The 68,588-nt window shown below is 38.7% G+C and overlaps 3 protein-coding genes and 1 long non-coding RNA gene across 7 annotated transcripts in view; 1 reads left to right on the plus strand and 3 right to left on the minus strand.

The window, feature by feature from the left end:
• Nucleotides 1–319: 319 nt before the first annotated feature.
• On the minus strand, nucleotides 320–12,914 carry gpr155b (G protein-coupled receptor 155b). Of its 3 annotated transcripts, none has more exons than XM_019367026.2 (20): nucleotides 12,784–12,914; nucleotides 12,111–12,319; nucleotides 11,857–12,004; nucleotides 11,634–11,763; nucleotides 10,619–10,797; nucleotides 10,310–10,462; nucleotides 10,140–10,207; nucleotides 9,606–9,777; nucleotides 8,361–8,516; nucleotides 8,074–8,157; nucleotides 7,818–7,941; nucleotides 7,610–7,694; nucleotides 7,332–7,419; nucleotides 6,840–7,065; nucleotides 6,625–6,702; nucleotides 6,244–6,350; nucleotides 5,728–5,823; nucleotides 5,563–5,627; nucleotides 5,328–5,465; nucleotides 320–4,582 (listed from the first exon to the last, which is right to left on the minus strand). In XM_019367026.2, exons 2-20 carry the CDS (start codon nucleotides 12,266–12,268, stop codon nucleotides 4,072–4,074), a joined length of 2,766 nt encoding a protein of 921 aa, XP_019222571.1. In that variant the 5' UTR covers nucleotides 12,269–12,319; nucleotides 12,784–12,914; the 3' UTR covers nucleotides 320–4,071. The 3 variants fall into 3 exon arrangements, with proteins under 3 accessions (XP_019222571.1, XP_005473736.1, XP_005473737.1); XM_005473679.4 differs by having other exon boundaries at nucleotides 6,196–6,350; XM_005473680.4 differs by having other exon boundaries at nucleotides 4,439–4,640; nucleotides 6,196–6,350.
• Nucleotides 12,915–13,895: 981 nt separating this feature from the next.
• Nucleotides 13,896–39,418, minus strand: wipf1b (WAS/WASL interacting protein family, member 1b). Of its 2 annotated transcripts, XM_005473678.4 has the most exons (10): nucleotides 39,243–39,417; nucleotides 32,656–32,763; nucleotides 20,920–21,028; nucleotides 19,909–20,038; nucleotides 19,593–19,739; nucleotides 18,758–19,505; nucleotides 17,657–17,757; nucleotides 17,317–17,493; nucleotides 16,696–16,809; nucleotides 13,896–15,865 (listed from the first exon to the last, which is right to left on the minus strand). In XM_005473678.4, the coding sequence occupies exons 3-10, from the start codon at nucleotides 20,980–20,982 to the stop codon at nucleotides 15,813–15,815; spliced, it is 1,533 nt and encodes a 510-aa protein (XP_005473735.1). In that variant the 5' UTR covers nucleotides 20,983–21,028; nucleotides 32,656–32,763; nucleotides 39,243–39,417; the 3' UTR covers nucleotides 13,896–15,812. The 2 variants fall into 2 exon arrangements, with proteins under 2 accessions (XP_005473735.1, XP_003438286.2); XM_003438238.5 differs by lacking the exon at nucleotides 32,656–32,763 and having other exon boundaries at nucleotides 39,243–39,418.
• Nucleotides 39,419–41,508: 2,090 nt separating this feature from the next.
• Nucleotides 41,509–45,292, minus strand: ciao2b (cytosolic iron-sulfur assembly component 2B). The gene is made up of 5 exons (XM_003438335.5): nucleotides 44,930–45,292; nucleotides 43,813–43,892; nucleotides 43,412–43,537; nucleotides 43,223–43,268; nucleotides 41,509–43,116 (listed from the first exon to the last, which is right to left on the minus strand). The coding sequence occupies exons 1-5, from the start codon at nucleotides 45,054–45,056 to the stop codon at nucleotides 43,016–43,018; spliced, it is 480 nt and encodes a 159-aa protein (XP_003438383.1). The 5' UTR covers nucleotides 45,057–45,292; the 3' UTR covers nucleotides 41,509–43,015.
• Nucleotides 45,293–61,045: 15,753 nt separating this feature from the next.
• LOC102082265 (uncharacterized) overlaps nucleotides 61,046–68,588 on the plus strand; it is a 14,441-nt gene continuing 6,898 nt past the window's right edge. The window contains exons 1-2 of the long non-coding RNA XR_269697.4: nucleotides 61,046–61,191; nucleotides 61,578–61,697. This is a non-coding gene — a long non-coding RNA (uncharacterized LOC102082265). The remainder of the gene's footprint in view (nucleotides 61,192–61,577; nucleotides 61,698–68,588) is intronic.

Below are 68,588 nucleotides of genomic sequence, written 5' to 3' on the forward strand. Positions count from 1 at the left end.
TTTCTTCCTCCCTCCATCATGTTTTAGCCATAGACAGCAGAAATGATGGATTTAGCTTCCAAATCTGAAAAGGGAAGCCAATGTTTTTGACTTAAACCTTCTATTTAATGCCCATCACGGGGCAAAAAAGATTTTCAGTCCTTTGGGAGCCATCTGCACGCTTCAAAATGCGACATCATGGTGGAGTTATCCATCATTTATATATTCTGTGGTTGTATGTAATGTAATAAAAATCTAAAATGTTTTTTTACTTTGTCGTTTTACTTGTGAATTTCCAATTAGAATCAATAATCGAGTTTAGTGATGAAGTAAAAACGAGTTTGGATGCAAACATTTTTTATTTGTCTTCTGTTACAGTCACTGACCCCGACTAACTTAAAGCAACACACTAAAAACATCCACTGTTACACTGAACCTGCTGACCGACATTAAAATGTCTTACTTTATCTCGGTGCTTTGCAACACGCGCATACACACTCCGCACAGAAACTCAGACATTTTTGTTCATGCAAACACAAACACACACACACACACACACACACACACACACACCTTCATGTTAACTGAGGCAGGCACTCTTTAAAAAAAAGGTAAATCACATTTTTATCAAACATCATAAACACAAGGACCTGATGTTGATTGCATGAACCAGTATGGTGTTTGTTGGCACAGGATCAAAAGATGGAAATATATGCATGGGGACCAAATACATTAGTAGGTCAACAAAAAAATCACAGCAAACATTAGTTTGACATTAACATGATCTGTGTCCCTGACATTTTTTTTTTAAACATGCATATATTACCATCCACCTTCTATAACTTCGCCAACACACTGTAAACTTCATAGTAGCAATAGTGTAAAACAGCAGCAAAGTAACAGGCATTTACGAAAGTGCAACCACACAGTTTTGTAACTCTGCCCACTTAAAAAGTAATAATAATAAAATTGCATCAAACAACCATTTAATTTTTTTTTTTAAATTCAGCTCAAGCCTGCTTTAATGTCACCTGAGGATGACACTCCTTGAATATCCCAGTTTGACCACTTTCACATGCACATCTGCGATTTCCAAACACAAAGGAAACACACTGGGTCTGGAGCACTACTGGGATCGTGTTCACTATCCAGAGAAGTCGAGTCTCGGGTAGCGCAAAGTCTACGGTGACCGTAGACGGTTACGTCTTTTCATTGGCCCGAGTCTACGGTGAATGTAGACACTGTAGAGTCTGGCCCACAGATGTGTGGTAGACTGCAACCAGCAAATAAACACCAAATATTACATCTGTGACATTTGTGAGATTACCTCAAACACCATCAGTCTTGTTGCTGTTAAACAAAAAAAATGTTTAAAAATGTCGCGAGTTTACCTGGTGATATTCTCATGCACGAGACGATCGCAAAACAGCAAACAATTAACACCACGCCAATGCTCTTCACAGGACAGCAAGAGTAAACGATCTGGAGAATCTTTGTTTATCGTTTCCCTCGTACGTGTCATTACTCCGATTTCAGAAGTCCCCTTCATTCACTCTAGACTTTTGACCAATCACCGACTTCTGATTGGTTAAAAATATGCAATGAAGGACACTTCTGTTTTTCATTCGGTCTGTTGTCCTTTTTTCTTTATCAGCTGATGTTTCCAGCTACTTTATCCCACCTGATGCCTGAACTGCTGTCTGTGGTCTTCAGCATGATCCCATGGGGTTTTTTTTGGTTTTTTTTACTGGTTTACAGTAAAAATAAATACTACACTCTGGTTTACAATGACACGACAGTAAGCATTATCAGTGTATATTACATGTGATGTAATCATGCGATGTCACCGGCAGATCTGAGGGGCAGTCCTGCAGATCCTTACATTTATACTTGGTGGCCGCACACCTAATGGTCATTTTCAGCATCCAACACAACTTTCCTAATTTACCATATATGGATACACATAGCTGATGTGTGTGTGTGTGTGTGTGTGTGTGTGTGTGTGTGTGTGTGTGTGAGAGACACAAATGCTCAGGCCTCTATAAAACAGGATGTGTGGAGGTATGCCGTACCCTCTCTGCACCTCAGGGAGAAGTTTAACAAACTTCTCTGTTTCCCATCTGTTCCATACATTCCTAGCATCCCCCAACTGTGGCTTCCTATTTCCTTTTATGACAGGCAGACCCCCACTGTTACATTACAGTTACAGATTACACACACACACTCAGGCCTATAGCTAAACCAACCTAAAACACGCACACACATGCACAAATCCTTTCTTATTCCTCTGATTTACAGCTGGACCCTATCATCTAAACAAACTTAAGCACATTTTATTCTAATCATTGTTTTCTTAAGATCACATCACCCGGCCTGCTGACGATATGCAGGGGCATCTGGATTTACAACACAAATTTCTAGTGTCACCACTGAAAAGACTAAAAATGGGGGTAATACATTAGATGCTGGCTAGTCTACAGCGGGATTCAGCGCTCCTATTGGGCCAGAGTGTAGAGTGTCTATGTTCACCGTAGACTCCGGGCCAATGAAAAGACGTAACCGTCTACAGTGACCGCAGACTTTGCTACCGTAGACTCGACACATTTTGAACAGGATTTTTTTGTTTGTTTGTTTGTTTTTTTTAAATGGACAGAGTAGTGGAACTTTATTACAGGTGTAAACAGTTTAGCAGTCGTTTGTAAAGAAAGATAAGCCATTTGAAACAAAAACAGGACTGTAACTGTGACAACGTGAGCCCTCTGGCTTTACCTGTCTTTCATTCAAATGGACAGATTTGTCATCCCAATAACTACTGTACGTGCTTTTGTCTTCCGTTGTGTAGGTTGGGCTCAAAATCAAAGAACATGAGAGGAATTTTGGCTGAATTCTCAAATTAAGCCCATATGAGGTGGTGCTCCACCATGGATGAGTGAATTTAAAATCAGTCCTGAACAAATATTTAAAACTAAACAGCTGCAACACAATTACAGTTGCAAAGAAAACAAACTTCCTCTGCAGCACCACCAAGAGACAGCTATCCAGTGAGTTGCATAATTTAAAAAAAAGTGAAGAATGTGTTTATTCAGTCAGTGCAAACAGCTCAAGTCCATACTGCTGAGTCATGCAAGTGGTCAGCATAGACTGGAGCTTTTAAAAAACACAGCGTGCAAAATGATACTGAACTAACAGGCAGATTCTGGACGCTTTAATGTCGCCAGAAAGAAAATATGACATTGTTCTTTGATAGAAATGGCTCAGGCTGTCATTGAGTAGTCCCATCAGTTTACGGACCTCTTTTCTGGTCTTCTCACCATGTGCATGCTTATCTTAAATATTATTTATTTAAGCATGATCATTTAAGTTAATTTCTTTAAAAAATATATCCAGAAAGCAATCAAGGAAATAAAAACTTGCACCTGCTACAATTGGGACTGATTCTATACTGTTTACATCTCAGAGTGATCCCAGTGAGAAAACTGAGAGCAAAACAATTGATGAAACTACAATATAAGAATATAATAGTCATAATAAAATTTCAAAAGTCTCTTTCCAGAACCAAAAGGAGTCAAGTAACAGCAGGAAGTGATTGTTTCCCCCTTTTTAAATTTCTCCTAAACCCCAACCATCAATTTCCTTCAGTTTCTTCTAATACAGAGTTGGGGAACTCCAGGCCTCGAGGGCCGATGTCCTGCAGCTTTTAGATATCACCCTGGGTCAACATACCTGAATCAAATGATTAGTTCATTACCAGGCCTCTGGAAAACTTCAAGACACGTTGAGGAGGTAAATTAGCCATTTGAGTCAGCTGTGTTGGATCAAGGACACATCTGAAACCTGCAGGACACCAGCCCTTGAGGTCTGGAGTTCCCCACTCCTGTTCTAAATCAACTGTAAACGCAACCTCTCTCCCGATTAGCTAATAAGTTGATATTCAACTGGGAACCACCCTGAATATACAAGGACAAATAACCCAATACTGGTGGGCAAATGAGTGTCTCATATGATCCAGATTTAATCTTAAGTGACCTTTGAAGAAGCTGCACCATAAGGCACTTCTGCTTTGGCACTCAGTTATCATCATCTTGTTCCCTCCTACTCTTCCTCCTGTCTTGGCTGTGTGAAGTGATAAAGAAAGTTGGGTTCATCCTTGAAGCTGTGCTGACCTGTCAACAGTCCTCCCCGCTGAAGACGGGCGCCATACAGCTGTGCCTCAGCTCGTCCAGCGCTGAGGCCTCGTTCCACCAGCCACTCTACTAAGTCACTGCCTCGGAACACATTTTCAATATGGGACTGGGGATACTGATGAAACTGGGGAGGGCTTGGAGCATTACCATGCTGAGAATTGGTGGGTTCATAGTCAAGGGAGGTTTCTGGTGCATCAGGGTTGGAAATATGTGCTTGCGATTCATTCTCGGGCTCTCGGTGGGGTTGACTCGGAAGCAAACACTGGCTGCTGGATTTATCTGGATTGTGGTTTCGGTTAAGAACCTGTGAGTCATAGTTTAGCTGACCCTGATCACTAGAATTTGTGTTTAGGTAAAGGGGTTCATGGGCTGGGGAATGTCTCAGAACTTCATTTTCGTCCTCCAGTCCTCCTCCAAACCTGTTAGTATCAGAGGAAGGATTCACCTGTCGAAGTGTTCACACTCTCCCCTGAGCCACTATAAGGTGATGGTGATGAAAAGAAGAGGGAATGGGCAGGCAAAAGAAAGGAGGGGAAAATGAAAGGAATAGAAGAGAAAGCAAAGGAAGGATTATAAGGCATAGAGAAGGTATAGAGATAATATAAATTATTTTGTGTTAGAACGATAGCACCCAGGACTTGTAAAAAAAAGTTTTAGTTTTGTAGTAGGGTGGCTAAATTTGATCTTCAGTATTTTAAAATAGGCACGACAGAGTATAAAATTAAAATGGTTAGACTTGATTTTAAGAAAAATAACAGTCTATGTAGAGGGAACCCCAGAAACTGATGCAACATGCAAAGAGGGTTCAGAGAAAAACTGGAAAATCAGAAGTAATTATTTGGACATGCTCAGAATTGAACATGCAAGAATACAATAAAAAAAAAAAAAAAGACAGAATTCAAACTCAAAAACGGAGATCTCTAATAATTTTTTTTCCATGTTTACTTCAAAAGTATTTTGCTTAGAGGGAATAAATTCTATAAGCAGATGATGTGAGGGGTGATTTAAAAACAAATCATATAAACAAACTGTACTACGTAACACACACAAATGTCCTTAAAAAAAAAAAAAAAAAAAAAAAAAAAAAAAAAAAAAAAAAAAAAAAAAACACAACACACACACACACACACACACACACACATACATGTAAACAAGTACTCATACCTGCGTGTGTGTACTATGTCTTGTACACACTGGTCTTTGTGGTAGCGGACAAACTGAGTACAGGTGAGCCTGACCTCCTCTGGTACACCTGAGGGACTCAAATCATCAATGTCCCTGCCCTGCCACAGGCTAAGCAATCTAAAGAAAAGGCACACAAAAAAAAAACATGTTCTAGTATTGTTTTATTTATTTGATCACAAATTAATTTAGAAACCAAAATGAAGTCTCAGATCACCTCTTCTTAAAAGGCAAGATGATTAGGTGTCTGTCCAGACCAAAAATCCCAAAGGACAAAAAGCCCTGCGGGAGAAAAGGAAACGAAATGTAGTAGATACAACTGAACACAGTATTTTTTTACTCACAACACTTCATATATACAATAAGCTGATGTATGAGATACCTGTCCATAGTTAGCCACAGCACAGAAGAACTGTAGTTCAAGGTAGAGCCTTCCTGGATCTTTGTTGAACAACCACCACAGACAGCTGGACAGGTTCTTCATTTAGGCAGAGACATTCACCAATCAGACACCAGGACATTGTTACGGCATGCATTGCAACTTTCCATTTTTACAAACAGGTAATCCAACGTAGCATAAAATTACTAATTATTAACAGCTTTTATATTAATCCAGATGTATATATCATAAACAAGATAGATAAGTAGATAAAGACATCACTACACACCCAGCAGTTGAGGATTTATTATTTTTGAAGGCCTCATTCATCTAACTGATAACACTGTTGAAGGCAATTTTCATACACGTCTACTGTCCATATAAATGGTGATTTCAATATGGATGACAACAGCATCAGTCCATTCACACATTTCACATCACACATAATCGTAAAGACCATTTCATCCTTACTGCTAGCAGGCTGACAATGAGCAGCAGACAGAGCAGAACATGTCTCACAGTCTGTTTATCGTCTGTGGTTTGAAGACCGGGAGGTGGAAGATTCAGCGGCTGCTCAGAGGAGGAAGTATTTTGCTGATGCCCATCACACAGCGCCCCAATGTGGCCTAGAGAGGAAGAGAATTCAAAGTAAAGATGACAAAGCCAACTTTATGGTTGTAAACTAAACCACAATCTTTATTGGATTATACAGACTACTGTTGGCTATATAATTGGTTTAGTTATAAAAACGCACAATAATCAACCACAGAAGACAAAAATTTAAATTTATATCATTTACTCATTGTGAGAAATAAAAGAACAGAATTCATAATAAAACTAATGAAAGGTCACAATTCACTCTGAATGGCTAAATGGTGAGGAGAAATTTATGTTTATTACCCGTGCTGTTCGTGTGGTCCCTCTGCGTACTGGCTATCATATCAGGTATAGGCTGGAGAGGAGAGAAACCGTGGAGGTCTGCACAGCAACAGAACAGAATGAATGAACATTTACTGTACATCATCTGGTTACAGACTCAATGACAACAGATGACAGAGATTCAGATTTTGTTCAAGTTAGAATAAACTAAAGACAAAGTGAAAGAACGGAGTTACCCGAGTTGATGCCACAGGCAGGTGAATTTGACATCTGTGTCTGCTCATGCTGTTGGTGTGAATCCTCCAGGCCACCAGGGACCCTCACCTCATCATTGATACCTGTTACAGTAGCTCTGCTCAGGGCTTGGTAGCCGCTCTGCTCCCAGTCTCCCTGGCTGAGACCCATCAAAGATATTGCACCGAGAACCAGGCTGACCGCAAGAATTACTGCAGTGCTGATTATCTGGAGGAGAATAGATGAGATTATGAATTAAACTTCCCAAACAAAACTTGTTCTAGAATTCCTGAAGTGTACTTTTTATAAATATTACTTTAATTTGGTACAAGAATTTCAGTGCCATTTCTCCACAGACGGCATTAAACCTGAACTTAAAATAAAAAGTCTTGAGCTGAAAAAAAGAGCAAAAAGACTGGACAAAAACACACAAAGGGGCTCAGAACGACTCTTTAGAAAGTCTAATGTAGAGTTACAGCAGGTATTATTCCAACCTGGGCTCTGCCATAGAAGAAGGCCGAGTCTATCGTATCAGTCCTCTCTCCTGATATGAGAAGACCGCCAACCATTAGGAAAGGAACCCTGTGTGTGGAGAAAGGTTGAATAATTTTGTTATTACTTAGACTTTAGATCGTATTCTCTGATCTTTTCTTGTCTCCACAAAGAAAAAAAAACAAAGTCATATTTCAATCAGTAAAAGTTTTAAAATGTTTCATTCTCTTATTCTATTGTCAATTAAAATATCCGTATGCATTTCTATGTGGTGGCCTACCCCCAACCCAAAATCATGAAGACTCCTGGCCGGAGTCTCAGCAGATCATCTCTGTTAGTCAGAGCCAGACAGAGAGGGATTAAACCTGAAAAAGAGAACAAAACATTCAAATACAATCACCAACATGTACGAACTAGACACAAATCATTTGACTTTTGGGGTATTTCGTTCATAAAACAAGTGTAACCACTTACAGGTGTTCACTTACCTGTCCAAATGTATGTACTGTAAAGAGACCCATAGAGCAAAGTGAAGGTGAGAATTTTGCCGAGCAGGTTGTCCTCTTGTTTCACCAAGAAGTTCCACAGGATCATACTAACACACACTAGGAACTACAGAGAAAAGTAGAGAGGTTAAGGTACAATGTGTACCTATACAAGGTTCTCATTAGCATTTCATGAATTAATTAACTGAATTAAACAATGAAATCTCATTTTAAAAATTGTTTTCAAAATAAGACTGACCTGGGCCAGGAATAGATTTAGCGCAAATAGGTGAGGGAGTTTGTTAAATTTCCTGCTGAGCAGCATCACTACTATGGTCCACACCTGAATGAAGATAATCATACTCGATCATTTGATATGTCTATATTTGGGGAAATCAATCATGACACTGACTATCATCCATAACTTCCTGTGCTTAAGCGCTAGGTGTTGATAAAGCATTTCTGTGCTTCTTCTTTATCATTTTAAAATTCTTCCCTGTCCCACTGATCCAACCAGGGCACTGGGGTGGATTCAAAGGCACTTACCAGAGCTATGAGGCTGACAATGCTGATGTTGAAGCTTACATTTTCAAGCTCTGTAACCAAGGGGGTTGGGTCCATTAAAGGGATTGTTAATAGCCAGGCGGACACATACATGATTGGTGCCGACAAGAATGTACTGATTACCATCCCTGACGTTACCTAAAAAAGAAACAAAACAAGATTTGGGGGTGAGAGAGAAATGTAAAAACCAGGTTGCAAAAATCAATCTTTTCTTCACTTTCAACTTAGCTGGTTTAAAAGTTACAGAATTTTAACTGCACTAGATAAAAAGTGGAGCTGATCGAGTCAAGTTAATATGAACGTTAAGGTTTTACACAACAGGACCTAATAAAAACAATTATCAAGGCCTTTACCAGGTCTTAAAATAAGGTAAATAGAAACTCAGATACACATAAACATATGACATGTTACACAAAGTCATTATTTATTTAACAAAAAATAAGCCAAAAGGTAGAAGCTACATGCATCCCATGATTCAGTAGCTTGTAGAAGTAAAGGTTTTTGTATACTTTATCAGTCCCTCACATCGTTCTATAGTATTTAGTATGTCCCACTCTTCTTTGCATTCAGGTTTCTGAAAATCTTCTTTTCAGAAACCTGAATGCTCAAGACCAGCAAACTGTCAAAACTTCTTTTTTTCTAGAAATGGTCACATTTGCTTATGATCAGTTGTCACGTGTATTTTTCCCCCTCACCCCTACCCGGTCGTAGCAGATGGCTTTCCCTTCCTGAGCCTGGTTCTGCTAGAGGTTTCTTCCTGTTAAAAGGGAGTTTTTCCTCCCCACTGTTGCTAAGTGCTTGCTCAAAGGGGTGACTGTAGGTTCTGTTTCATTTGCTGTATCACAAATTTGAGTTGTCAGTCCTCCTCAGCCTGTTCTAAAACACCAAAACAGATTCTGGTGATCAAAAAATTACCAAAAGTAGCAAAACCCCAGTCCTACTTCACTTAATTTAAGCTCAAAAATATGATAGGGCAATGGCTACACTGCAAGGAGCTACAGATAAATTAACTATTGTTTGGTTTTGCATGGTTCATTCTTATCACATGACCTGGCTAAGTGTTGACCATGTGGGTTTTCCATGCCATCATTACCAGTAGCATGAAAGATGGAACATTTTAGTCACGAGGGAGTCCTCTTCTCTTTATTGTTTCAACAACAATGAAAAAAAGTAATATTCCTTTCAACCAGCTTTTTAAAGAATGATTGTTACATTAAGAGAACGTACCACTTCTAACTCCATGTTATAGTGTCCAGCATAGATGGCCACACTGGGGGCTGTTGGGAAAACTCCATATAAGAAAGCAAAGTTGGACAAACTTGTGTGATTGGCACTTGTGCTGTTCACTCCAGTGTCCAGAATATCCACCATGTCTTTACAGACCAGCGGCATTATCAATCTGAAAGGATGGCATTGAGAGACACAGACAAAAATATACTCATGGAGCTGTGTAATCAACCAAAAACCAAACTGACTATTAAACCCACTTCTGTACTTCATATTTTGTTCATTTTGTTTAAGAGTTCTTGGTGAAGCTTAAAGGCTTTTTTTGTTTTGGGCTTTTTGTCTTGTTACCATTTTAGAAAGATTTATTTCTGTATTTTTGAAGACAAAGTGTATCTTGCGTTACATATTATATACAAAATAGTGGCAACTAACACAAACATATGTACATGCAAAATATGGTCAAATACAAAAACCCACTAGCTCAGGCCACCTTAACCAATCACACACACACTATTCCAGTCAGGTGTCACTTACAGTTTGGCTGTGATGAGCAGTATCAAGGCAACTCCAGTGTCTCTGGTTAGTTTTCTAAGCTGACCAACCTGCCAAAGAAGAAGGCAGCTGATGATATCCTTCATGGTAAGTAAAACAGGTTATCCTTAGGAGAAGAAAAAAAGCTAGACAAACACAAGAGTGCAACTCACCATAGTGAGGCCAAGGTAGAACAACGCTGTCCCTCCAAAAGAGTTGGCGAGACCATCTATAAACTCTGACAACACAGCAGGGATCTGCTGGCCCAGCGCAAAGTGAGAGATGATTCCCACTATCACCATGAACACTATTGGGTTCTTCAACACCTAGAGTGAAAAAAATAATAAAAATTAAAACTCCAAGACCTAAAATTGGTACAAAAGGTCAAAGTGGGAAACAGTTACAAATGTTTGCAAATAAAGTAAACCTTAGGATATACAGGTGTATTAATACACTTGTCAAAACACCTGCATGCTTAGTACCTGTAAGACAACAACTCCCAGGATGCCAAGACTACTATGCTGTGGATGGCTGGCCTGTCTCCACCTCTGCACCTCACAAAGAGCAAAGCCGATGGGATTGAGGAGCATGAGGGATACAGGAGCAACCAGGTATATGTACTGGAGGTATTCTGGATATGTACTTCGATACAAAGCATCAACTAGAAAAGTGAAGACAGAGAGGCAATGAAATATATACACACTCTCTGTGTCTCAATTAGATAAGATTAAGACAGACTTTATTGCCATTTGCACAAAGCAGTACAGCTACTGGTGGATTTATTTGTCTTTCTCACAAAATTGTCTTCTTAAAGATGAAGATCCATTTTGACAGCTTTTTGGTTTTCCGTATGTTAGGAAGAGGGATTATTCTCCTGTCTATAGCAAGTTATATTGTTTGCCAGTCCCCTGTACCATGACTCTCCCTCTTCTTTAATGCAGCTGAGGATGGTTGTGCCATAACCATATCTACATACTTTATGGTGATCTTGTTGTTCTGAGTAGAGGCACAGTCAAAGGTGTACAATCATAGGTGCTGAAGTGGCATCCTTGGGAGGCTCCTGTGTTGATTGAAAGCTTTGCAGAGCCGTTTTCCACACTCACCAACGGTGATCTGTGAGCGAGGAAGTCTAGGATGGAGTTGCCCTGAGACCCTGTATGTGTGCTACCTGAAGTATGATATCGACGTTGAAAGGTCATTTTGACAGATCGTCTGGCCGAATCTAGCAAGATACTCATTATGGTTTTCCAGTAGGGTGGGGTCCTGGATCCCTGTCCAGTGTGTATTCAGTTGTTTATGGGTAGTTAAAACTTGGATTCCCCGCCACAGCAGCAGAAGCACTCAAGTTATTGGGAATATGGTTCCTTGGCAGCCTTGATAGCACTTTGTAGCTCATATCGAACCTGTTTATACTCTGTGTTATTCCCTGACATGAGAGCACTTTCTCCACTGCTAACCCTGAATGAAGAGCAAACAGTAATGTTTTGTTTCTCTTACCTATAGGGTATCCAAGGGCAAAGTCATTACTCTGAGTAGCAAAGATAGCATACAGACCAGCCTTGCTGTATCTGTTGTCTGGACTGGCCACCATCAGTGTCAGCACACATACCAGCACAAAGACTGTCACCTACACAGGACAGAAGCATGATGATCAGGTTTTTGTTTTCTATAAATCTTCAGCATAATGCAAACTTACAAGTGTGAGAACTCAGACACAAACCTTAGCAACCAAGACACTCCACAGAAATGCCCATATGACATTTCCAAAGTCCAACAGCACCATGTTTTTAAAAAGCAGTGCTGGAAGAGCAAACTTGGATACAAAGTTCCCCAAACCTTTAGCCTGGCTCTCCGTGATGATATCACCCCTGGGGGGGAAGAATAAATAGACATTTACACTAGGCACTTACTACATTTCCCAGCCAATATTTTGGAAAACTGGGCAAAAATATAGTCTAATGCTCAGTCACCTACCTGCCTGCTATATAGCCACACAGTATGATGCCAAAGCACTCCAGGAGAGCTGGGAAGAGCTTGTCTATCGACATGTGAGGTCCTGCAGCAGGCCCTGTCAGGGTGCTATGGGAGATGTTCTTCCCATGGATCAGCACATAGCTGTTGGTTGTCTCCATTGTGATGTGCCACAGGGTGATCAGAGAGGTCAGGTGAGGAATATCAGCACACTAAGGGAGGACGCCGAGAGGAAACTATCAGAGGTTGGAGCGAGTCAAAAACAGGCAACATAGAAATATAACAGCGGGTAAACTAAGACTTAAAGAGCGAATTGCAACGTCACGTCTATAGAATTTAAAAAGCGCTTTAGACAAATATGTAAGTGAAAGGTTAGCGACTGGCTGAGTCTCAGGGTTACCAGCATCTCTATTTACGCATCCACGTTACTATAAGCGATGTTAGCACGATGCCTTTTTTTTTTTTAAACAATATCCGGAAATATTTAAAGTCTAACAACGCTGATACAAAATAAAAAAAAATGTAATCTATTTTCCAAACAAGCACCGTTTCTACTGCCTATCGCAGGTTAGCGCTAGCATAATTAAATGCTAAAAACGAATACGAGGGCGCGGTAACTTTACATTTGACTGAGTGTGCTGTTTAAAATACTTTGTTTCACAGCGACACATCCTACCTCTCTATTTTAGACGAACATCGTTGTGCAGAAAAGCTCGCTGTGCAATTCCGTGTTATTGTCATTTGGATACAATCTGACAGCTGCCGAGAAGTGGCAACGCCCTGAAAAATGACTGGCAGATGATTCAGCCACTGAGCGCCGAGGTATGTTGGCACAACAACTGTGATTGGGTTTTCAAAAAAGGTTGGTGTGTCGCAGCGTCATGTGCGCTGGATTTATTGAATTTAGGGAAAGTGTGTAAAAATTGCTATTTTCGTCGTTTATCAGCTCTAAACGTTTGTTGCACGTTTTCTGTGAAAAAAGAAACAGTGCCTCAAATAAAGATAATAAGTTCCAGAGGTGATGATTTTATAAACATACCATTACGGTTTAAGCAATTAGTGAATAAATCCTTTACTTGATGATACTGAGCAAATGTGAGGAGGTATGACTGAGCCTGTGCAAGGAAACCTGTTGGATTTCAGTAAGGAAGATATTATCTGAACTGGTATGTAGTCACAGAAGTTATATACTTACTAAAGTAACGTGAAGAAGACTGTATGTAACTGAAATGATGGGAAACCATAAATCAGTTCAGAGGAAGGAGGGGTAAAAATAAGGGGAAGAAGACAGGGAGATGAAAATCCATCCAGTTTACATCAGGGGTATGGATTCAATATCACTAAGGGAAGTGACTGTCATGTTAAGGGGCAGACACAGTTTACTGACATAATTTCATCTAACTAAAAATAATTACATAATGACATTTGAAAACTGAAAGAAAAAATGGATTATCAGACTTATGTTATACTTGCAAAACAGTTCTTATATTTTAGTTTCATAATGTGGGATTTTTGAACTCTAATTCAGCAGGGTGGGTTTCTATAAACGTTACACTGTGATTTCTGTGATACGCCACATCAAGCAGGGATAAATTATGCCAAAGGAGCAAAATGCGTGAGACAACTCCCAACTTCTGCAGCTCAACAAAAGATCGAGATCGAGCCTGGGAGGTAGAATAATCAGTCATACTGCTGGGTAATGAAAGTTGCACAGACAATTTTTCTGCCTAATTATGTTGCAGAAGACACAAACAAAACAACAACAACAACAACAAAACGGACAATGCCTTCTTTGATCACACTCAGATCAATGTATTGGCTGATTTTATTGCACAAATATGTAAAAGATGCATATTTTTATTTGGTAATACAAAAAAGTCACTTCATCTGGATCCTGCCACTACAGTGCATCGTTCCCATTTTATCACATGATCATTGTACAGTCATATCAAATTACTTACAATGTATAACCCAATAGAAGCGCTCCATTTTCACCCCCAAGCAAAGAACATAAAGCATTTTTTTTAAAGTAAATAAGTTTGTGTATGATTGTCTTTAAGAGTTCCTCCTTGACATGTAGGTGTCAAAATCCATACATGTATCATACATATGGATCATACACAATCCATACCTGTACTGTATATGTATGATCCATCATGTATACATGATCGATACATGAAGGATCATGTATACAGGACACTTTTTAAAGCAGTGCTCTGTGAAGCAAACACGTAATACTGCACAGTTCTTAAACATAACTTAAAATAATACCATCATTCAATATTGGTTGTTGAAATCATACTGATACAAACACATGACCTTCATAGTAAGTCAAGGGAGCTTTTAAAAAAAAAAAAAAAAAAAAAAACAGAAACAAAAAAAACAAAAAAGCAAAACAAAAATCAGTTCAATTATGTTGCCATATTCCCATACAAAAAATTTTTAACACCTCAATCATAAACATTAGAAGCAAGCTCATGTCACACATAACTGTAAAAAACAAACAAACAAAAAACCGTACCATTCAGTGGCTCCAACAGAAACACACAGATGCACATTGCAAAGGCACACGTGGCTTTGGCAAACTAGACATTCATGTTTCCCCTGATGTGTTTTCTGCAGTGGAGCCTGGAATTTAAGGCCTTTTACACTTTGGTTCAATGTCTAGGTCTATGTAAGTATGACACGCTGATATAGTACTGATGTTCTGTTTTATTGATAATGTGGGAATGATGCTTTCTGTAGCTGCGCAAATGGTCCCTGTATATACATATGCACTTTTCAGTCATACCACATTCTTTAAAGAAAATTATTTTGTGGACCTTTAAGTCATGGACTCCCTGAGGTTCCTGAACCCCACTTTGACAACCTCTGTTTTAAATGATCTGGCAGTCAATGCTTCTGTTTCAACACTGACATCACCAGAGGTGTTCCAACTTAACAAATAGATGAGGCATAAGCATCATAAGGCACAAAAGGTGTCCCTAGCTAATTCCTTTAAGTAGCCTTAAGTACAATCATGAATAGAAAAGGCACTAGGGAAACACTGGTTCATAAAATGACAGCTTGCAGCTTTTCAACACTTGTATAAGATGACTGATTGCATAAGAAGCCTTGCACTATTACTACACGAAAATCATGGGACTACAATATAGTCATAAGCTTTTTAATCTGTTTTAATCCGTAAATAGTTCCAGAAAGTCACATGTGCTACATGCCACATTTGTCAAGTATGCTGTTCTATTCCTTTGCAAAAGTAACTGGTTGGTTGATAAGACTGGGATATCTAGCAAGCAGTTTATGCAATCCAAACATCGTAAGCAAAGACTAAATAAGTTATTGGAATAAAGTCGATGTGCATAAAGGGTCATGAAACCACTGTTGCTTATGAGGCAGCAATGACTCAGGACGCCCAAATAAAACAGAATGGTTGTAAACCTAGACAAAGTGTACCAAGATATAAACATGCTTTGGTCATTTAATGTGTCATTCTGCTGTTACAGAGGCACATGATGTAAACTCCACATTTTGAGTTTGTCCTTTTTTTTGGACAACTGTATTTCAGGTCCATCTTACATGTTGCAGTTCTTACATGAACCACATGCTGCAGGTCAAAGCACAATGAACGCAACAAAAAAGACAAATAGGGCAGGTAGACAAACAAAGGGGGTAGTTCCAAGTGTTGCGCTGGTTTCCATCTTATCTTCACCTGGGTATAGGTGGAAGAGGAGGTGCTCCTCTTTCCTTTTTACCAGAACCTGCAAAGAATCAAAGACACAGAAAGTTAGTGCTTTCTTAAGTAACAGCGCATGTTTTCCTCCACCAGATGGCAGTGTCTGACAATCCAGATCAACAGTTTCCCCACTTGTGTGGAAGTTTGGACCAATATAATGTAAATATCAGCCAAAACCTTTAGTGAGTTCAATATTTTTAATTTAATGGTGCACAAATGCTTAAAGATTGTAGTGTAGTCTGAATATAGCCAGAAAGACTTAACAGAACTAAACTGAATGTTGTGGCATTTTACAGTTGGGACATTGATTGATTGTTGAAAAGAAGATTACAGAAACAAAGTAATGAACTGGGAGGGACAGCAGACTTTGATGTCGGGAGTCAAATGGGAGTTACTGTCAAATTTCGGAGTAGTACTACAGATGATTATAAGAGAGAGAAATTAATGTTGAGGCTAGTAGTAGTAGGCCAAAAACACAACCAGAACGTGGCCTGGGCTGAAATGAGGAGCTAAAATGTCAGCTGTCAGGTCATCAGTAGTAATTCACAAACCATAAAGGAATGCTGATAAACTACTTTGCTTTGATTGTAATCTCACATTGAACAAATTAAATCAATAATATATCGTTAATTTGTAATGTTATAATCAGCATCACTTTTTTCGGTATGGTATTCTTTCCTTTTTCTGATGTTTTTTGTGCTGTAAAGGACTGTGGATCAAGTGGCTCATGTCCAAAGTAATGCTAAAATATCCAATGTTATGCACTGGTTTGTTAGTGTCTTTAACAGGTCACTAAGCAAATTGAAAACTGCATGAAGATCATCTAAAGATGCTGAGTGTAGATGCAGAACTCACCTTTGCTTTCACTTTTGCCAAGCTTACTGGGGTAGGTCTTCTGGAACTGCACATAGGGCTCAGGTGGAGGAAGGTCTGACACTGGGTGAAAACTGAACCGACCCTCCCACTCATCTATTAACGGAAAGAATTAAGGTGTCAGTGTTAATTTCTCCAGCAGAATGACTTAGCTTTATGACAGAATATGTATAAAGGATATTGTATTTGTTTAGAATTACATGAAACATGACTAAAAATGTAATTAAAAAATGGATCCCTGTAAACACTTGTTTTACAATCTTACTACTTTGGTTAAAGGAGTAAAAACAACACCAGTGGAGGTAAGTGAGTTCTTTTGCTATAACTGAGCATAACAGACTTTGTCTTAAAAACAATGCTGAAGTATATCGTCTGAAAAAGTCCTTTAGAAGTCAGAGTTAGCCTCATCTGTTAGCAAAGTAACCACTGGTACACGTGGACTTGCATGCTGGTTTTAAGATGTTGTTGTTATTCCTTCAACAGACTCAACATACTTCAGTGCTATTTTCCTCTTTATGTTTCCATCTTCTCGCCATAAAGTAGCGAAAATTTTTTATAGACTACTCAAATAAACCTTAATGACATATTAAGGGTTTTTCTTACCTTGTATCTGGTTGTGGTTTTGGAAACCATTCCCCATGGGTGGTGGTGGAGGAAACCCACCTCCTGTTCCCGGCCTGTCAGGAGGAAGGGGAGGCCTGCCTCCAGGTCCACCACGAGGGGGCTCTGGGCCTGGCCGTCCCATAGGTCGACCTGCAGGAGGTGGAGGAGGTAGAGGGCCTTTGGAGGGGGAGAAAAAAAATAGGATGTTAAATGTTCCAAAGTGGCGTAAAATCCAGTAACTTTTTATGTGAATGGGCATGCTATATCATAAATATCTCTAATATAAAATTTGAATGCAGCAGTAATTTATAGTTCAATTAACAGGTGAGCGCCTTTTTACCCGAGCGTACTGATGACTGGTTCCTTCCGAGAGCCGGTGGTCTCTCATTTGGTGGAGGAGGGAGAGCTCCTGACCGGGTAGGTGGTGGTGCTGGACTATGGCTGGCGAAGATAAATGTAATATTAATCTATGTTAATCCTTTTTACAGTATCCCTACTTTTTAAAAAAAAAAAAAAGCATACATCCCCTAGGAAATGTAAATCATTGTGCACACTACTTTAAAACCTTGAGGATCAAACTGCATATCTGAAATACGACATATAGATTTAACTTCATGGAGCATGAAGTACCAATCGCTCTGCTTTCAGATCTGCACCCCAGTCACTTTTGCCACTTTACTTAAACAAACTTGGATGTTGCTGTGTGCACCTCTGCTTGTGTTCTCCACAGTTAGCAATGTTTGAATGCCATCTGTTAAATCAGCCGATGTTGTAAGCAGACACCAGGTGGAGTTTAGCTAAGAGATGAAACCTGAGGGGTGGGGCAGACTTAACTTTTTTATAAATACACACATTATTTTGTGTTTTTTGGTGTGGACAGGGAGTTTAGCTTTATTTTTATTTTTCCTTGCAGCTTGCAAGTTTGCTGTTTTATTATGTACTTAATTTTGCTTTATCTGTTTGTCATTTATTTTGTGGTTTGGGACTATTACCTACTGTTTAATAGCAAAGCAAACACCTGATTTAACAGTAGGTTTCCTACCTCAACAGCAACAGGAACCTTCCAAAGCTAGAGTAACTGCTTAGTGGTATGTTTGTGTTAGACTGTGACTAGACTAAGAAACCTCTTAGTTTAAAGGCAGATTAAATTTGAGAAAAAAAAAAAGATTTTATCAACATTCAACTTAAGTTTTCAAACTGTGAGTGGCCTTTTTAAGGAAGCTACTGGTTCCTTTGCATGAAGTGTGAACTGCAGCATCATAGAACAGCTATTAGATTTGAATCTATGCAAACTCTGACATGTCGACCAAAGTAGATACCATGCTCACATTCTCTCCCAGTGTCTGATAAGAAATGCACCGCTGCATTTCTTATTTCTTGCAGTCATCCATTAAGGTTTAACAGATTTCAGGTGGCATATCAGATAAAACTTTGTCAGTACCTGTTGAGCGAGCTGTTTCTTTGGGGTAGACGAGGTGAGGGGTCATCGCCTCCTCCTGGGGTGGGAGGTAAGGAAGGAGGCCCTGGACGTCCTGGCGGAAGAGGAGGTGCACCCCCACCAGGTGTGGGACGAGAAGGTGAGGAAGAAGCAACAGACGGAGAAGGTTTGGAGTTGACTGAAGGAGGAGGAGGTGGCATGTCACGTGGCATCGATGGCCGGTGTCCTCCAGGGGCAGGTGGTGGTGGCGGTCGATCATCAGGAAGTGGGGGCCTCCCTCCTGGAGCAGGCGGTAAGGGAGGTCTGCTGCTATTTGAAGGTGGAGGAGGAGGCGAGGAGAAGCTTGGTCGAGGGCCTGGTGTGGAACCTCCTGGTGGCGGAGGAAGAGGGCCGTGCCTCCCTGATGGAATGCTTGGTGGTCCAGATGGAGATCCATGGCCCGGCCTTGGTCCTGTGGGGAGTGATGGTGGAGATGGCCCCCCACGAGACGGGAAGGACTGAGCAGGTCGAGGTGTGTTGGGTACGGGAGGAGGAGCACCTCCTGGAGAGTCTTGCCTGGATGGAAAACCTGGGCGGCCCTTGGGAAGATCAGGGGCACTGCTACGGCCACCAGCAGGGGCTCCTGGAAGTCTAGGTGGGCCGCCAGGGCTTCCACCACCACCAAAAGGGCTTGGGCCACCACCACCAAAAGGGCTTGGGCCACCGGATCGGCCTCCAGGTGGGAGAATGGGTCCTCGGCTGGGTCCCGAGTCTGACAGAGAACAAAAGGGAAAAATGAACTACGAGATTGCACAAAAATCTGCTTCGTTGTTTGTCATTATTTTGTATCATTTTTTACCACTGGAGTCTCTGTTTGCTGCAGATCTCAGTTTTGGCATCCCACCCGCAAACAGGCCTCCTAAACCAGCAGGAGCCCCACCACCACCACCACCTCCTCCTCCTCCCCCGCCTCCTCCTCCCCCACCTCCTCCTCCTCCCTTGGGTTCTGATAGAAAAAACAAAACAAATAGTGAGTTAATCATTCTTGCGACATGTGGAGGACATTCATTACTGAATCATATTAGTCACAAGTAATGAGTAAATAAGTTAATATGACTAACTCCCATTATTTCTCCTTTGCAATCATAACTGAAATAGTCACTGAAATGACTTACTGTCAAACACGGGTGCACTGCGGTCATTTGTAACAGTTTTCTTTAGTCTGGCTCCTTTACCAATATCAGACAAAAGAGCACTCCTTCCATGCTGCTCTGAACGGCTTAGATTCGGCTTTTCTGTGTTGGCCTGAAAAAGACACACAAATACTGTCAGCGTTGGGAAGTCACTAGCAAATTGAGAAACACATTTAATTGTAATTAGTTATGCTTACTTAGAAAAAATATATAATTAAACTAACATTAAAGCAAAATGTTAGAGGTTAAAATCAAGGTTACAACTTATTTTGATATATTTTTGATTAAGGGATTTACAATACATCTAACATTGTTGAACATGCCTGCACTGCAGATATGACAGTTCTTTTTCAGATATTACTGGACAACGCAACTCAGCAAAGGATGATAACGTTCATTATTACCCAGTGTTCAATACATATTTAAGCTTTCTTTTCCCTTCAAATTCTTGGCAGAAATTACACTGCCCGTTTTCTGCAGGTCACATCACTGCTGATTGCTATCTGCCATGCCTTCAACCAGTCAAATGCCTCAAAGTGGGAGGTCTTTTCGTCTGTCACAAAAGACTAATTTCTGGAAATTAAATGGCATTTTTCTTTCAAATAATAAAAAACACTTTATATTCTTCAGTGTGAAACGGTGAAAATACTGTTGCTATTAAATGCTCAAAGAGGTAAGGTCAATATATTACATTGAGGATGTGATTAAAATATTGTCATTCAATCATAACTAGTAAATTGTAAGCTTTCAGATTTCTAGAGCAAGCTTTTCAACACTACATTATTTTATAGCATTCTATAGAGAGATGGATAAACAGAAAACACATTTTCTTAAATTACTTAAACTTGACAGGCCATGTAGATGAAACTATGAATGAAAAATAACAAACAAAAGACTTGTTATGACATTATATAGCCACAAGATGTCTCTATCTCAGTAGAACAGAGCAACAGATCTGGCTTGATGTAGAGATAAATTAAAACAAAAACTCACAAGAGCAAAAGTAGGAGGAGGGGGAGCTGCTGGAGGTGGTGGTGGCGGAGGTGGTCCTGGCATCTTCTGCTTTCCTCTGTTTTACTCTATCTGCACTGGATGCCGCACCCTGGAGGACAGATCACAGACATTCTTGAAAAACAGGGAAAACAAGCTGATGCTGAATTATGTTTTGACCTCTTAAACAGCAGACTGGATTCTTAAAGCATTAGGGATGAGGCAGGATGCTTGCACTGCAATACATTTGTGTTTCCTCTTACAATTTGTTTATCAATAAAAAGCTTTTCTGATGACTATATTATTCATGACTCCACCACAGGATGGTGGAGTAAAGTGAAGTTAAGCAACTTTACTGAGAAAGAAGTGGGAAAATGGCAGACGGCAAACACAACTGAATCACAGAGATAGTGACACAAACGCTGTATGCTGATGACATCACAATGTAATGATTACCATTGCTTTTTGCCTTTTTAGGGACTTTTTTTTCTCCTTCACTTATACAGTTTTTGTGATACACTTACTCGCCAGTTTGTTAGGTACACGTGTTCAACTGCCCATTAACATAAAAATCTAATCAGCCAATCACATGGCAGCAACTCGAAGCATTAAGGCATGTAGACATGATAAAGATGACCAGCTGAAGTTCAAACGAAGCATCAGATTGAGGGAGAAAGGTGATTTAAGTGACTTTGAATTTGACATGGCAGTTGGTCCAAGACCTGTTGGTCTGAGTATTTCAGAAACCTATGAATTACTATGACTTTCCCACACAACCGTCTCTAGAGTTTATAGAGAATGGTCCTAAAGAGAAAGTTTCCAGTGAGCAGCAGTCCTCTGGGAGAAAATGCCTTCTTGATGCCAGGGCCAGACTGCTTTGAGCTGATACGAGAGCAACAGTAACTCAAATAAGAACTCTTTACAAACCAGGGTAAGCAGAAGAGGATCTTTAAATTAACAGCAAGCCTTGAAGCACATGGGCTAGAAGGCCACGCCTGTTGCCACTCAGGTCAGCTAAAAAGAGGAAACTAAGGATTCATACGAATTCATCAAAATTGCACAAAAGAATATCGGAAAAAAGTTGCCTAGTCTGATGAGTCTTAATTTCTGCCATGACACTCAAATGGTAGAGTCAGAATTTAACCAATATGAAAGCATGGATCCAATCTGACCAGTGGTTCAGGTTGGTGGTACAATTCAGCCCCTTAGTAGCAATTGAGCATTGTTTAAACTTCACAGCCGCCCTGCTATTGTCCATCCAGCCACTGATGGCTGCGTCCAGCAGGATGACACATTTCAAATAATCTCAGACTGGCTTCTTGAATATGGCAGTGAGTTCACTGTATTCAAATGTCTTTCACAGTCATCAGATCTCAATCCAATAGTGCACCTTTGGGATGTTGTGGAACAGGAGATTTGCATCTTGGATGCGCATCTGACAAATTTGCCACAACTATATAATACGTAGCGAGGTGTACCTAATAGTGTGGCTTGTGTGTGTGTAGATCTGTTTCGTGTTTCAAATATCACGGGAACGCAGTACTGTGATAGCACCATTATAAATAGCTTTGATGTGATAGTATTGTGTTGTGTTATTGTGTTACTCTCTGACTTCCTCAACTAGTTTCTACAAACCAAAAGGTTTAACTACAAATGTTGGGGTGGAAGTAACAGTTCTCATTATGTTCATGCCAGACAGCAAAAGCACACTCTGATGATCATTTCTCTAGCAAAATCTCTGTCATCCACAGACTAGCAGCGATTAATAGGACTACATATGGATGCTAATAACTGTTTAACGGAAGAGAAAAATACCACAAGGAAATCCTTTTCACAGTATTTCAAGCTGTAGTTCATCTAATGACAAGTACAGTAGATACTATGAGTTGACTGCACTGAAGTGCATGCTTCTATTTTTTTTGCACACAAAAAACAGTGGCTAAAGAAAGTTACTTTCATTTCCTTAAATCTGGTGAGCAGTCTGAAAATATTCAGAATACAAAAAAAAACAAAAACAAAAAACTGTAGGTTACTTTGTTTGACTGGCAGGGATCACAGAACATCACAATCATTTATCATGGTGGTGCTTGTTCACTACATCTGAGCTGCACTTGGGTTTTAGCCTGCTGTACAAATCAGTGGGGGAGTCCAGTAACTGCAAAGACAGCAGCAAAGGCTGTCTATGATATGACTTCCTCTTTAGTCGAGTCTTTTTTTGACTAAACATTACTAATAAAAGTGGTTCTGACTGGAAAATGTGTCACCATTTGCACTATAATGTCATGTATTTATGCTATGTTGAATTCTTGGAGGAACTGAAAGTAAAGGACAGAGACAAGATCGCTCAAGAAGGAAAAATGTTTTTCCAGAAATATGAGGAGTAACAGGTCATAACAACAAATCAGTTGATATCGATCTTACATACAACGGCAAACTGACAGTAAATGTTTCATCACTAAGGAACTTGAGTGTTCAGTTCCTGTAACCACAGCTTGAAAAAGTGTTGTAAATCGATATAAAGAGTTTATTTTTACAAAGCCAGAGGACAATGTTACAAGGGCTCATTCTGTGTAAATGCCAATGGGAAGTCCAAGTGTTTATAATGCTTATAATAAAATACTGATGATTAACACACCATCCTGTGACTGTGATAATGTATTAGCTGCTATTATTCTCATTACCATTGCTCTTTTCCACTGAGAAGAAAATAGGGGAAAGAAAAACAGTACGTGAATAGTGAATGCATGCAGCTTAATGACAAACTGAACATGGCTGATGTACAAACAACTGCAGACCACTGATTCTCATGTCCAAGAAGCTGTGCAGTGGCAGCTTTCTGTTCTAACATCAGGCAGAACTATGAACTTGCTACACTTCATTTGCTTTTATCATCTGACCAAGCATCCACTATGCGTTGTTTTTCATGAGGGAGAGATTCAGTTTTTCTTAACCTATCACAAGATACCAATGTATCTACCTGAATCTAAGATTATTTTATGTGACCGCTGACATGTACCCATGTCAGTATACTGGTTTGCCTGCATTTCAAGAGTTAAGTCAGATAGAAATGTTCAGTACAGTTGTCTGTTTGTATAACAGTGACTGTGTCATGATGATGGCAAAGAAAATAACAAAAATAATGAGCTGGATCTTGAATGGCTCCATCATTATGTGCTTAAGTTTTAAAAGTTCTTTTCAATTGGATCTCTTGAATGTAAACTCTCATCGATGAAGCAAATCAATGCAATCCCTGTCTGTAATGCAATGTATCTAGAACACCACACCAATGCAAGTGGCCATGTCATCAGTCACATTTCGCCCTTTGAAAAAAGGGTTCTAAGATTGCTGTAAAGAGTAAGACTTGTTTACTAGCAGAGAAAATGGTGTCAGAAAAGTGTCAGAAAGCCAGTGCGTCACTCACATTTGGCACTTCCCCAAATAAACTGAAAATGCACAAGACTTCTGAGTCGATATCTGAATGGATAGTTTAAATGACCCATTTGATAAAAAAGGTTGATGTAAAAAAAGCCATGAAGCAATCAAAAAGGCAGAATTGTGATTACTGATTTACTCCAAAGATGAATACAGAAATAATATAATATTTATTTTCTAAGCCTAATCCATTTCTATCATAATGGCAAACTAGTTTGAATGCAAATAACAAACAAACTCATTGGTTTTGTCTGTTTACCAGTGTCGACATAACTACTCTAATCACAGAGGTTAGGCGAGGCTATGTACAGTAGGCAAAAGGCATTTAACCGTGTTGACTAACTTTCACTTGTATTTATCCATGTCAACCGTTTCATCTTACAAAAATACACACCTCGCGGTCTCACTTCATTTTTATTTGCACACATAAAAAAAGACCATCCTCAAGGGGCCTCTTACTTCCTGTATGCTGCTGACAAACAGGAAGTCACGATGCGCCTCGAGCACCGCAGCCATCCGGTTGCCATCTGATGCCTCTACATCGCAGCCACGCATCATTTTGATATTCTCCTACCTCATTTTCTTTCTCTCAACTGTGAATCGCCACCCCACACCCCAACTCCACACACACACACACCCTGCATGTGTTTATAACCCCCATGTTCCTCCTTTTTTGTGCCTTCATTTTTACCCTTGCATGAACTATCAGCCTTCTTTTCTCAGTCTCGGCCAGTTTCACTCAATACCCTTTACCTATCGCCCAATCTCACTGGTTCCTGCATCCTTTGTCGCTCTCAGTGTCTCAAAACAGTGAAAAGTGAAGTTTAGATTTTGTCTGCTTACTAAAGCTAGCAACACAAATCTTATTTTAAGGCATACATGGGCCTTCAAAAAGTATCCCCATCTCATACTGGGGTTGTGATAGGGATACAGCAAATGTCATACAAATTTATGTCCATTATAACAACTATATATCAGTTACAGGGACAAAAGAACATGTTTATAGCAAAAAAACAATGCGCCTAATCATAATATTCAACATGATTATTAATAAGAAGTTGAAGCATTAGGCACTTATTTCTCAATATAGAGCGAGGAAAAGCCTGTAAATGCTGCAAAAACAAGAGATAGAACACTGAGTGAGAACAGAGTAAAAAGAGGACAGCATGTACCGTAAACATGCATCAGTGTCAGGGCTTGTATATCACACCACCTCAAGTAATTAAGTCACTCAGAAACTGGAAACTTCTCATTTGCAATTCCTTTCATACATTCTTTAGTCATATTTAACAGAAATAAGAATATAGATTCAGTGAAGAGTAAAGAGAGGATTTAGAAGAAAATTCAGTGTTCTTTCATTATGAGTGCACAAAGATGTTCGCCAATTCCTAAATATTTCTGTTCCAAAAACGACAGAGTTGAAAGATTCCATGTATACCATTTATATCGTTATATAATTTATCAGTTCGTGTGTGGTGTTTTTGAAGATTGTGAAATACCTCTTGCCTGCTGTGCCCCCAGCTTACCTAACCTCTGTGATCACAGAGTAGCTCTGTCAACACTGATAAACAGGAGAAACTAACGTGTTAGTTAATGACTTATATTTGTATTAAACTAGTTTTTCCATTACAGTAGCAATGTATTTGGCTTTGAAAACAAGCATTATATCATGATACTTGCAATATAATTTATCCTTGCGCTTTCTACTTTGGTACAAGTAGATGATAATCATAGAAATTATACATAGACAAAAGTACGAAGCCACCTACACTTCTGCACAACCTTTTAGGACAATCCACTTTAAATAAGTGGCTCTTTTGCCGTTATAAAGGCTGTTACTCTTCCGGGTAGGCTTTCAGCAAGATTTTGGAGTATGTGTGTGGGAATTTTTACCCATTCATCCAGAATTCCCAAGCATTTTGAGGTCTGATAATGATGTTGGAGAACAGGGCCTGACTTACAATCTAATGTATCCCAAAGGTGTACGATGCGGTTGAGGTCAGCGCTCTGTGCGACCCAATGAAGTTCTTCCACACTAAGGTCCCTAAAGGCACCCAGCCCATGCCTCTCGGGACCTTGCTTTGTGCACCGGGGCACAGGCATGCTTGAACAGAAAAGGGCCTTCCACAAACTGCTCCCATAAATTTTGAAACATAGAATTGTCCAAATTGTCTTGATAAGATGAAGCTGGCCCAGGCCAACCCCAGAAAAACAACCCCACAGCATTATTAAATTCAAGTTACCACCCGACACTGTATGAGAGAGACACAACTATGATGTCTACTAGTGCTTAGTGAAGTCCTGCTGTGAAGCCTCATCCATCTTGGCGTTTGGATGTGATGAGGGTTGGATGAGACTGAGAAACTATTAAATTTCTGGCAAACTGCGCAATTTTATGCTCATACAGCCTGCAAGCATAGAATAAACATTATGCTTTATTTAATAAGAGTTGAAGCTCATGAGTGAGCCCCTAAGCCCATTGTTCTATAGACTTTTATACAACAGATTTCTTTTTGAAGCTAGAAAAGTCTCCTAATTGCCCTCCTACACATTACAAAGAATGCTGTTTTAAGACATTCCTTTTCTGTGTATTACTGTAGGGTCTTTGCCTTACAATTGAGGTGACTGCTGTTGTGATTTGGTGCTATATAAAGAAAAAAATAACATTGAAATCACAGTAGATAGTGCAAGGATAAATTAGATTGCAAGTAAGAAGTTAATTTATGATATCCTGGTAATCAGTAAAGGACTAACAACCGAGGGATGTCTGATCTTGCTTTTATCTGTAGTAAATTTTCTCCAAATATGGCTGAGTTGCCAATACCAAGACTGCTGTATCGACTCATTTCCTCTACCAGTGACGAAATTACACTGATACAACTGCAGATAGAAGTACGTAAGTGAGCGTCAGTGATACCAAAGACATTTTTCACACATGCATTGAACCCTGATTACCTGACAGAATGCATTTGAGAATGCAAATTTCCGACGTAGTTGAATGATTTTCCACCTGCCAGTTCCCTAGTGCAGAGTTCATGTGATGTCAGTTGGTGCGATATCTGAAGAGTTCAGTTAAACGTTGGGTGCATTCACTGCTGACAACAGGTCATTGTGCTCAATGCACAATCCATCCACTCTCATGTGTTGGCAAGGGAGTGAGCTGTGGTCAAAACCACCTTCCTGGTTTTATATAGTTGAAAGTGAGCATGTAAACTATTTAAAGTGACAACAACAAAAAAAAGAATTAATTTGCATTATGAGCTGTGTGCTAGCTGCATTTTTAAATAATGCTGAAACAGCTCTGACTAAGTGCAAAAAGACATCAACTTCCCCAAAGGAAACAGGCCTATGTGATGAAATAGTAAAATGCGCTACAAAACTTCTCTCTCTCGCTCACTCACACATAGCCTAATATTAGCAAAGCATTCACAATGGTTCCTTTGACAAACAGAGCAGAGCAAAGAGGGAGAAACAGGGAGGAAGATTTGAGGGACTTTGAAGAGACTCCATGAAGACACAGACTCAACCTCTAACATATGCTTCAGTTTACAAATGGTCATAAAAAGGCTTCTTCATCCTGCCACTGAACCCCCTGTGCTCCACATCCTCATTAGATTTACTGCTTAAGTAAAATCATACATACACAAATTCATGTTACAAAGCACAGACTTTGTGACTTCTACCCTGAAGAAGAACAAGGTTTGTTCTTTTGTTAAGATCTCCACATTTGGTTGATTGGTGACTCGCTGACTTGATGCATTTCACCGACTGAAGGCTCCCTAAAATGGAAACATCACATTTTGGTAGCCTATTGCCCCAAGGCACAACTGGCTGGGGTTGCTGCAATGAGTTATCGGTAACTGAATGCCAGTCACTAACACATTAAATTTAATCAGCCCCATTATACTTTCATGTTGGCATCTCCGCATTGAACCAACACACGTGACTCACGTGCATACACACTTGTGCACATGTGCATGACCACACAAATTGACATACATGCTCGCATCTCTAACCTCTTTGAATTTAGTGAGAAGTGTCTATTCATAAAGAGAGAAAGCAAAGGGATCGTACCTCTGTCTGTTTTGTGAAGATGGATGGGCAGACCCCCCAGTCTACATGCTACAGCCTTTGCAAAAATATTTATTACGGCTCGTAGGAATAAAACTCACCACCCCCACAAACTCTCTGATTTTTAGCACTATATCTTGAAATAGTCTACATCGCAAACCACAATACAATTAGAAATTGACTTTGAGTGCTTATGGTCCATAAACAGAAGAGATGGCACTGCATATACTGGACCATCCAACTCCCATTCCATTTGGACTTTTTATTACACCGCCATTACAGTGTTGCCGTTTCAACATGAAAGCTATCTAATGAAAAGAGGAAATTAAAAGGATTCAGAGTGTCAAATTTAATAGGAACGTCACAAAAATTCCAAAAAATATTTCTGTTTTCAAAGAGACTGCTGAGTCTAAAATATGCCTGATCAGCTATAATTCTCTACAAAGATAAGATCTGCAGCTTTTCATTTCAACTTGTTAAATAGCCGTTATACCTCGGGGCTGCTGTTTGTGATATCCCAAAGGTGAAATCTCTTGCTCTAAAGAATGTCTCTGAAAAAACGTTAACATGCACACGTTGTTGGGTTCGTAAGCGATGGAGCGCCAGCTGTGATGGGCAGATACAAACGAGCAGCCACACTTCTGTTTGGCAAGATTAACCCTAATATGACTGTGATTCACTGCATCATTTACAGTTAAAGCCTGTGCTCCGTAGCGCTGTAAAATAACATTATAGAGTGAATCACATTCACATACATTAACACATTAACTATTAGACTTCAGAAGTCTACTCCTGTTCTCAGTTAATAGAAAAGAATCGCTTCTTTCCCTTTCTGGGTAAAACAGGGGTGACACGACATGCTTCACATGAAAGCCAGAAAGTCCATCATCAAAGCCGAGTGTTTTCTTATGGAGCTTAGAAATTTGCACTCCCGTATTTTGACATTATTTCATATTCACCGTTAAAGTTAAATGGCACAAATAGCCAAAAAGCTAAGTGGAAGGGAAATTTAATTCTGGCATCTTAAAACATTTGTATTATTGCATGCGATTGTGAATGTCTGAAAAGAAATATATGACATTTAGAATATTTTGCATATTAAAAAAATATATCACAATATTGTAAATGCTGTGATTTTATTTTTAAGCTCTAAACTTGAATATTTAAAGTTCACAAATGTTAGATTCACAACAGTAACAAACACTATCAGGCTTCAGAGCATACAGGAATGCTGTGGTTCGTGAATTAGTTTCTTGTGCGGGGAAAAAAAAAAAATCCGCCCCCCTTTTGTTATTTTTTTCTTTCCACAAATCGCACTTCGGTTTTACACATATACAAGGATAAACACGTTAGCACAAAGACAAAAAGAAACAAGTAAAAAAGAACAAGGACCATTTAATGACTTGATAATATAGCTGGTATTCTGGTATCCTTCCACTTGTATTCACCGTTACCGTGAGCCAAAAGTCATTCATCACTGTATGTGAACGAGGCTCCCACGCTGCTATTACATACATTCTTTGTTATTCTTTCCCTGCACGTGGGAAATGAACTCCCCAGTGTGTGTTTCTCTCCATCTGTAATGTTGATAAGAGCTGTTGTGTTTTTTGCGTTTGCGCCATGCATTATGCTTGCATGCATTATGGAGGGTGGACAGTGCTTCTCTATGGAAATGGCATTGACAATTATTGACAATCCCACACAGGGACAGGCAAAAAAATAAAACATAAATAAAAGCTAATTTTATGGCAAAAACCATATCTCGAACTGACTTCAACATTTTGCTTACGTGCAGATAAATGGCCAAAATAGTAACTTTTCCAAAGATTGATTCTACATTCATATGGAAGTAAAGAAATGTGGAAGACTGTGTATAAACTATTTTTTACAAAGCAGTTTGTCAGTATAGGCATGTGTAATAATTTCAAAGGGGTCATGTTGGGTGGAAGCGGGCTTATCATTAAGAGGAAACCTGCCATCACTTTTCATTCAACTCCACCCAAGCTGCAAGCAGGCTCAGTAGTGAGTATTAAGTTACCATAAACGATAAGACAAATCAGACACATTTTGTGTAATTCAAAAATTTTAACTCTATAACTATAAAGTACTCTTTTAACATCTTCATGCATTGGAAATCAAACAAAAAAATCTGATGCCAATTCCAAAAACATCCAAATCTGAGGTGATTTAAACACAAGCTGCAGGAAAACTGTAATTTTATACACTTTACAAGAAGTCCAGGGTAGTAATAAATGTGTCTGACACTATGCAGAAACAGTGCTGAGTGGCTAAGCTAACATCCTGTGGTGTGTTCACATACACACACCCGCTCACACACACACCAGCTGTATGTGACAGATGTGGTTCCATTGCTGTTGTTTTAGTCTTCGACTGAGCAGGGTAATTTTACCTCTCAGACGTTTCTCCAATATAGAATTAAAAGCTGAAAATATTTCATGATGGGAATGTGTCTTCCTCCACCGAAAAAACACAAAAAAACCCACCTAAATTTTTCTTCAAAAAACTTTATTGTAAGTATTGTGGATTTGTGTTTTTCCCCTTACGTGCATTGAAATATGGACAGACAACATTTAAGCAGAAAAGGAAAAAAGGTTATTGCACAAAATTCAAATAAGACAAATATAGACTGGACAGGCATATGAAACCACTCAGCGACGTGATGTGATTTCTAACCACTTTTACCATTTTTTCTGGGTTTTCCTCCATACCTACACCACTTCCTACAAAAAAACAATATGTTTACCTTGACTTTGTCTACCATTCAAAGATTTTTTTTTTAAGATTCATTATGTGTGTTTTTTCTGAAGCAGGCTGAAGGATAATTCTAAATTTTTAAATTAAAAGGACTGTACTGATGTTGTTTAAATTGATGGTACATTCTATAACTACCCACAGAGTTGGTTATTCAAAGACCTCTTTTAACACAACAGCCAGATTGCAAGGGCTTTCAAAGTAACTGGACATGTAGTTAATATGTTTGAGTTTCAATTTTATTTATATAGTGCCAAGTTGAAACAGTCGCCTCAAGGCTATATAGAGTCCTAAGATGCTGTTTCGTGGGCAGCAGCATGTCACAAGAGAAGATGAAACTCCAAAACAGTTGGATACTTTCTAACAACATAGGTTAGAAACTATAACAGGAAGTCGGAGAAACATTATGTTATTATATATAATATTCTTGTACAACATACTGAATTGACTGTCAAGCTACATGGTGCAAAAAAAAATCAAGAATAATAATAATGATAATCTAAGATGTAGGCATGCATATCTATCTTTTGTTAGAATTTTGAGGATTACTGTGAATTCAAACTCACAATAATCATTAATCCTCAAAGAGCAGAAAGGCCCATTTGCAGTTTGCAAATACAAATATAGACTCCTGAGACACAGCTCAATGAGCTGAAACAAAATAAGACTAATGCAAAAAATACACCGGAGAATAGCATGGAAAGCATGTGACTGCATATTGGTGGTGTTTGTGTTATGCTATTGCCTTAATAATTATTGCCAGCTGAACTACTGTGTTGTTGTACTGCTGTTTTAAACACAAATATGCACATTCTTTGTGCTCAGATTCAGTTAAATGCATCAAAACTCATATCCTTGTTAAGCATGATATTCTTAAACATAAATCCAAACCAAATAAAGAGCTTTTCAGGGCGAAGAAATAGATCTGGTATGCTGAATCTGCAGCATACTAAGTAAGTCACCTGTTATGGTGAAGACCAGGCTTAAGACAGCGAAAGACCACAATAAGCTAGAGCTAAATGGGGCCCAGAGAGATCATTACCAGGTACAATATAGCAAGTCTGCTTAGTGGGCTTAAAAACTCCAGGAAGTCAATATGTTATATTTATCCATCTAATTGCTTTTGAAGACCCTAAACTTTGAGTGTTATGTTGTAAAAGGTCAGCATTCATTACCTAATGTATTTGTTTTATCTAGTTTCTCAATGCAATGTACTTTCACATTACTGAAAACATCCAGGAAATGAATTTCAACGGATGCTCAGTTGGCTTTAACCAAGACTGGGCTTTGCCCTCAAAACTTCCTCAACATATGAGCTAAAAAATTATTTGCTCCTAACTTCAACTAAACTGCTCCAAAAAGGGGCCACCAGGCTAAGAACAGACCTCAGGCTGATTAAGAGTCTTTTTTTTTTTTAAATGTGATGCAAAACAGTGGAAAGAACATAGAAGTGAATGTACTTACTCAATCTGTGTCCATAGAAGAATCAGCAGTATATTCAGTAGACAGTAGAAAAAGCACCTTAGTTCATTCCTCATAAAAAGGCAAAATGCGAACAGCAGCCACATACAGCTGAAAACGGGAAAAAACGGAAGATTAGTAGCATCTAAAAGTCTTCAACACACATTCATTACCGAGTAGGACTTCTTGATTCCACTTCCTCTAAAGTTGCATATCACATATTCAGAGAAGTCCCTCTTAAACACATACAGAGCATACATGCAGCGTGCACAACTTCCTCTTTTCAGTTCCCCACCTGGTGGAGGGGGAGGGGAGCTGGAGTTTAAAAAGAAGTCTGGGCGAATAGAAATCCAGTAAATATCTGACATCTTTGGAGGTTATTCATCCAGGTTGGAGTCCAGCAATATCATTAGAATCCAATCGTACACTGAGGCAGCAAAATCCACTAAATAAGAGGAAATATGCTAATTTATTTTTTGTTATATAATCTAGCACAACAACTGGTCCTTTATAGTTTTTAGAAGTAATGGTATATATAATGTATTATACTTTTAAAACTTTAAAACAATGCAATGCTGATGAACTACTGTATTTAAGGACGTTCTTTTTAAGTAAAGATCATCTGCACACTGTGTGTGAAACAAACAGCGACTATAAAAAAGGTGAAACCTCAGAGAAGAGGAATTAGCGCTCCCTCGCTCTTCACTCAGTTTATGAGATGTGATGACCTATTTGGTAGCAGTGACCGTCCTGCACAACCAGATTCCGATACTTCTTTACATAGAAAGGCAGTGTTATTTTGTGCGACTGTTTAAGCTCCAAGCTTCTAAAGGTGGCTGTTTTTATTGACAGAATATCAAGTACAGCTGTTATTTAACTGAAAGTGAATTGATTGATTCCAGTCCATAATGTGGCTGGACAAAAAGGTTAGCATAGCTCCACAGCAGACGCTTCCTGTGCTCTCAGTGTCAAACTTCCTGCTTCACCAAACAGTCAGAGGCAGTCTGCCAAGCCATCGTCAGCTGCACTTCAATACTCTGCCTCATGTCTCCGCTTTCCATCCAACTACAGCAACAGAGCAGCGTCTTAAGGAGACACCTTGGCTTATTCTCGTGTACTCAGCTGTTTTTCTTTACCAGAATCGAGTCTCCAGTGAGGGGAAAAACACGTCTGGGTAGTTACCTCAGTTAACCATATAAAAGGCCACTGTTTCCCTTAACGGAGACTGATGCAACTGGCTAATCCATCAAAGAAATGCCTATTCTGTGAAATCATCACTCACCCAAACAAAGCAAACACAGATTTAAACACAGTCATTGCAGGTAATGGGACTGATAAATGACTGAGAATGAAGCAAGCATTCAAAAAACAAACATCCCTCCATATATCCTCGAAACATTCTGAAACACACAAGAACATTAACCTTTAAGAGATCAACAGCAAAATCCCTCCATGTTTTCTAGCCCTGCTTAAATGCATCCCTGGCAATAGCATGGTGATTTACATTACAATACTTTAGCATGCAGTGTGTATTAGTGTATGTTTACTCATTCTGCACAGATCCTGCTAAAATTAAACAGTGTTAAAGCTTCCAATCCAGAGATTAAGTATTAAGTATGTTTCAGCGTGTGACTTTTTTCCATTTGCTGAAATGCACGGGTAGTTTTTTGCTATGCACCAACACAATGTCTGAGATGTTTTCCCATTACATCATGTTGCAGCGTTTTGTCACTGCGGAATCAGCAGTTTAGGCTGCAACTGTAGTAAATCTCAAAAATAATCTAGGAAAGTGCATCTTTAAAGGAACAGAGTCACATTTTTGTTCTTATACCTCCCTATAGAACAGGGGCTGTCTGCACTGTTTCATACCATGACACGTTTTCGTTAGTCAGGTGTTTGTGGGCGAGTTCTGTTATGACAAAGCAAAGATAACCGTTTCCCTGTTTCCACTCCGTACTAAGCTAAGTAGCTGCTGGTTGTAGCTTGATCTTAAACTAACAGATATGAGAGAGCTATCAATCTTTTTGTCTAGCTCGTAACAGCAAGTGGATGACTCCATATGCCAAAATTTCCACAAGCTTCTACCTGAAATGCTGATGTATTTGTTGTGGCATGTTAAATTTTAAATTAACTTAAATGTCAGATTTCTATATATACACAAGTGCTGCTGTAATATACTGTACTAAGAGTTTGAAAAGGTTACACACCATCTCTGTAGTCTTCAAAACCACAGCAGGCACTCTTGTTGAGTCTCGAGCATTTTCAGCCCTATCAGATTCACAGTCTGAGTGGAGTTGTGTCTCAGTATTTCCTCTTTGTTACCATTGACATCACAACCACACCTAGAGCATGTACTATAAAGCAAGTTCACCATACCCAGGATATATTTTCCTTATCTTTGGAAACATTTATCTAGGTTCATTTATACTTCTTTTGTCAGGCTTAATGGTAACACAACTCAGTAAGTCAACCCAGGGTTTCCCAACTGAGGTATCAGCGCTTATATATGTAAGGGGAGATGTTGGCAGTGCATCACCAGTACAAACATGGATAAGTCTATATGTTGCAGAGAGGGATTTAAAAAAAAGTTTCAGTTGTAAAACTGTAATATGACAAAATTAGAAAGAGGTTGAACACAATAAAGGCAGGTGCTGGTACTAAAACAGCAGCATATAAGTCTATGTGATAGGAAAAGTGCGAGTGTGGCTTGCAGTCTATATTGCTTTGAGAAGACTGGAAGACTAATATATAAAAAGTAAAGATTATTTAAAGAAAAGAAGGAAAACTATAAGAAAAAGATGTGTCAGCTGATAGACCTATCACCATTATGATCCCCCCATCAAGACACGGGACACAATTGCATAGATAATAAAAGGTATTCCTGTGGCATGTAAGACAGTTTGAACTTAGTTCAACACCACCAGACTTGCATGTGAAAGAACAGAGAGGAACTGTTGAAGAGCGAATACAAAAATGGAATTCAAACCGCTAAGTAGGCTTACCTACAAAATGTATATACACTAAACACGTAGCAAGCCTTAGGTTCTTTGTTTTAGGATAATATTGCTTTTTTAAGCCTTTTACAACTATGAAATTGCTTTAAACAAGGTAGAGGAGAATAAAGATGCTAATTGGACAAAGACAAAGAATTTTGAAGGTGTTTAACTTGAGATTCTCTGACTATCTTTGACACTATTTTCCAGAGAAGTAACTGGCGAATGCACACATAACCTGCTCCAGAGCATGAGTTACTACGACCAAGCTCAGGGTCAGTCCTCCAAACCCCTAATCCTGCTTCATGGTGCAGGCTTCTGTAGAGGGGTCACTGTCTCAACAGAGTTCAGGAAGGAATGTCATTGGGTTCAAATGCTTACTGATTTCTTTGCATCTCAACACACAACCTCAAATATGGTATTAATATAATGCAAACATCAAACACTGTTATTAGACTCATTAGGCTGAAGAGAAGAGAAGAGAAGAGAAGAGAAGAGAAGAGAAGAGAAGAGAAGAGAAGAGAAGAGGACTCATCCTTTGCTGTATGTCACAGTCACATGAGTATTAGTGGAGCTTGCCTGCAGGCCACTCAGTCACTTTAGATGCTTTGTGATCACACATCAGACCGCATATGACTCACATAGTTTAGGTTAAGCAGAGATGACACAATTGTGTCACTTAAATGTGTCACTTAAAGTGTGAAAAAGACATCAGAAAATATACAACAGCTAATGCTTATTTGAAGAAACACTTTAACTTGTACATCTGTTAAGTTAAAATAATTATCCACATGATTGATATGCAGTTGGGACAAATGTACAGTACCAGAATGAATAGACACAGTGACATTGAATTGGAGGAATACTAATCAAGCATTGGAATTTAACCACTCTGGCATTTCCTGACCACATAAATCATTGTTTCATTTGTGACTGTGACTGTTTATAGCTTTGGTTGGTTACATTAACGGCACATGAAGCACATGGTGATGAATTTCAGTAGTGGATGGACACAGTGATGCCAGAATCACATGCTTTACACAGGAAACCGAGCGGAGCACAAAAAAACAAGTATTTTGTTTTTACTACTACCCACACATGCTACACAAATGCAGCCTATTCTACATCTGAACAGCGGTGCAATTCTTTTCACATCATAGCCTTCACAGAAGGAAATGGTATGATGTTTCTTAGAACATGTCTTTTCTGAGCTATTTTAGGAGATGACAGAAATGGAAGCTCCTCACTTCCTAACTGATGCTGGGTTCAGCCCACTGTGCACTGTGGAATGAAAAGAACTCTGAGCTAATACTAGTTCTGTGACGAGGCACATGAATGAAATACAACCGGGGGCAATATGAGCACATTCATGAGGCTGCCCTCTGTTGTGCAATGACCAAAACCTCAAAAGATTTTAATGAAACCCGGACATAAAGTAGAACAAAAACTTTCTATACAGTGCTGCTCTTTTTGCTGGTTGTAAGCCAGAGAAGTAACAGGTTCAGTCCAGAATAAGGTTACACAGGAACACCACATATTTACACACAGCTACCTTATTAGGCCGCTTAGTAGACAAAGCTTGAAATGGTCAAATCAAAGCTGATGTGACGGCACTGATGTGAAAGTAGTGGATTTTTTTCAAGTTTCAGGATCCCAAAAAGCACCACTTGTAGTCATCCTCACTCACACAGTCAAGTGACCTTCAGCAAGATACTAAAGGTCAAGACACGTAATCCTAACCCTGAGCCCCCACAATGTACCCAAAAATTAGCCCAGTAGCTGATACAGGCGCTCTTGCAGCATGGGTAAATGTAAAGTGCTCTAAACTGTCCTCAGTTAAAGGTCATTACAGGAATACAGTCCATTTCCCAGTTAAGGATACTTGACTTCATTGCAGATTTTTAAGAGGCTCTACTTATGAGCAATAAAGCCTGCCTCTTACTGAGGATGGAACAAAGCTCAATGAGTGCTTGTATGGTAATGGTTTCAGTTTAAAAGCGTCTCTAATAATCTTAAATGAACAAAACTTTCTAATGGAAGAAACAAATCTCTATAGGTGCCATAGTTCCAGGAACAACACAACAAAATCATCCCCTCTAAAAGAGGCATTTATTTTTATTTTTTTTTTAATAAAATGAGTCATTAAGATCCCAGATACTTACAGCCTACTCTATTCTTCTGTCCTCCTAGACATTGCTTTGATGAAATGCACAGATCACACTGGATCATCATCCCTGGAGCTAATGGTGCACTAATGCTCTGAATACATTATGCAATTAATTACATAAAATGAGAGAGGTCTGGGACAAAGCATGAGGTTTGGTGAATTAATACACTTAAACTGAGGATATAAGAAATAAGAAGTGGCCACATATTGACAAATGCACATATAGCATTTCAGTAGTGCTTCAGCACGGAAAACTGAATTCAAGTCAATTTCACACCATTCAGAAGGAAATGTGTTTCCTTCCCATTGAGACTCTAAATACACTTAATAGGGAAGAACATATACTTGGTTAATTTACATGTGTTCCTTTTAACCTAGGCCTGAATTATACCAGCATGCTCGCTGACTTCCCATATCTGAAAAAAAGTTATCTACCCAGGCACCAAAACGTGAAGTTTTTTGAACAACAGTAACAGGTGAGATATTACACAATATAAAGAAAAGCTACACAGTGGAAAGAAAGAAAAAAGTCAACTGATTTAAACTACTGATAAAGCCATACAAGTCAGACTGGAGCTAAGAAATGTCAGATAAAGTGGCTGCTAAACTGTGAAGGTGACTCTCCAGGCCTTGCAGAGAGAAGGGAAGCAGTACTCTGTTCCCCATTTGATTAATGTGTTGTCGCCATTTGTTTGCTCTGAATTCCTCCATTCAAAGTAAGTAGCCTTATAAACTAAATGTTTACAGTACTAGCTCGGACTTATGAATCTGTCTGTGTAAGTGCATGCAGAGATACTGCTTGCCAAACAGGTTGTGGACGCACACAAACTCACGTTCTACGCTTTCAGCCTAATATCTCTTCTCCGCAGCTGTAGTCAAGTGCATTTGTGTGTGTGTGTGTGTGTGTGTGGCCACAAGTGGTCCCTGCTTTTTATAAGGCTCTTTGAAAATAAAACTCAACGCTGCAGCCCGTCCCCGCACGCCTGTTTCTGCTCGCTCTGCAGCTCTACAATTACGCAACACGAAACGCATGCCTTATGTGTAGCTTGACTGTAAGAGAGACGAGCTACATCTTCATGATCTATGAAAAAACGGAAGTTTTAACAGAAAACACTGAGCACTATTTGTGGGTGGGATGAAGAAAAAAAAACGCTGGCCTGTGCCCAAAGTCCCAGCCAGATCCCTGCAAGTGCCATAAAGTGGTATTTTAAGCGTGTAAACTACTCTTCTGATCTTGAAATAAACAGTTGTTTCCATCTCTGCTCAAATCATTCCCAGCTGCTTTCGGAAAGCACAATTTCTCCTTCTTTCTGCTTCTACAGCGAACTCGTCTGCCACGGTTTCCGCTTCAGTGAAGCTTTTTTTTTCTCCACACAATCACACAAAAGCAAAACTTCAACGAAACTTAAGACAATGTTTGCTTATCTTACCTCTGTAAGACCGAAATGCTGTCCGCGGCCGATGTAATCTTCCATCGACCGTCAACGCACTACGGTTGATGTTGAGGACCGCTGTGCAGCCAATCCTGAAGTCTGCAGAGGGCTGGCTGGCAGGCAGACAGACAGCCCTGCCACACTCGCCTCATCCAGAGCCTTGTGCACAGTGGGTTGAGCAAAGACTGCTGAAGGAGAGCTACATGAGGAAGTAGTTTCATGATCACAGTGACTGTGTGGAAAATTTAGTTTAGCTAAATGGGACCATAAAGACATGAGACATTTAATCATAAAAAACTATAATAACCTCGGTAGTGTTACCAGTAAATATTAAGATGTAGGTGTGTGTCCAGAGGGGAAGGCATGTGGTGGCACTGGCCCGACCTGAAAAGGATTGTAGGTGCAGCTGACTTTGCCAAAATACTGTAAAGAGAATGGCTACAGGTAACAAAAATGCATTTGTATGCATAAATAGTACTTTTATTTTACGTGTTTTTGGCTTTTATATATTTTATTTTTAGAAGAATCAGTACTATTATGCTATTTCAGTAGAATTTTGACATATTCTTCAATGTCTAAATACTTTGTTTGCCACTTTGGAAAACAGCTATTCTTTACAAATTGATATGTAACCCTTTTCATGTTTTAGCATCTATATGGCTGCACAGGCCTGCAAATGATGCACAAAATAATATGCAATGTTTTCCATGCTTTCTAAAATCACTGATCAAACATTTTGTTTTCCTGTTGGGTGTCCTGCCTTGTTCTTGGTCCCCCCTTGTCTTCCTATTCAAAGCTCCTGGAAGCAGCCCCTTAGCTATTCAACCAGGTAACAAATGAAAGGAACTGTACTTAATAGCAGCCTTTTCTAGAAGCCATAGTCATCTTTTCATACAATCATGTACACGCTGGCAGTCCGAGGGATACATCAGGAAAGGTTTGAGGTGCAGTATCTTGCCTCAAAAACAATTTATGGATTGAAGGAGCCAGGGATCAAACCACTGACCTTCTGACTGGTAGATAACCAGCTCTCCTCTTAAACTGACTGAGCAAATCTAAACCTCTTCTAGAAGCAAGTATTTCGACTTGGCAGCCCTCTTGGAACACCTCCAAGTAATTACTTGTTCAGCATTACCTAAATGAACTTCAATTTTAGTGATCACTTGGACATAAACGGTATAAAGAACTGCCAGTGAAACACTAAAAAATGCTTTATGGTTTAAAAGCTTTTCTCCCCACAAATGTTATTTTTATCGCCATCTTTCACATCTACATAGACCTATAATGATCCTTTTCTGTTCATGCCATTTCATTTTCAGATGACAGTATTTTTCCTCCTTCTTTGGCTCAACTCTTTGAAGGTATGACTCTGGCTTCGGCCAATGCAGCTGTGCCGGCAGGGTCTCTTATCCGCAGTTTTAATAGTGATGCAATGTTTCCAGATGTGGAACAAGAGAGAGAAAAAACAGCATTAGTGTAACCTGAAAAACAATTATTTTCTCAAAAGACACACAAACACTATATATAAGGGTTTCTGACGTCATTGAATTTGGAAAGAAACACCAAATTCCACGCTCAGAGAGAAGACCGTTAACAGTTTGATTACATAACTTTTTCCCCCAGCGAGACAAACAGCTGTATCGCGATACTTACTTTTAAAATTAAAAACAAAACCAAATCCATGTTTTAACATTCTTTTACTTGATTTTAACATTTTGAAATATGTACTCACATCAGATCTTACTCACATATTCTTTCCATATTTGTGCTTAAGTTACACGTCTTTTACACAACATGAGTTCAGAAATACTTGTGACAATGCAGAAGCCCTTCTTGCTCAAAGGACTTAAAGGAAATCCGAGCTGATTGGTGAGTGGGTGGACAAGCATGCTGGACATATCAGTGGTGCAGTTTGTTCTGCCAGATTGCCTCCTCACATCTGATGGACATAAGCTTCACGTGGCTCGCCTTACACGAATAAGACAAGTCCGCCTCCTGGTGGAGTAATGTAAACACAAGTTTTACTAAATAAACAGTTGCCGTGTTCCAGCTCTGTAGTAGAAGTTCTACATCACAGTACACGTACAGGGAAAAAAGACAAAAGCATCATTTTGATTTAATAGGCTGTACATTTTAATAACATTTCAAAAACATTAAGATTATATACAAGAATTATTGCAGAGAAATTAAGAGTCACAATGCGAGTATAAAAAAAGCTACTAATGTACACACAGTAGACACTTTGTTAGGTACACCTTACTGCTATCACGTTGGAACCCCTTTTGCTTTCAGCAGCACCTGGATTCTCTGTGGCATAGGGCGCTGGAAACAATATTCCCAATATTCTGGTTCAGATTCATGAGACAGCAGGTGCTGATTTGAAGGAATCTCCCATTCAAGGGAAACAGAGTTAATGATAAAAAATAACGATAAAACAGATAAAACCCCCGAAAACCATAAATTTCACACCCGAGCCTCAACTCTCGCGGCCCGGGACCAAATGAATCACAAACCGGTACCGGTCCGTGGACTGCGGGTTGGGGACCGCTGCTCTATTGGATTGAGATCTGGTGACTGTGGAGGCCATTTGAGTACAGTGAAATTATTGGCATGTTCAAGAAACCAGTGTGAGTAGACTTCAATTTTGTGGGATGATGCTGGAAGCAGCCATGAGAAGATGGGTAAACTGTGGCCATAAAGAGATGGACATGGTCAGCAACAACACTCAGGTAGGTTGTGGTGTTTAAATGATGCTCAGTTGTTACAAGGGGCTCAAAGTGTACCAGGAACATATCCCCCAAAATATTACACCACCACTACCAGCCTGAACTGTTGATACAAACCAGGATGTATTCATGGTTTCTTTTAATTTATTCCAAATACTGACCCTACCATCTGAATGTCAGCAGAAATTGAGACTCATCACACCAGCCAATTTTGGTGAATTGTAGCCTCATTTTCCCAGTACCCAGAGTGGTCTTCTGCTGCTTTAGCCAATCTCCTTCAATGTTTGACTTACTTTGCATTTTGAGATGCTTTTCAGCATAGTTTGGTTTTATAAGGAGTAGTCATTTGAGCCATTGTGGCCTTCAAGTCTGGCCATTTTCTTCAACAAGGTATTTTCACCCAAAAACCTGCCTCTCACTGGATATTTTCTCTTTTTATTTAGACCATTCTCTGTAAACCCCACAAGTGGATGGAGAGTGGGGAAACCCCACTAGATAAGCATTTTATAACATGCTCAGGCCAGCCAGTCTAGCACCAACACCTTTGCCACATTCAAAATCACTTAAATTACACTGAAACTTCAGCGGATGACCTTTCTCATGTATATATGTTGAAATGCATTTAGTTCTTCACATATGAGTGGCTGATTAATAATTAAATGAATGAGCAGTTGAACAGATACACCCGACAAAGTGGCCAGTGAGTGTATATGACAAATGTAACAGGTAGAGTTTCTCTGCATTTTCACACTGTTAAAATTTCCAGGTGGAAGAATAATTTCTTTGTCCAAACGAGACTGTGTTATGAGCTTACACTCAGATTATATTATTCTTTGGGAATTTAAGAATTGGCTTTCTCTGTACTCTTATTCAGTAAATGTTGCCAATGTACAGAACCTGTATGATCCTGATCACGCTACTCATACCAGGGGTAGGGGTGTGCAGATAGTTGGTAGATACAAAGCAAGTTTTCAAAGAAACCAAACATGTCCTCCTGCAAAAATCTGAGTCTAAAAGCTGACAAGGCTAAAGTTGGCTGGCTGTTCAGATGCTCCTGGTGGACAGACACTGGTTGACCACCTCCAGTAGAGATGCATTCTCCAGAGCTGCTGCCACTCTCTCTTTGTCTGCCAGCTGTTTGTTCACTGTACACAAAATGACATAAACAGTATGATAAAAAATGCATTAGATTATACTGGTAAAAATGGTCTAAAATTCCATCTCGCCTCCTTTCTCTCTATGGAGTTTTACCTGCTTCCTCTGAAGCATGAGTCCCAGGAGTGATACAAACATCAATCTGAGAGGAAATAGAAAAAAATATACTGTAATGTAGGCCACAACTGAAAATAACAAAAGATTAAAGCACAGAAAAATTTGACACTGTAAAATATGCTTAAGGTTAAATGTGCATGTCATGTGAAAAAACATGCATAAACATACTTTGAACCTGTCTGGCAGGGAGCGCAGAAGTTTGACTTTGATTGACAGACCAATGAGTGTTGCCATGCTGCAGTGAGGGATGGTAGGTGTGAACTCAACACCCACAGTATTCTCTGCATCATTAACCTGAGGGAGCATACACAAATAATAAACATCATTCATCAATTTATCTTCCTAACAGCATACTGCATTCATTTTTAACAATGAAATTCACTGTAAATACTTTTGAATGAAATGCTTGTTGTTGGATTCAACTGTCTTCAACCATTTTCTTTACTAAAGTATCTGCAAGTGTGTTGCAGAGCATCTTTTTATTTCCTTATTCACACTATTACAAACATAGGAAAAATGTATAAAATAGGAAGCAAAAAAAAAAAAACCAAAAAAAAAAAACCACACACCTTAACTCGAACTTGCTCCACAACATTGAGCTCTTCCAGTGACAGTGGATGCTCTGGGTCATTGATAGATCTGATCAGATGTAACTTTAGTTAAAGAATTCAAGACGGTATAATACAAATAATAAATATTTCTTTTTCTGCACTACTGTAATCACTGTACTAATGATATTAAAGTAAAGATCCAACAATATTAGAGAGAAACGCCAAGAATGATATCGCCTGTGAAGCAAGTGTTTGGTAAAAGTGGAACAGAAGAGCTCCCTTGTAACAGGGAGAGACCTCCAGCAGAATCAGGCTCATCAAAGTACTACCATTGGCCATAACCAGTTGGGAGGAGGGGAAAGAAAGGACAAGAAGAGAAAACAAATGTTAATAAGATGCATCACTGGCATGTAAACACATTAGGGGTGAAAATAAGTTGTATAATGCCCAGAAGCTTCATCAAAAACTTAAGTCTGAAGTCTGATCATAAGTAGTAATGGTGTGTGTCTCCTGAACCCAAACTGGTAGCTAATGGCTTAAAACTCATTGTACAAAAGATTGAAGCATAGTCTATGAACCACAAGTGAACCTGTTTAAAGAGGTGCGATTTTGTAATAAAATAAACTGTCTGATCCTTTGACTTTAAGCTGTTTGCATAGCCACTGTACATAGGTCCAAGAAATCATTCAACTAATACTAACATCAGCTTAACAATAACTCAATTACAAACTGTCAAATTGTTCAAATTATATAATAAAATATATTTACAAAAATGAGACAATCCCTGAGAATACGAATTGCGTAACCCAAACCATTAACGGTATTTATAAGTTTAATCTACCATGGTCAACTAACCTATTAAAACACAGTTGACTTCAAAATGTTTAGTTAAGTTTTCAATACTAAGAAACTGACTATTATTACCTGTCGGCAAACCCAGATACAATCGGGCTACTTCTTAAACTGCTGTTAACTCCCTCGATTTCACCTCATTATCTAGCTGAATGGCACTGGTATTAGCGTTTAAGTCAGGCAAATAATATAATACATAAACATCATTAGAAAAAAGGATAAAGGGCATATCTCTAAGGTGTAAATCCACTCTAAACCACAGTAAAACATTTAAACAGGATATCGAATATTTCTCTGTCGTCGATGGGGTCGTGGACGTCTTCATCCTCTTCGGATGCCGTCTGTACTCTCTCCCCCGACCGCTGAAAAATCACAGGGTTTGCATTCTCCAAGCGGGTCCCCTCGGACATGTTCAGCGCTTATTTTAGTCCACGTTAAACAGTAAAAACCTCGTATTTTGTCAGAGCTTGCCGCTGCAAACGAGCTGTACAACTAGCGCCCTCATGAAGTACTTCCTGGAATAACGGAAAGCCGCAGAGTCCAAAACATAAACGTTCTACAGTCTTAAAGGAACAGTACCCGCAAATTCTTTCCTGCTAAATACGCATTCTTTCAGTAAGATACGTATTCAGTTAACTGAGTGCCTTTTCGGACGTGAGACGGAGTAAGCTATACAGATGTTTGTTTGTTTTAAAAAAAAAATGCCATTTAAATTTCCTTTCATAGTCTTTGCTTATTCTCTTGTTATGTTCAAATTTTCCCAGGCTTCCCATTTTGAAGGCTTTGACTGTACATATAATTTTTTTTACTGGCATTTGTCTCCCTGGTTGTCCGGCAGATGGCAGATACCGCCCATTTTAGCACTTGACACCAACAACCTTACGCACAAAATACGCTTTAATAGAAGTGTTGTTGCAATAACAATATACTGACCACAATAATCTTAATTTCACATGACTTTTTACATGTAACGTTATTACGTTATTTTTTTTAAAATTTATTTTAGTTTGTGTGTTGTTGTTTTTTTAAACAAAAACATATTTCTTTTTCTCACAGTTCTTTTATTTTGTGCACACCTGAATCAGATCTAATTTGCATGTTCTTTCAAACACATTTGACCTATTATCGGGAAGAAGAGAGATTCTGCTTTTTCATCTATGCAGAGTAAAAAGTGTATCCTGATAAATTTATGACAAGCCACCAGTGGTAATTTAGATTGGTGGGCTAGCTATGAGTCCTCACTTTAGTTTCCTAGAATTTCCTCTCTGTTAGCAAAGCTCGAGCATGATAATGAGATTATGTATCTGTATTCAAAGCTAAACTGGTATCTACAACTCAATTAAACACAGTAATTTCACCATTTTGATGTTAAGCCCCTACAAACTCATTGCAATGATTATCTTTGAAAAAATTAAAACAAACTGGTTATGGAAGCACTTTATTTATAAAATTAAATTATTATATGGTTTTCATTTCTGTACTACACAACTGCCATCACCATCAACTACTTCTATCAAGTCAGAATCTTAATGAACTGCTGCAGTCACTGGAAATGTGGAGCGTGGTTGATGTGAAGTTTTACTTCAGCCTGATATGTTCACCTTTTGAAAAAAATGTGCATATAATGAGACTGCACACGGCCGCTGACACATGTTTTAATAAAAATGTCATGGATAAGGGCAGCGACAGTTGAAAAGGGCGAAAATATTTTCCTAACTGTGACAATATGGACTAACAACCTTTAGATTCACAATTCTGGTTTCAGGTGGTAAAATGCTATTTATAAATAGTTGTTTCTGTGAAATTAGATATGACCAGCAGTGAACATTTTTTCTAAGCCCAATTTATGCAAGAATTACATTATCAGCACAGATGACTCCAAAACCTCAGTGTCTTGCAACTACATGAAAAAGACTGAAAATTTTCATTATAAAAGGCAAAATCTTAATGAGCTACTAAATTAAAATCATATCAACATTACCAGTCTTAAATATCTCACAAGTTTAATGTCTAATCAGAACACCTGATTAGAAAACCTTGAGCATTTGGGGATGAAAAGTTTAGAAGCATGTAGATAAATGAGGCACAAACAGGAAAGTTTTATGTCTCGCATTAATGCAGTGCACTATCAGAATGAGAAGTAAGAGTTTGCTGCTGCATAATGTAGAGAGTCCAGAGAGGTGAGTTTTTCATGGTCTGACATTGTGAATGTGAAGGAAATAATATCCCGTTCTGAAGTCAAAACATTTGTGAAAAATGAACACTGTTTGTCAGACATGGGTTTCTTAAGCTTCTGAATTTAAAGAAGTCTTTTTTAAAATTCTCAACAGTACTGATAATAAAATGGAGCTACCTGTGGAGAGCAGCTTGCTGCTGCCATGCACTGTGTGCATTATGTGATTATTCCTCATTTGGTCTTTGTGTTCAGAGCATGGTGGGATTCCATATTTATAGAGAACCACTGGTGGTGTTGAGCCTGGAGCAGCACACCTGATGTGCATAATGAGACAACAAAGCTGCAGACAACCAGTTCACAGCTTGCCATAAAAATAGCAGCAAATGTTAGCAATATGCAGACATATGGGTAGATTATTTTCCTTAATGTCACAATGTATTCCCAAAAAATGGATTATGAGGACTATAGAGCAATTTTTATTGCAAAGAGGTCTTTAGGTTTGACTGTATTTGTAGCTTTTTGAAATATGCAGTGCAAAAATTAGGTGCAGAGAAATGGAAAAGCATAGAAGGCTTGAACTTCCCTCTCAAGTCAACTTTTAAATTACGGTAACTCATTTTTTCTGAGGACTGCCCAAAACTATGCACTGAGATTCCTATTAGAGTGAGAAAGTGGGCATTATATGGACAAAAGTACTGAGCCAAAAATGACACCTACGGGGACTGCTTGGCTGTAGAAACCCATGCCATGAAGCCCCCTGTGCACAGTTTTTTGTGCTGATGTTAATGCTAGAGGAAGTTTGGAACATTATTATTGACTATGGAAATCACTACTAAGTGACCCTGTTCTGTAACTTTACTGAAACTCATAGTTTCAGTCTTGAGACCATTTGTCTAATACAACATAGCTCATGGCATTAAAATAAAGACTAAAGACAATGTAAATGTGATTTATCCACTTGATGGACAGCAGTCACACCAGAACGCAGGTCAGTGCTTGACATTAGGAGTGTAAATTTCACTCTTGCTATGTGATGTAAGAACAGTAGCAAGAAGCAGACAGTCACTAAAGGACCCTGCATGTTAGTGTGATGGTAGTCCATAGGTGCCAGGCAGAGCTTTGTAGACCCATGTCTGTGTATAATAGCTGTCTACTGTCACCTCAGGCCAGGCAAAAATAGGTTGAATAACCAGTAATGTCGACTGCTATTTTTCATGATTCGGCTACTTGTTAGTTCTGTAGCTTTGCCCCTGCAGCTGAGGAGAAAGAAATCATAACATGCAAAGAACTTTTGTAGTGAAGGGAAACTGATTATCAAACACGAAAGGAAACTGTCCAGTGCAGCTACTCTCTGTGCTTCTCCTGTTTTTTTTTTTTCTTGATCTTTGATGTTTTTCACACTTCTCCCTGTTAATGGTGAGCTTTGCTCTTGCTCTCTTTTCTGTTCGAGTCAACTTTGCAACAAGTCATTATTTGACCTGTGGAGGGCATTGCACTGATGGCCTTTTGGAGGTTGAATCCCTCATATCCCTCTCTCTGCATATCCAGGCAGCTACGCAAATGGTCACCAGTGTGGGAATACAAATCCTGGAAAATTTTGAGAGATTTTATCATTTTATTTATTCATTTTTGTAACAGAAATAAAAGCAAAATAAAACAAATATACTTCCAGGAGAACAAGTCTTGTCTTGCATGCAGTCACCTTTACTTGCAAATTATTAGGATCATGGTTTAAGTTTATAAAGTAAAAGACATCAGTGAAACTGTATCATTTAAATGCTTTAAAAATCTCTGCCACATCAGCATAAAAGCTAATTTTTTCTTACCGGGTTAGTGATTTCCACCTGTACATTTTAGGTTTAACTTGACACACTGCTGCCATATTTGTGAACCTTCATTTAAAAAAAAGTTGACCAATATTGTGTAAATTCTGATCATTCAAGTTGTAATTAAGCCCAGAAAGCCATGACCTTTTGTACTATGGGTTTTGGCCACTGGAGCACATAAAATATATTATACATATTGAGGCAAACTTTGCAGTCTCACAGAGAGTTTCTGTGTCTTGTCAGAAAATGAGATGCCTTTCATCATTTATGAAATACTGAATTAAATATACAAGGTCAAAGGTAAACTTTTGGAGGAGAAATACAAACTATAGAAACTAGACTTTTTTTTCTCTTTACAAAAGCTACAAACAGAGTGAACAATGAAGTTTGAACATAGGCTTTTATATTATGTGTTCACTCATGCTAAACCTATGTTTTGTTATTCACTGAATTAAACATGAAATTGCAAAATGAAGATCTTTTAGTTTTAAATTATTTATCTAACTCATGGTTTATAACCATACTGTGAGATGAGAATGGATGAGAGATCATGCTTCTTTTTAAGTTTCAGGTCGCATTTTCCTCTTAAAGAGGAAAGTATCACATTATTACAGTTCTGACAAATTATTGTTCAGTCTTTTAGAATGATGTATTGTTCCAGTTGAAAAGTTAATAACTATGTGTTTTATAATTGCAGCCTTTTAGAAATGTTCACATTTTCCTTTTCAGGAGTTTGCTCATTGTTTCACATTAATGTGCATATTCAGAGTGACTGCAACAGTCACAAAGTGACAGCAGAAGATGACTTACTTTGGAAAGCAATTTCGAAGAGTCAGGAAGAATTTCTTTTCTGCTTTTACCTCGCCCTCGGGGGAATTAGGTGAAGGAACCAGCCAAAGAGACTATCATTTGAACAACTATTTATAAAAAGCATGTGGCAGAACATTTATTGAAGGTGTAAATTAAACTAGCTCACAATTTTTAACAGCGGCTTCAGCGTTTTGTGTGTCTCATTTAATATCATCCAGCGACAAAACAGCACCGCATACAGTAAATGTCTTTCATGGGCTGTTTAAGCTGATGTAAGCTCAGCTCTTTAAGCGCAGGTTTGGTGGGACTCTATAGTATGATATGGCTCCTCCTTTGGATCAGTTACTTAATAATTTCGTCATTTTTTTTGCAGGAGGGGAGCAGCACAGGTTTCAGGGACACATGGAGTCTTACAGAGGAAGTGAGAGAGGTGTAAAAACATAGGAAGATGAAACAGGTTTATACTTTGGCAGGCTCACTTGTCATCTCTTATAATAGTTTGAGCTACTGGATGTCAAGGAAGCTGATAAAAACCCTCAAGTTCAACCACATAGAGAAGTAAACTCCAGTTCAAAAACATGAAGACTAACCAGTTCAATTTGAAAGAACAGCTTATCTGTTCAGGGTCCAGTTAAAAAGTGTTAAATGTCTTGCAAATGCAAATCCAGCTTCCAAATTTGATCATTTTTTTCAAACCTCTCAGGAGCCAATTTGAATCTCTACTGTTCTCTATATTTCAACTGCTGACTCCTCACACTAGTAATGAGATAGCAAGCATGCTTTCAGTCAAAGCTATATTTGAGTCATTTCTTCCTTAGACATCCTTAATGTTTTTGCAGCAACTTTACATGGAACACCCTCTGGTTTGTTTTCATTTTATTTAATATAGCCTACTGATTTTGTAAAAAATAAAAAGTGGGACAGTCCTCTGTTTGTTTTCATCTCTTGACTTGCATCCCTCTGATAGTGCACTTGTTTCTTTTTCTTCCAGTTTTAGTGTCATTCAGCTCCACAGGCACCAGGTCATCTCTAAAAGATGTGATCTCCTCTGAGGTGGTATAGGTTTGACACGAGAGTCCTCCTGCTGTGGGGTTCTCCCTCCCCACATCTTTACTCTTAGTGTATTTATCCACCATCACATCCAATCAGGCATCAATGTTTTCTGGCTGTTCACTGACTTGTGGGGAAATGAGCCTTAAATAAGGGATGATCAACATGACAGCTCATGAAAAGTAACGTGTAATAGTTTATTTCCACAGATCTCTGCCCTCCAGCGTTGGCAACACTATTCATACATATCAATCACATATGCACACACACTGTGGCTGATTAATAATGTTGATCATTTCATCAAGAATACAGGAGATCATCCAGAAAGCCTGGTCTTTAATTAACAATGCCAGTCTCGCGACCCAGATGCACAGCACTTGAAGACAAGTTAACGATTATTTAAGAGGGGCTTTTAAAGGTAATATAGGTTTGATCTTTGGCTCAGCGTAACTATCACTGAAGCAGGAGTGTAAGCAGAGAGCCAGGGTACATATACTGCTCAAGTCAATGAGCCACAGGGGTACATACTGGTTGGAGTGGAGCCAGAGAGATGCGAACGGAAACAGCAAGGGGAGCAAAAACAGGAAACAAAAGGAGAGGAACAACAGAGGAACAAAGGGTCCTGATGTAAGTGTTCTAATCTAAAAACATCTAGCAACACTGCAGCTTTTAATCTTAGGATGTTTTGTGACTATAATATTTAAATAAAAGAAGCAAGATCACACAATATTTGAACATTTGAAGAGTTTCATACAGAAGATAAGGCCTTCCGATGTCAACTGAACCATTTTAGCTTAATCTATTAGTGTAACAACAGCTGATGAGACGTTCGCAGTGTAGGCCAGACAAAAATGAAACATGCTGAGATGTCTTCTTGAAAATGGTGAATTATGAAGCAAACAATGAATTATTGACCAATAAAAATGTTTACCACAAGCACAGGGCTTGACTTTGTTCCTTTACACCGCTACTTGCTTTTCAACAGCTAGTGGTGCATCACAAAAGAAAAGCTGCAGTTATACTTCTGGATCCTCCTCCAGGCCTTCAAATGTTCAGTGATCTCATATTGATAGGCCTCAAACTAATGTGAATAATGTATTTTATATTTAATTATCATGAAAATGCAATGGAGAAGGAAATTCCAGATTAAACTGTCCCTTGAGCTGAATAAATTTAAATAAAAGTTAACAACTTATTCCACACAAAAATGATTGAAATTAAAATGAAAGAGGTCTTTTTCCCCCAACTGTCCTGTCGGTCCATCCGACAAGTCTAGAATCGATAAAAGCTCATTAAATTCCCACCATGATCCGTGAAACTCAGTTTGATCACAACGCTGAAGTTTGGTGTGGGCTGAGCCCTTGGAGGTCATACATTTCCAGACATAGCAGTTGTCAGTTAATGCCCAACTCATGCTGGCAAGAACAGAGGATGAGCTGGTCCTGTTTTTCTGTGGAAATATTTCTGATGTTGGAGATATAGATCAATGCTTTGACTTTCCCCCATTGCTCTCGTCCCTTGTGTTTTCTCAGACTGACTGCTAAACATTTCAACTGCTCTTGTGTGTGAGATTCACAACACACAAAATTGAAAGACTGCAATATTTTTTGATGTTTCTTGTTCGGTCTGCAGTTATATCTCAGTGCCTTTCGCTTTGGCAGGACTTTTGAATTCTCTCTGCAGGGCATTTTGGTTAGTTTTGTACTGAAAACATCTTTTAAAAAGATATTTAAAGCAGGCTTGCCTCTGCTCTCTTTTGAAAGCCATAACCCCCTGTCTCATTACCAAATGAAAACACACTAATATTGATTATATTGTGTTTTTTAATGTATGTGACTGTAAGGTTGTTACGTCAAATATTACATTCAGTTCTCTAACAAAGGTGGAGTTAATAAAAAAAACTCCTCCTTTTAAAGAAATATAAAGCTTGATATGTAAAGGAAGCCAGTTGCTATGAACTTGTTTATTTTCTAAACAGTGACAGCAGAGAGGAAGACGAGAACAGAGGCCCTGCAGCCAGTCAGTGAACCTCAGGATAGCTTCACAAGAGGGTGCTGGTTGTTTTTCTCTCTTTCAGTCAGATTTATGTAGGAAAGACTGTGATAAATGTACCTTCTGTCCATAGAGAGAAGAGGGAGAAGCACATAGACAGGACTTCAGAGGGAGACTTCAGTCTGAAAGGATCATAAGATTGTAGTAGAGTGAGTTCAGACAGTGACATATGAGGGTATAGAGGGAGAAATGATTTTGTATTGATTCAGCCTCACACACAAACAGAATAAGTCCAACAAAGTTTCACCAAATGTATCAGCAACAAACTGAAACCTTGCTCTGTTTAAATCTTATAGTCATTCTCTCATGACACATCAGCTCAATTGTGAGCTCAAACCAATCTGAAAACAACCAAAGAACACACGTTGTTGTTACATTTTGTTATAAACTCACCAGCCACATTATAAATTTCACCTGTTCAACTGCTCTTTAATGTCAACATGTAATCTGATGACCACATGGCCGCAACTCAGTGCATTGCGGGATAAAGATATGGTCAAGATGACCTGCTGAAGCTCAAACCAAACATCAGTGAAGAAGAACAATGATTTTTAAATGACTTTGTCAGATCATTCTTTACAAACCTTAGAGATGGTCATGTGGGAAATACTTTCTGAAATACTCAGATGAGCCTCTCTGGCACCAACAATCATACAATGTTCAAAGAGAAAATATCCAGTTCTCTAGGTCAGAGAGGAATGGCCAGACTGTAGCAACCAATGTATGCAGAACAACATCTGACCACACATCTCATCAAACCTTGAAGCAGATGGGCTACAGTGGCAGAAGACCACACTGAGTGCCACTCCTATCAGCATTGTTTAGATGGCACGTTCTGAGTAATGTTGTCCATCAGAGGCCATCAGAAGTGTACCCATCTTTTGATGCCCGCTTCCAGCACAATAAAGTGCTATATCAGAAAGCTAAAATCATCACAATCTCAAACTGGTTTTGTCATGATGACAATGAGTTTAATCTACTCAGATGGCCTCCATGTCACTAGATCTTAATCCTATAGAGCACCTTGAGATGTGAGGGAATGGGAGATTCACACAGTCCAGAATATATGCCACAAAAATTCAGGCAGTTCTGAAGGCAAAGGGAGGTCCACCCTGTTACTAGCAATGTTTACCAACAAAGTGTCTGGTGAGTATAACCTTTTATACACATTTCCACTGAAACCACACTGGTTTGCGTGACAAGTGATCATTTTGATACTGATGACTCAACCTCACCTTTGCCTTCCTGCTGCTCCGTGAATACTGTTGATCACAGCTTGCCATTACACTGTCTCCCGAACCATCCAAGAGGCACTTTGCGAAATCAATTTGTCTGAAATTCATTGGGAAGACTGCAGTGAGTCAAGTGCTCCTCAAGTGCAAATATAAAAAGCTTATGTCACAGTTCAAGTGGGCAATGACCAATTTGCCTCACATCACTGCAGCCTTTCTCCAGCACACAGTATCACTTTGTTGTTGTTTTAAGGCTGGTGGCTGAGATGTACTTTAACAAGAGAAAACAAGACCCTTGATAAATGAAACATTGATGTCATACTGCAGGCATGCATGTTCTTTGATGTGTGTTTTGTGCCATGCAGTTTGGAGAACATGTACAAGCAGGTCTCATGGTGTTAGGGTAGTAGGATCTCAGCTTGTGTTTTATGTTAAATGTATTTATTTAATGAAATATATTTTGAGTATTTAATATTGAGTATGTATACTAAAAATGCTGGGTGGGTGTGCCGCTGCAGTTCAGTCAACATCAGTTAATTTAGTTTGGTTAAAATCTTTTTTGTCTTTTGGGGGTTTTTTGAGACAAAGTAAAACAATGAAATATTAAAAGACATTGAAGCTTTTGAAAACCCCAAACAATCCCTCTCAATAAATAAATATAACAATAATTTTATTTTTCTCTAATGATATATCAACAGACAATAACATTACAAAGGCGAAAAAAGCCCAAGTTGGTCTTGATCTGCTGAACACCAGAACAGCTTTAATGCTCCTGATGTACCTCAGTGTTAACTTTTCAAATCTCTGAGAATCTACAGGAAGGATTAAACACCATTCTTCCCAAAGATATTCCCTCAAATGATTTGATGATGGTGAATGTTCTGTTACGTGTCCACAACCACAAAGTGTTTGACAGAAGATTCAGATCTGATGGCTAAAGGTCACAGCAAATGATTTTCACACTCAAACCTTCTGCCCTGTGAATTAGGGTAATTTCATTCTAGAAAAAACAGTCCTATTGATGTGCATAGTACGATCAAGTTTATCACTTAAACTGACCTTTCCTCTAAAGAGACAAGGACCCCTAACTAACTATACCTCTAAAATACCCATGCATAGCGTAATAGAGCTGCCTGGTGACCTCATGGTAGAGGAGACAATGGATTCAGCTGTACACAGCTGTTATTTTGGCTCATTTACATGAGCTTGCATTTGAAAAAGAAACTTAAACTCATCTGCAATCCAAGTTATGAAGACACTTGGTTAGTTTACTTAATTTCATAATTCCATGTTTATTCATTTACAGGATGCAATTTAGTTTACAGTAATAGATACTGTATACTATAGTAAAGCAGTATGGAAGTAGGGCACACCTGAAGAGACCCACAAAGAAATATGCTGACAGTGCAAAACGATGACCATGTCCTGTAACACCAAATATAAACAGCCAGTTAATGATAAACTTGCATTAATACAATTTCTAAAGTGAACCTGCTCTGCTTGAAACAGCTTGGTAACGACCAACAGCTGTATCTGTTTCTGCCAGCGTCTAACACTCCCGGCTCAGACAACATTTCCTATCCTGTCATTAGAGAAGATTGGGTCTCTGTTGACCTTTTACTGTAATTATGTTCTGTCAGGGCGGCATGTCTGCTGCTCTCAGTCTAATTCATATTTCGCTCAGACTCCCTGCAAAATGGCAAAGAAATAAGGCAGTTATAAAACTAAGCTTACAAAAAGTAATATCAATCTATCTATCTATCTATCTATCTATCTATCTATCTATCTATCCATCCATCCATCCATCTATCTTTGCTTTTTTTGTGTGGCCCTCTACTTTTCCAGGGCAGTAGAAGCTTCCAGCTGAGCAGCGACCTATTTAACTCCAAAATGAGACGCCGTTTGGAAGGATCTGTTTTTTAAGTATAGCACTGACACCGTGGTTTGATCTATGAGGGCTTTCAGGGTTTACTGGCCTGATAGCCTGGTAGAGGAGAGGCTGAGGAGAGAGCAAACAGGTCAGCACAGAGGGTTTTGGAGGAAAATGACCTCAGTATGGGTGCTATTTTTCTAATGGTAACTGAAGATTGGGGCTAAAAAAAAGAAAAGAAAAGCACTGTTTTTTTCTTTAAAGAGTGAAACCAAAATAAATTATGAATAATTTCAAAGCACTTAAGTGGAATAAATTTCTATGGGGATATATGGGCTGCTATATTTTTGTCATATATAGAAGTATTCTGGGAGTGAACTACTTACTACACTGGCCTTTGGATTTCTAGTCAAATTAGAAAGTTGGCAAAAAAAAAAAAAGATGTTGGCTCGAATATATAATCAATAAAGATTCATTAATATTCTATGTATAGTGATCTGGGTTTTTTGTGCTGAAATCCTTGGCCATATGTGTAGTCTCCTGCACTACTGAACCATAAAAGGAACTGATAGGCATTTGGGCTCCAAGTTCCACATTTGTAACACGAGTGCCATTGTGATTAGAGGCATGTTTTCTAACAGATGTAATTATGGAATAAAGATATTTTTTCATTAAACAAAGAGCAAGTGTAAAATATAGTTTTGAAATAATTATTAAGGAGAAACTGGGGAACTCAGATACATGACATGACAGGAGAGTTAAAATTTAAAAAGACAAACTTTACTTCAGGCAAAAAAGGGTTCATACATGGGTGAACAGTTCAGCCAGGCAAACAAAACTAAAGGGACAAGGTAGAGGCAGAAAGTAGGAGAACAAACAAGGCCAAACACATGGGAACACTAAAACTGGATGGTGACTGTGTGATTTTGTGCTCTCCCACACAAAAACTATCCAAGGTCACCATCTCACAAAGTGCCTGCCTTGTACATACTGATCAACAGGAAGGTATTGATCAACTCAACACTGGCACATGCAGAGAATAAATAAAGAAAAAAACCCAAATCCAATTGGGATACATGAAAGGAAAGCATGCAAAGCAAAATGTTTTGGATGCCAACATAAAAGGAAATCAGTTAAAATATGGCTTGCAGTCGTTTGCATAAAGAGATTATTTGGACTTTAATAAATCCAGTTTTTTCAGAGTTTATGTAAAAAATTTTGGGAATTCAGTAAAGTAACAGAATAGCAGAGTGAAGTCCCAGCAATCGTAGAAAGTAGGACAGACATCTAGATGTTGGGATTGGTGGTGAAGACGAAGCAGTCTGAAACTTGGATGAAGCTCTCTGATTGACCAGGATTAAGTGGAGATGGAAAGGAGGCAGGTCACATGAACGAGATTCAGAAAGGCAGAATGACTTAGCACAGAAATATTTTAAGCACTGGGAGCGGAGTCTGATTGGTTTGCACTATGCGAGCATGAAAATATTTAGGCCAGTTTACTTTTGAGAGAACTCAGAAGGTTAAAGAGTTAAAGAGTGTTAAAGTGGAAATGATGCAAAGAACAGAATAGTTGCAGAATGCCCTTGAATGGAGGCAAGTGAACAGACATTTTCTTTGCTGAACTGACTGAGTTACAGTGTTTTGGTCCTCTAGTAGTGTAATATCACTGTACAGTCAACATGTATCAGGCTTGATGTCATACTCAAGATGATTAAATCCATGTCACACTGTGATGTTTGTGAAGAAATTCTGAGACTGCTAAAACTTGTGTTTAGGGGCTTTTACGGAGGAGTATTAGGGCTACACTAAGAATCATTTTGTAAATAATAGATAAAGTTGCAATACTATTTAGAAAAAAACTCAAAATTGCATTTAGAGAAAAAAGACTAAATACTACTTTAAGAGAAAAGTTGAAATGTGCAGATTACAGTTGTTTCAAGACAAACTGCCATGGCTGCCTTGTGATACCACATACATGCTCTTTATTGCACAAGGGGGTAACCTTGCATCTGCCAGTTACCAGCCATTTCATTTTGTACAAATCCAATAGACTCTTCCATGTTTGTGTGCTTTTCCATCTCACCAGATGTAGTTTCTGCACCATCTTCTCAACGCCCTTATAGTTATCACAAAAATGTGTTTATGTGCTAAAAGAGAAATCATTTCCTTCCTTGTAGCTAATAATGATTCTGAAGAACGATTTCACTAAGTCAGAGGTTATAGGCAGTTTGTCTTAAAACAACTGTGTGTTGTTTAAATGTATTTAAACTTTATTCTCAAAATGGATTTCAACTTTAATCTCAGAATGATCAATATTTTTTAATGTTTCTTAATGTGGCCCTAACACTCTGTTGTAGGCTTTCATTACTGAGAGCAAGAGTTTTATTTACGCTTTATTAGTGTCATGGGTTTCGGCTAATTAATTGATCCCAGTTTTTCCTTTTCAGTTTAACTTATTAACTACAGTAAATACTCTGCACATGTTTACACCCACTCTTATAAAAGACACTGTTTCCAGCCAATTTGGACAGGGTGTTTTTCCGCGCGGAAACCAGTGAGTCGAGGGACCGCTGTCTGATACAGCAAAGAAAGTCAGTTTCAAGGAGCTTCTCACAGCAGGAACAGCCACACTTGGACAAGCCAATTGTGCTGCAAACCCCAGAGACTCTTTTTAAAAAAAAAACTGCTGTTTAAGTTGAAATTTTATATTTAACTCCTAAAGAGTTTATGTCATTCAGGATTCGGTCCTGTGCAAGGTGAATCCTGCCTTTTGCCCTGTGAGAAGATGAAGCTTTAGCCACCTCATCATCCTGAATTGAATATATGGTTAAGAAAATGGAAGGACAGTAGGACGTTTTGGGGATTTTATTTTAATTGTGAATAAATACTTCTGAACCCTCTGTATTTATTGGTTCACATTCTTTGTTGTCGTTGTCCAAATCATTTTTAAACTCATTACACTTTAAGCTCTTCCCCCCCACCTTTGTTATACAAGGAGAAAAACAATGAAAAAAGGGAAAGAAATATTCAAATACTCATAAGTGAAGAATATCATTCAAAGATCACATTTTGACAGGGAAAGCAATCACAAAATGGTGATTGCTGGTGATGGTGGTGACCGTGGCTCAGGGGATTGGGAAGCTCATCTGCAACCGGAAGGTTGCCGGTTCGATCGTTGTGTCCTTGGGCAAAACACTTTACCCTACTGGTGTTGGCCAGAGGGGCCGATGGCGCGATATGGCAGCCTCGCTTCTGTCAGTCTGGCCCAGGGCAGCTGTAGCTACAACTGTAGCCTCCACCAGTGTGTGAATGTGAGAGTGAATGAATAGTGGAACTGTAAAGCGCTTTGGGTGCCTAGAAAAGCGCTATATAAATGCAATCCATTAAAATAAGAGCAAGAAGTGGAGGATCTAAACAAGAATAACTGAATAAAACAGGAATGGTAAGAAATATTAGAGAGCATAGAGAAGAGGACAGGACCATGCAAGTTTGCAGCAAAGTCTGTTGTTTACAGAAAAATGTGTGTCCAAAGAATAGCTGTCAACTTTGGATATTGACTCAGTTAAAGGTATTTTGTTTAGAGTCCAGTCTGAGTTTTGAGAGATCTGAGGATTTACATTGCTTGGTACACTCACAGACACACACATTTGTAGGTTACTCGACTTGTGCATTCTGTATTAAATTTTAACTTAACAGTATCCCAAAGAGCTAATATTTGATATTTCAGCCCATACAGTACTTTGAAGATTTCCTCCCAAACTCTGTCCGTTCTTCAAAAAAAACTAAGTGTTAACAATGTGTCTATTTTTTTTACGCATTTTTTAGTTCATCAGTACTGTGACTTGAAATGCACATGCTACCTTACATTATTCAATTTTTATGTCTGCATGAAGATTAGCCTTATATACTCTCTGCAATCTGTGTGCAATCAAGGAAATCTGATTAACAGTTCCAAAGCATTTTTTCAATTTAAGATAAGGTAGAGCCTTGTTTGAGGTCTGCAAGTCATCTGTGCCTTTAACTTACATTACCAGACTTTTAAATTACTCTGATGACAGATCGTACAACTTATTCAATAAACACCACTGATATTTTGGGGCATTGTTGGATTTTGGAAACCTCAGCCTACGCTGCTGAGCATTAATCATTATCTGATCAGCAGCACATGTTTTTCCCCTTCAGCCTACAGGTAGTAACTCTTAAGCATCTTTTGTTTTCAGGTGGCATTCACTGCCAGATTGATGAGATTCCATGGATTCAGTCTGAGAGGGGAGATCTCTATTAAGATAGGCTGAGACTGCAGGCTTTAAGAGATGAGGAGCCTCTCTCTGTCCTCAATTATGGAAAGCAATTCAAACCAGGCTGAAGCAGGGCAGAGAGGAAGACGAGCACAACACCAGCTGAATATAACCCCTGAGAGACTGTTCTGCTTCACAGAGCACTGTTCTGTATTTATGGCCTCTTTTGTCCTATTTATGGACTCTATTAGAACAAAGGGCCGGCCTTTTTGTTTTATTTATTTTGTCTGTGTTTACGAGGGAGGTTTGCCATGCTTGCATCCCTCTTTTCAAGACCACCAGCAATTTAAAATCCCACAGCATAGAAATAATAATGTGATAACAATGTGTGTAAACTGATATACATTTGCTGTGTTGTTTGGCATTGCTTGTATGTCTCCGAACAACAACAGATGCTTTTGGAATTAATTAGAGTTTAGTTTAAATTCTGAAGTGTAAACACTCCTCTTCCTGTCATACCTATTCAACTGCTTGTTAACACAAATATGTAATCATCAATTCACATGGCAGCCACTCTTTACATTTAATCATGTAGATAACCTGCTGAAGTTCAAATCGAGCGTCAGAATGTGTAAGGTAGCCCTGAGTATTATAGAAACTTCTAATTTACTTGGATTTTTTCCACAAACCTTTTTCTAGATTTTATAGAGAATGGTCCTATAAACAGAAATTACCCAATCCAGTTCATGAGAAGCTAAAGCATTTTTTAACACAATCCCTTCATTTCACAGGCTCAAAAGTGGTCGGATAAATTAAATTACTGAAAATAAAGTGTTAATTTCTAATACCTGGTTAAAAACCCGTTTCTGGCAATGAAGTCTTGTTCTGTTTTTCTTCTTTTTTTGCAGCTTAAGGATGGCTTGTTACACCTACATAGAAAACTCCTTTTCCCCCATGTTGTCTGTTCACAAAAAACTCTTCCAAATGGAAGCACCACACCTCAAATCAACTCCGGGCCTTTTATCTGCTTAATTGATAATGACATAACAAAGCAACTGAGTCAACTGCCCAATTACTTTTGGCCCCTTTAAAAACACGGTGGTACACCTGAAACTCCTTAACCCTTCATCCAATTTGAATGTGGATGCCCTCAATGAAAGCTGAGACTCCATTATATAGCTATAATTGGAATGTGTTTCAGTAAACAGGTAAAAACAAAAAACTTGTGTCAGTGTCCAAATATATATGGACCTAACTGTATTAAACAAAACTGGATTCTGAATAACTGAAGGTAAATTATTTTGAGTCAAAATTTTAGTTTTTATTCTTTATAGCTGTACCAATTCCTTGAGTATTTTTTAAAGTCAGTGTGTAAAAAAATCTTATGAACTAATAAGACTCATTAGGTAACTTAGTGCATTTAGCAGGTCTCAGGTCTAGACTGGCTGTGCTGCCTGGCTTCCAATGTCATTTTTGCTAGAATGAAATACTCAAACACTAGACTCAGTGGAGCAATTGTAGTTTTAACTATTTTCACTATTTTCACAAGCAAGAATCAGGGAAGTTTGTATTGTGGTCAGTATTACAAGACATTGAGCAGTGGAACTGGTGGATGGTGAATCTTCTCAATCTTTCAACAGATTCACCAAATTTCAATCTTTCTCATTTTTTTCTCAGTAGAAACACAGAAGCTTTCTTGGTGTGCAGATTCTGTTCCAGATACAGCCAAAATACAGGATTAGATGGGTGCTGGGAGAGAAGATGAGAAGGAGAAGTCAAATCACTGGAAATATAAAGGTGAGCAATTCACAGGGAGTGGGCCTGATTACCACCACAAAGGTGATGACAATCCGGTGAAGAGTGGAAGTTTCAGCTGGCCTTTTCATTCCCAGGGTAATGAGTAGAAGGGAGACAGGTTTGAATAAAAGATCATTTTACTATTCTTTTAAACCAATTTCTAACTCTTTTTTTTTAATGAATGGAGTTACAGTATATGTCTTTTAAAGAAGTTTCCTCAAAATGAATGTTTCTCTACTCTCTAGAGTGGGTCAGAAACTACCTCAGTAGCACAGACCTTCTAGAGTTATCCCTATCTGTTTAAAGTGGGTTTGATCTTATATAATTCAGATTGCTTGATAGAACATTTTATTTCTACAAACATGGCAAAAAATAGATCCCAAATCCCCTGTATAAAAACCTTGTTGCTGTAACAGGAATTTTAAATCTGACTTCATCCAAAATAAAAACAGTGCATAACATTAAAAACATTAGTGCATAATCAAACTCGGAGTACTTTAAATAATAAAAATTAGCGGCTGGTTAAGTTTCACAGTGATGTATGTTAGTTACAATTTCTACCTGTTGTGTGTTGCAACATTTTCCATTCAACCAGAGAGTAGGGAGGCTCTTTTCATAGAAAACCTTTGAAGTGCATTGTACGCACAGCTGTGGTGATTTCATAAAGATAGAATGGATTTGCACGTTTGTGGCAAGAAGTCACAAACAAGAACTGTTTTGAGAATTATTCTTTTTTTTTTTTCTACCCAAAAGAGCATATGATCATTTCATTAGTCAGAGTAATAAAACATGTTAAACTGACGTATTCAGTCTAACCAGGATGGATGTATCTGGTCTAAACAGTCAGTCTCACTCCATCATCATGGCCCTGATGGTGTAGTAGTGTGGGAGTGATGCAGGTTTGAGCTTACATAGTTGTTACTCAAAGAAAACCATTTTTGAGCAGAAGTGTCATTCTTATCCCACTATACCACCACACACACACACACACACGTACGTTTGTTTTATCTGTTTTTTAAAAAATGAATAAGAAATGTAACCAACTTTTTTCCAACGGACTCAAACAGGATATTAAAGGGCTTTTACTCTGCCAACTCTTTAGCTAAAAAGGTAATTTTCCAGAGAGTTCAGAGTGAATGAGTGTGCTTCAAGGATGTTTTCCCACAATTGGAAATACTCTTATTTCCAATCCTGGGAAAACATCCAGGCATTTCCTGTTGTGTGTGTGAGACAGCTGCGCCAGACCTGATCTGTGCAACATTATCCAGGACTGACCTTTTCATGAATTTTGGCCAATGAAGAGAGAATTCTCTTTGGTTGCAGAGAGATTTTTTTTGTTTTTATTTTAAACTTGAACAAAAAAGCAGACCTGCTTTCATTGTCTTTGCAAATCTTTAGAGCAGGGGTGGGGAACTCCAGGCCTCAAAGGCCAGTGTCCTGCAGGTTTTAGATTTCCCCTGGGTCAACACACCTGAATCAAATGATTAGTTAATTACCAGGCCTCTGGAGAACTTCAAGACATGTTGAGGAGGTCATTTAGATCAAGGACACGTCTAAAACCTGCAGGGCACCGGCCGTTGAGGCCTGGAGTCCCCCCACCCCTGCTTTAGGTCATGTGCCCAACATTATAGCGGCATTTTTATTCCTTGATCAGTTCTTCACTTCATCTTGCGATTATGACAGTTTAGTTGGAATTAACAAGATATCATTCACCAATTATTCATAACACAAATTATATAGAATGCCATCCACAATATGGTGAAGCAGTAATTTACTTCAGACATCATTTATACAAAGGGTGAAAAGACAACTAGCACATCAATGTGAAATCTGGGTTGCATATAGTCTTATGTTTTTGTAAATTAAATGTTTCAAACTGAAGCTCTGCAATAACCTATGCACGGATGTTCTGGATATTCAGGATTGAAAATAGGAGCTTGATTTAGGAACTGTCAAGGCCGAGTGGAAGGTGAGTTTGTGGAGCAGACCTAAAAGCAGACACAAGAGAGGCTGAACTGGGTTAAACTAAAAGTGAGCAGTTTATTCAAGCTGTTAGGAAAAACTACAAACAAAAGGCAAGGGTGAAACTACCAGTAACCTAGACTGGGAGAACTAAACTAGATATGAAAAACCATAAAAAATAAATGAACAGGAGCATGACAAAACTGAGACTCAAGAAACCTGAAATCTGTGGAGATGTGATGAGGACAACAGACAACATGAACAAAGGAAGACAGAGGTCTTAGATACACAGAAAGGTACAAGGGAAGTGGAAACACATGGGAAACACAGGTGATACAAATGAACACAAACACAAACTCAAAAGGCTCGGTCAAATGACCCAGCACCATGACAGGAACTGTATTTTTTGAGAAAAAAACCCCCCTCTATTTTTCTGAATCAACTGAAAGCTCTGGTGTAGCAAAATAATGCAGGAAAAAAACAAGTAACTTTTATTTTTTGTATACAGAAGCTGATGCAAGAACAAATCCAATAATGCCTTAAAAATAACAGATCACCAAAACTAGATACAGGTGAAGGCAATAAAGATAATCATACAGGGGAAGAAGTATAATTAAACACAAGACACAAGAAACACTTGACTACTAAGTAAAGCATGAAGTGACTAACAATAATTAAAAAAATAGAAACATTAACTTAAAAAAACTGTATAAATACAAGAAACTAGAACTAAAATACAACCACGGGGGAAAAAAAAACTCATGACACTGAGTAAAACTACACAATTAGGAAAACTAAGACCACAAATCACAAAGCAACAGAACCTGAAAATAAACAAGAACTTCTCTAGTCTTGATTACACTTTCCATGTCTGTGAATCTGCTCGGGTTCACTTGAATCTGAGTGACATACATCAGACAAGCACGAGGGTCCAAGTTGTGCGGAGAATTTGCATTAGAATACACCAACCATACGTGTGCCAAATGCGATGGACTTCCAGCAGACTAATTGGACCAAAAGAAGTATAGCAATAATCACTACCCTGCCATTGGGTCTCTAAATGTCTGTCTCAGCAACAGAGTATAATCAAGGCTTAAAAAGAACATGGCAGCACACCTTAGGTTTGCACAATTGTATCTGAACAAAGTACAAGACTTCTGGAACAGAATAGTCTACACATTGAGTGGGATGCTAAAGGTGAGTCTACAAGCTGCTGAACACAGGGTGTACTTACTTTGTCACAGGCCTGCATAGAGTTATGTGAAAACTTTTTTTGAGACAGTTTCTCAACTTTTTGCAGATGTTCATGCAACTGCAACATCATATTTATGTTGGATAGTAACAAGTGCAGTGACTTTCACAAGCGCACACATCTACTGTCCTCATCTGCAAATTCAGCAAACCACATGTGTGGAACAAAGCAGTCAAGCAGACGAAACAGCCACCATGCACGTGAGAGCCTCTGCTTTCTGAGTGCTGTAGGGCATACACACACTCTCGCAGGCAACTGCGCTCTTGGAGTTCTATCCACACAAATTGAAGTGATGTCTCCTTTGCTTTCGGAGCAAGTTGGGCCTCACTTAAACAGTAATGAATCAAGTAGTCACAATTTTTTTAGTTTACTCTTCAGTTAACAGTACTGGATTAGGTTTAAATAACATGTCTTACAGTGTAAGTATAAGTATTACTTTATTTCATTTTTGCTTTGATGTTGCAAAATCATCTCTGAATCAACTTTGTAAACAAATATTTCCTTTACTGTATACCAAAGGAACCCCTGACCACTATCACTGGGTTACTTTAAAACTGGAAAAAAAATAAAAAATAAAAAAAACCAAAATGCTCCAAGAGAATGTCTGAAGTATCCACAACCCTTTATTATATTATCCAGGAAAATCACTATAACCAAGTAAACATGTAGAGGAATGAATTATGTAGAGGAAAGATGATAATATGCTTCACAATTGCGCATACATAGTACAGTGCAATGCTCCAACAAAATGCACTTTCACATTCAGTGTTTATTTGTGATCTTTTTGATCATGCTCAGAAAATATAAAATGTCAAATATATAGCAAGTTGAAAGTCTTTCAGGCACATTTCCAAGCTCTTCCTTTCTTATTCACTCAGAAGCATGTGTGCTATAGAAGGATACTTTTCTTCAGTTATTCGAATGGGAAATTGATCCAGAACACTTTGTTGAACCAGTTAAAGCTGAGAAGAGTGTTCAGTGGAAAAAAAGAAGACCCAGACGTGCAAAGTGGTGCAGTGGAGGCTGAACATTTCATGGGGTCATATGAATTCTCTGTGCACCCAGAGCAAAGGTGCCAATTTTCTGTGACATTTTGGCTTGACGAGTGACGAGGGAATGGCATGTTCCTGAGTTAATGAGATTTATCCAGAAAGGCCAATCTGCTGATCGAATGGCATTTCATCCCCTTTTAGACTGATCATTTAGTGGCCAGAACAACAGACTTTCCCCACAGGCTAAACAAGAGGACAAGACTAACTTCACACCATTAAATCCATTACTGGGGTCCTTAAAGAATGAGGGTTATTCATTTGAAAGCCACTGTAAACAGCTGGTTCCTCTGAGTAGTGAAAATATGAAAGCTGATAACCGTTACTGTTTTGAAAAGAGGCATGGTTAGATATGCATCACATTACCTCAGGTAAATATGATAAAAAGTACAGACAAAAACAGATAAAAACAGCATAACTGATTAAAAGACAGAGATCCAACAGCAACATCTTGTGCCACAGGAAATCTACTTATTCAACCTGGTTCTGTAATAGGAATTATAAATAACTATAAGATAAATGGCACTAAAAACATCCACTAAAAGTTAAGGATGTTGATGTCCATGTAGGTGTTCAACATATTGTATGGAATTTAATGAATAGTTTTCAAATATGTTGACTAACTAAATATGCACCATCATGCAATTCCAACTGAAGAAGGAAAACAGGAAGAAAACAAACTGCTAAACCAGGAAACTTTACAAAACAAAACAAAACAAGGAAGTATCTGAACGATGAACGTCAGAGTGTTCTCTGCTCTTTTGGAAATGGATGTGTTAAACCTACAAAACATGCCAGTCAATAAATATCACAAGGCTCTACAGTCTGCCATCTGTAACTATTTGTACCTGTTAATGTTTCCGAGGTTAAGGGCTGATGATTTTGCACCCTCAGAAGATCATTTACATTCCCATACCACCACAGACTTTCTGCCTCATCTGGTGGTCGAGTTCACTTTCATCAGTCTCAGCAAGTTTCACCAGAAGTAAGTGACATGTCCTCTTCATTGTGATGATTATTTCTTTTATTCCTTCTCTTTCTTTGAATTTCAATTAGCTTCCAATAAATGTAATTCTTTTCTGTAAGTTTAAACATGTGAAAGTTTACATACAATGTGACAGATTCACGCATTTTGATTCCATGTGTGGGTGCTACGGCGAGGTTTCTCTAAGAGCTCACTAACCATCAGTTACTGGCTGACTTTTGACATAATAAAAAACAAAAAACACAATAAACAAAAGTGGAGAGTTTTTTTTTTTTAAGAAGATCGAAAACCTTTTCTTTGAAAGCAAAGATTCCATGCTCCCTTCTACTAATCTGTGTTTAAATGAAGTGTCTGCCAACACAACAACCCAAGCAATCAAAGCCTCCAGAATCAGTCTGGGAAATCACTGTCAGTCAACAGCACCAATCACAGGCAGGGCAAGTTTAATCAGGCCAGAAAAATCAATTTGCTCCATGTAAGGCATGTTAACGGCTTCAAGGATAGGCAGCTCTGCTAACGTGAAAGTCTTTCAGCGCGGATTACTTTAGGACTGATTAGTTGGTTCTGCTTTACCACACTGCTGCTGCCATGCAGAAATCACCCAGCTGCTGGTGGTGATTTAAATGGAGTTTGGGTGTTTCAGGTGAAACTCATTTTATTTTCCCGAGCCAAGGGAGAAGCTATGATTTTGGGAAAAAGATCAGGTTTTAGAAATATATAGTTTTTCTTGTCTTTCAGTTTCCCTTCGCTTTTAATTCCCAGTAATTCTTGACAAAACCCACTGGATTAAATAGGGAAACTGTGTCTTCCATCAACAGAAACAACAGCAGAAAAAGATTTTTGATGTGTCGACACAAAGTACAAAAGGCTTGATCAATTAAATGAAACTTATTAGGTATTTGTAATCAAAGGCTGCAAATGACAGACATAACTGCTGTGATGTGTCACCTGCTGGTTTGTAGATTACTGTTCTGAAGCCCAAAGATTAAACATTGTCATCATATTTTTTTTAATGACCCACAAGTCACAAGAGGACACTACACGCCCAAGTAGTAAACATAAATCATTAACCCTAAAGCAAATACTGATTAATTGAAACTAGCAGTCTAATTTTTAAATGCGGATGTAATGAGGATGTAAATAGAGGGATGTATATACAATCTGAGCTCACCTCTGCTGGCTCCAAAATCTATTTATGTGCAGTCCATGCTTGCCACAAAATCTAGGTAATGCATGCATATATATATTATTTATTTTTTGAGTCCCAATGTCAGCATTCAGATTTACTCCATGACTCTACCTTCACTTAGCTCAGGGGTGTCCAACTCCAGTCCTCAAGGTTACTGTCCTGTAGCTTTTAGACGCATCCTTGTTCCGACACGCCTTAATGAAATGAATCGCTTGTTATCAGGCCTTTGCCAAACTTGACAGCATGCTGATTCAGCCGTGTTGGAGTAGGGATGCATCTAAAAGCTGCAGGACAGTAGCTCTTGAGGACTGGAGTTGAAAACCCATGGCATAGATTTTTGCTGTGAGGTCTTTAGAAAAACAGACAACAACAACAAAACCTAGATACTTTGAATCTGGTTACAGAGAAGACACTATATACAATGCAAATCTTTTTAAATCACTACCTGCTTTGC

This window comes from Oreochromis niloticus, linkage group LG13 (genome assembly GCF_001858045.2).
Source record: "Oreochromis niloticus isolate F11D_XX linkage group LG13, O_niloticus_UMD_NMBU, whole genome shotgun sequence".
NCBI classification, from domain to species: domain Eukaryota; kingdom Metazoa; phylum Chordata; class Actinopteri; order Cichliformes; family Cichlidae; genus Oreochromis; species Oreochromis niloticus.

Excerpts from the sequence above, each read along its gene's own strand:
- wipf1b (XM_003438238.5), bottom strand. The coding sequence starts at position 20,982 with ATGCCAGGACCACCTCCGCCACCACCACCTCCAGCAGCTCCCCCTCCT. Across the intron at positions 19,506-19,592 it reads AGCAAACAGAGACTCCAGTG|ACTCGGGACCCAGCCGAGGA; the intron begins GTAAAAAATGAT and ends GTTCTCTGTCAG. Across the intron at positions 16,810-17,316 it reads AAACCACAACCAGATACAAG|ATGAGTGGGAGGGTCGGTTC; the intron begins GTAAGAAAAACC and ends TTCCGTTAATAG.
- ciao2b (XM_003438335.5), bottom strand. The coding sequence starts at position 45,056 with ATGTCCGAGGGGACCCGCTTGGAGAATGCAAACCCTGTGATTTTTCAG. Across the intron at positions 43,893-44,929 it reads CGACGACAGAGAAATATTCG|ATCTGATCAGATCTATCAAT; the intron begins ATATCCTGTTTA and ends AACTAAAGTTAC. Across the intron at positions 43,117-43,222 it reads TCATGCTTCAGAGGAAGCAG|TGAACAAACAGCTGGCAGAC; the intron begins GTAAAACTCCAT and ends TTTTGTGTACAG.
- gpr155b (XM_005473679.4), bottom strand. The coding sequence starts at position 12,268 with ATGGAGACAACCAACAGCTATGTGCTGATCCATGGGAAGAACATCTCC. Across the intron at positions 12,005-12,110 it reads TGTGGCTATATAGCAGGCAG|GGGTGATATCATCACGGAGA; the intron begins GTAGGTGACTGA and ends CTTCCCCCCCAG. Across the intron at positions 7,695-7,817 it reads CAGTACATACATTTGGACAG|GTTTAATCCCTCTCTGTCTG; the intron begins GTAAGTGAACAC and ends TCTCTTTTTCAG.